Source organism: Ambystoma mexicanum, chromosome 1q (assembly GCF_040938575.1).
Source record: "Ambystoma mexicanum isolate Mex_15411 chromosome 1q, UKY_AmexF1_1, whole genome shotgun sequence".
Classification (NCBI taxonomy): Eukaryota; Metazoa; Chordata; class Amphibia; order Caudata; family Ambystomatidae; genus Ambystoma; species Ambystoma mexicanum.
In genome coordinates this window covers 773,766,851-773,838,939 of record NC_090922.1, presented here as the reverse complement: position 1 = coordinate 773,838,939, position 72,089 = coordinate 773,766,851, and the positions used below count along the sequence as shown (strand labels likewise).

Below are 72,089 nucleotides of genomic sequence, written 5' to 3'. Positions count from 1 at the left end.
TGTACCAGAAGTAGGACCCTGCTGTGCAGCCCACCTCAGAGTGCCCGCACTAAATCCAGACCTCTGTCTCAGTATATTGTGTCCTAAAACTAACATTTGTCATTATACACTCCACTCGCCTTGATGTGCTAAGAACCACCCAGTCACCCAAGTTATGACTAAGGATAAGACCCCTAAACCCTGTACCGCATAAAAGCCTCAATGAAAGAAGATGTAATCATGAGAATGCAATTTATAGGTTTGCAAATATTTACTCAAAGGTATATTAATGACTAACATTTATTATATGTCTAGTGGTAGTTTCTCATGCCAGCTTAGTTAGTGTTAACCCTATCTCTCTGTGACCTACCCTTCACCCCTCTCAGACACAGGCAGCTGGACCTTGTGATGCTCACCCTCCCGCCAACTGGGCAGCCTATCCGGAAGAAGCAGCGCCTACACAACTATATGTTACACCGCTCCCCAACCAATCCTGTACTAATGTAATACCCTATGTTAATGACATAATCGATGATACTGTTTTACTTTATATTTCCATGTAAGTGTATTGTTTGCCAGAGCGCTCTCGAGGCAGCAGAGTTCTCTGGATACCAACTTTATATAAAGACTTATTAATCTTGCAACCTGTTCTCCTAGTCTCATTCGCTATTGGGATGTGTTATACTTTATGAGTTTGTATTGGTAAGTTGGGGAGTGAGCCTTTACACTTCTGTTTGGGTAATATGTGTCTAGTTGTTTTTCAATTAGCTGTTGGGATCATTTTTGGCTATTGTTTCTATGTCTTCATATGATTTGCGAACTCTTTTTCTAGATTTAGCTGGACCAAGACTTAGCCATACTATATTTTCAGATTTTCCATACAAAGCAGTACCGGTTAAACGTTCTGCAGCTTCATAGCAGCCACATTCTCCATGGCAGAGCATATTTATGCCTAAGCTGTACAATTTCTGTGATAGTGTTTTTTCAGATGATAAGTCATCCCAGAGGTCTTGAAGCTCTGTTTTTCTGCTTTGGTTAAGTAGGCTATGACATATCGTGCAACTGCAGTGGAATTGTCTGCAATGTACTGCACATCTACATTTGCATTCCATAGGAGGGCAAAGATTGCATTGTAATCATTGATGTATTTTGATTCTTCTGTTTTTTTTATGAAATATGTGTTCTTAGGTGATTTACCTTTGACACTATGTCTAACTGAAGACATGAAGTTGTTTACTTGACCTGTTGTTGAAACTGGTCCAGGGAAACCAAAGTGGCATTTGGTGTAGTATTTCCCGTTTTTTAAAAATATTTGTGCCGACAATACTTCCCACATTTGTGTCTTTGAAATTGTAAAATTTGTGCATGAAGGTCACTATGGGCCTCATTATAACTTGTGCAGAATGGGTTTAACGGCGCCAGTAATGGTGCCGGCGCCATTAAACCCATTCTGCACAATTACGAGGTCCCCTCGCGGGACCCGCTCTGGATGTCTGGTTTTTCCAGACGTCCATAGCAGGTCCCGCGAGGGGACCAGAGAGCTAGCAACGGGCCTGTTCGTAATGGGCCCGTTGTAAGCTCCCTCCCCATTCCCATTCAAGCCCTATGAGGGCTTGAATGGGAATGGGGAAGGTACCGGTCCTGGGTTCCCTGAAGGAGGAAATACCGGGCCCTCCATACTCGGAATGGCCTGGTATTTTCCCATTCAGGGAACACGGACACGATTTTGGAGGCACATATGCCCTTATTAAGGGCTTGGCTCCCTCCAAAAGCGTAATGAGGACCTATGTCTTGTTTGTGAAGGGATTTCACAAGTGACATATTGTTGGATGAACTGTAAAACAGTGGCATCACTATCATGACCAAATTTAGGAGCATCTTTAATCCACAAAAGCATGTGGATGTGTGGTGCTCCTCTGGCTTGGTATTCTTTTCTCCCAAGTGTTGCACTTCTCCGAGGGAGAAACAGTTTTATTACAAATTAAGTGTAGCATAGCAATGAAGTAATGATGGAAATATCTTGATACATTTACAGGATCTGGAGAGCAGAGTACTCCTGGTGTTTTTATATCTATGTTTGTTTTGTTTCTGTTTGCTATGCGTAAGAATTTGTGTAAATCTTCCCAGGCATATTCTACACAACTTAATGTCACAAACCAAGTGGCTGGGCCAAGGTTTCTTATCATACAGCATATATCTCTGTGACGTCGGAACCAGTATTCTTTTTTACCATGCATGTTTGCTAAAAGATTTGTAATGCTTGACTGTAAAACCTCATCTTTTTCTTGCACTTTTTGTAGTAATTGTATAGCTGACATATTTTGAAAATGGGTACTTGAGTTTCTAGTTCACTTTCAAAGAGAAGGTGGAATATGTATTCCACGTTTTGTCTGAATCTGGAGTCTTCAGAATATATTTGTAAAGAGTGGTATTCTGATGCTGTTATTTGTGTGGGTCTATCATCATATCTTCCGGCTTTTCCAGTAGGAAAGAGTAGAGGAAAGGCTTGTGCTTCTATACTTTTTTCCCATATGCTGATTGGAGATCCTTTGGCTTGTTGCATTTGGTACGTTTCCAGTGCATCATCTATGGAGTCTTTAGAGTGTAATGGGTGAATTGTATAATGGTCAAAAATATTGGATTCTGTAGCAGGATCTAGGAATTGAAATTGACCAGTTTCTAACTAGTCTTGAATTATTTCAGTGGTTTCCCTCAGGTTTCGTCAATGTCAATTTCTTTGTAGTATTCATTGCTGTCTTTTATATATTGCAGGGCTTGTATAACTTCATGTAAGTCCATGAGTTGTTGCCAAATTCATTTGTCTTTTGTAGGTACGCCATTTACTAAGATAATAAATAAATTAAAGATTGATCTATTGGATGTTGCACTCCCAGAGTGTGTACATTTTCTTTGAGATCTAATGGCTATTGAACTACTTTGCCACAAATGCCTTTCACTAATTCATAGGGAGGTAATTTTGCTGTTTTTGGCTGAAGGCGTATTATTGCTTGAAAAGGGTGCACTGTTTCAATTATGATGCTTTCATATAAGTTGTTGTCAAGTTTTGCAGTGCAGTGCAAAGTATTAAGGGGTCAGTAATTTCGTATTTGTTTTCTGCTATAAGGTAGACAGCAAATTAGAACCACTTGGAATCTTCATTGTCTTCTATTTTGGACATTATGTCTACAGTTTTTTTGTTATTTTTATAAAAAGTCCTGCAGCAACACACACACACATGGTTTGGTACCTCAGCAGATGCACTTTTAAACTTGTGTATTTCTTTTTTTTATGTGTGTATTAGACGTTTTCCATCTGTAAAGTTGTTACTAGTCTGTTGTAAAGCTATTGCATTTTGTAAGTGGCTTTCACTTCCAAAATATTTTCTCTGAATATGCTCTATGTCTTTGAGTAGGTCTTTGGCTGTACCATGTAGAAGATTGTTATTTAAATTGGCTTGTGCTAAAGCAGGTCTTTTGGCATAGTACAGTTTATGAACCAGATTTCTTTTAGTTAAATGGTGTGTTGTTATCATTTTGATATGGTGGAAGGTGCTTTTGCAAATAGGTCCAGAAATGCAGGCTTATGCATGTCCTTGTAGTCCTGTGTATATGCGCACTGGACCGGAGTCCATGTTTTGTAGTAGTTTCATTTTGAATTTGACTTTGCCTTTCACATACTGATTGAGGAAATGGCGTAAAGACCTGAAAGATTTTTTGGCTATGTTACACATTGATGTGCACAGCCATTTGTAGACTGGACGTATTGGTTCAATGGAACGGAGAGTTGATACTAAGTTTTCTGGGGATATTTTTGTGAGCAGCATTTGTTGTTCCATAATGGTATTATTAGCTTTTTCATACCCTCGTCCACTGCTATGTATGGCAATTGGGTTTATTTGCTTTTGTTTGTATGCTTCTTCATTGAAATTTGGTTCTGTGCTTGTGGTGTGACTCCATTCACCTCCACATATGTTTGTGAAGCTATCTTTGTTGATATTCCTTTTATTGAGAAGTCTTTTTTGTAGTTTAGTACTTAGTTTTGTTAGCGGTTTCATTCTTTTTGAAATTAAAATACATAATTTCCTTTTGAGAAGGATTGCACTGTCTATGAGAGCTTCTAGGATTCATTTTCTGTAGTAGGTTTTAAGGGATGTGTGTGATTTCTCTCCTGTTTTTGAGAAATGTTTTTGTAAAATTATTTTTATGGTATGCTTACTCATGGATACATCAAGATTTATAGGTGCAGTGTTAGCACTAGTGGTAGCTGCAGTCTTGTTAATCACTTTGTGTTTCATTTAACATTTTGAAAGAGGAGGCAAAGTTTCTGTACTGGAATCTTGTTTTTTTTCGCTTAATGACTGTATTAGCTGTTTTGTTTGAACTTTTTGTACAAATTCTACTAGAGGTGGATACTTGTTTTGGAGACTTTCATTTTGATTTAGTTTACGTTTGTGTTGCTTTCTACAGAGTTGTTTTTTGGTAGGCATTCTTTGGGGTCTTTTGGAGAAAAAAGAAAGTGTGGGTTGGGATCTTGTGCAGTGTGTGTGCTTTGTGCATGAGTGTCTGAGTATAATGGTAAGGGTGTATGTAGAGGTGTGTGATTGTGCAACGGGCTGCTACTTCAGGTTGGGAAGGCTATTCTTAAATTTGTGTGTTACTATACCAGTGTTCAGGTGACAATACAAAGTATGCAGCTGGTTAGGGCAAGCTCTAATACTGAATCTAATGTTGCAGGGTTAATACAATTGTTTGTTCTACAATACTAGACTTCTACAGTGTTTGTGTAACAGTTAGAACATTATGGCAGTAGTGTTTGGATGGAAAGAGTAGGTTTCTTCTGAGTTCTGTTTCGTACTTCAGACGCTGCTGCTTTTCAGGAGAGTGGTCTTCACTACAATTGTGAAAGAAAGAAGTTAGTAAATATGTATGTTAATAGCACTGTTGTTAATGTAGACATTCTGTTTAGTTAGTCGTTACATATCTAGATCTTACAATCAGACAACCTTCTTACTCATCCAAGTTCTTTGTTAGACCTCCATCTGTGCATTATGAAAAAATACATTCATATAAACACAATACAAATATGGGCAATGTATGTGTTAGCGGTGTCTTTCTCAAACTGAAGTAGGCACATTTGAATTTTGTCTGGGAACAAACAGTCTGTTAGGGGGACCCCATTTACTCTAAATACTTCACTGTTGATGTATTTTATGTTGTTACTAAGTGTGCTCATCATACGTTAGTTGGCTAAGATCGCAGAAACAAGTTCATGTTTTTTTCTAGTTTTGTTCTATTTGTTTGTTTAGTGCCTTTGTCCTTTTCCATGCATGACTTTCAAAAAACAAATGATATGTTTGGAAACATGTCCCTGCGTTTTTGAAAGTCATGTTTCATGAGGATAGGAGAAATACCTCACCAATATCCTAGATCATTACCTCCACAGTGGAGTATGATGATGTCCTCATTGAATATTTGGTCTGACCTCATGCCTCTAATTCCTTGTCAAATTATTAAAAAACAAAGTAGTCCAAGATGTTGAGGAATATGGCTCTCTATGCAGTACATTATTAGCCAATGAACCCAAGAATCAACAAGAATGTAGACAGATGTATTTTTGTTGGTGCATCCTGGGTCAGGTTGTTTCTCAGAATTAGTTGCAACAGAATCAATCTGCTTCTTTTTGAGGGAAATGCAATGTTGGATTGAATGGTTAAATGTTTTTCTTTTGACAGAAAATGTATAACGTTCGTTTTCAAGATATGTATTGAATGAAGAGGTAATGAAATAATTCATGTTGATGCGTTGGGATATTGTCCTCTTTCTCTGTTTGATGCTCTGAATCTGAACTTGTGTCCCTAGGACTTATGGGGGATATTTTCAGTAGTGCGCAGTGATTATGGCAAATGTCAAGATCTACTGGGTTTGTATGATTTGAATTTGTTTAAATTGGCAGCAACATAATGTGAAGAAGAGCTTTTTATATTGAGGATTTGTTGATCGTGAGTAATAATTTTAAGGCAATGCTTTCTTTAGGTTCTTCAGTGTATGATTATCATGTGTATTATATGTAGTATTTGTTGTCATGATCCATAAATATTTGTGAACAATTATGATATAGCACATGTTTCTGGTAGTAGAGGAGAGCTGTACAGTTGGGGTTTTGCATGAATTAAATGAATTCCCAGCATGTACATAGATGTGAGCTTTTTATCACATTAGACATTATTTTCCTTACATGCTTTCAATATTAAGATCAAGATCGAACAAAGTACTGATATGAGCAAGAGGGATGTATGGGTATGGGAACTTGAGGAACCCAGACGTGGACTCCCTGATCACTGTGCTCAGAGAAGCACAGCTCCACCTCACTGATGAGGCCCAACAAGGCTGAAACACGTGTATGGGGTTGCTGTTGGTACTCTTGTTCAGAAGGGAATTGCCATAGCATTTCTGTGCTGGACTGCCCATATGGGCGGGATCAAGACTGATATGCAAATGGATATTTCCCATCTGTGAAAGGTACAGTGAGCAAAAAGCGTGTGCTGCAAACTCTCATTTCAAAGAGGGAAATAACCACAGAACAGGTTATCATGCCATGTTCTTTCTGGAGAGGAGCGCCTGCTACCTTTTTCTGAAAGTGTATGGGACCTTGATTCGGAAGATGTGGCTAAAAAAAGAGTACATACTGTAAAGATGATACATTATTCAGATGTAGTATGGAAACTATTCAAAATGTGTACGAGTGTTAGTTTCTGTTTGTTATTTGTTTAACCATTGGTCACAAATCTGTCTGTCATACCTGTACATCTATCTTAGTTGTCATATCAATGTTGTTAAATATCGACGTCAGTATGTAAACAGAAAGCAAAAATTTGAGACATTGTGGGTAGTGTGCTTCCTACATCTGAATAATGTACAATTTGTACTGTATGTGCTATTTTCTTTAGTCACTCGTACCAAATCCAGGTCTCATACCATGTATTTGTCTTACACTTCCTAGTACTTTCTTAGATCTTGATATCAATATAGAAACAAAAAAGAGTAATTAGCATAAATAATATGGATTATTCATATGTGGTAAGCACAGTATGCACACAGTGTAAGATTGTTGAATTTTGTTTTTATATTTATAATGAGATCTAAGAATGTACTGTGATGAGTTGGAGGGATGATATGAGATCTAGATTTTGTCACGTTGTCACGAGTGGTTAAAGAAAAGAGAAGATGTTGTATAAATCATACATTATTACGATGTGTTTAGCAGAGTACCAACAATGTTGATATCAATACCTAGGAAAGTACTGGGGCAAGTAAGAAACCTGCACACGTTTTATATCTTGAGTTGTGATGAATGGTTAAAGAAAATAGTAAATACTGTAAGAATTATACATTGTTAAGATGTTGGAAGCACACTAAACACAGTGTCTAACAGTTTCTAAGACTTTCTATTGACCTTGAGATCTAGAAAAAGTATTTGACCGAGTAATAGGGATGTATGGGTAGGAAACCTATATTTGTGTCAAGTTTCTTAAAAATAAAAAGAGTAAATACTATTCTGTTTACCACATCTGAACAATGCACAATTTGAATTGTTTATTTTTTGTTTAGTTACTCATCATAAATATAATTCTTATTTTCTTAAATCCCTTTTACTTACTGGGGTGCACGGGAAGTTTCACACGCAAATTCAGCAGGGTACTTGTATTTCTGGGGTGCGTGGGAAGTTTCACACGCGATTCCATCAGGGTACGTGTATTTCAAGGGGTGCGCGGGAAGTTCGACACGTGATTCCATCAGGGTATGTGTATTTCAGGGGTGCGCGGGAAGTTCCACACGCGAATGTCCTGTGTACATGTATTTCGGGGTGTGCGGGAAGTTTCACACGCAAATTCAGCAGGGTACGTGTATTTCAGGGGTGCGCGGGAAGTTCCACACGCGAATGTCCTGTGTACGTGTATTTTGGGGTGCGTGGGAAGTTACACATGCAAATTCAGCAGGGTACGTGTATTTCAGGGGTGCGTGGGAAGTTCGACACGTGATTCCATCAGGGTATGTGTATTTCAGGGGTGCGCGGGAAGTTCCACACGCGAATGTCCTGTGTACATGTATTTCGGGGTGTGCGGGAAGTTTCACACGCAAATTCAGCAGGGTACGTGTATTTCAGGGGTGCGCGGGAAGTTCCACACGCGAATGTCCTGGGTACGTGTATTCCTGGGGTGTGTGGGAAGTTTCACAAGCGAATTCAGCAGGGTACGTGTCTTTCAGGGGTGCGCCGGAAGTTCCACACGCAAATGTCCTGGGTACGTGTATTCCTGGGGTGTGCGTGAAGTTTCACAAGCGAATTCAGCAGGGTACGTGTATTTCAGGGGTGCGTGGGAAGTCTCACACGCGAATGTCCTGGGTACGTGTATTTCGGGGTGCGCAGGAAGTCTCACACGCGATTTGAGCAGGGTACGTGTATTTCAGGTGTTCCGGGGAGTACTACACGTGAATTGGCCGTGTGGGTCCTCCCAGGTGTTCGCTCTACAACCTCCACGGCCCCTGCAGGCAGCCCACACCACGGGGGACTACTCTGCACCCCTGCTCATGTCCCGCAGGCAGCCCATCCACCATGGGCATGCCCCCCAACCAAGCCACATGTCACCTTGCACTACTGATCAACAATGCATGTCTCCCAGCACCCCCACCCCCCAGCAGTGCAGGGCACCCTCCACCAGGCCCCCACTCCTATCTCCCTGCACCCCCACCCCCCACCAGTCAGGTGCACCCTCCACCAGGCCCCCACACATGTCTCCCAGCACCCCCACCCCCACCAGTCAGGGGCACCCTCCACCAGGCCCCCACACATGTCTCCCAGCACCCCCACCCCCCAGCAGTGCAGGGCACCCTCTACCAGGCCCCCACTCCTGTCTCCCTGCACCCCCACCCCCCACCAGTCAGGGGCACCGTCCACCAGGCCCCCACACATGTCTCCCAGCACCCCCACCCCAACCAGTCAGGGGCACCCTCCACCAGGCCCCCACACATGTCTCCTAGCACCCCCACCCCCACCAGTCAGGGCCACCCTCCACTAGGCTCCCACACATGTCCCCCTGCACCCCCACCCCCCAGCACTGTGGGGCACCTGCCAGCAGGCCCCCCTCATGTCCCACACATGTCTCCCAGCACCCCCACCCCCCAGCAGTGCAGGGCACCCTCCACCAGGCCCCCACTCCTGTCTCCCTGCACCCCCACCCCCCACCAGTCAGGGGCACCGTCCATCAGGCCCCCACACATGTCTCCCAGCACCCCCACCCCCCACCAGTCAGGGGTACCCTCTACCAGGCCCCCACACATGTCTACCAGCACCCCCACCCCCCAGCAGTGCAGGGCACCCTCCACCAGGCCCCCACTCCTGTCTCCCAGCACCCCCACCAGTCAGGGGCACCCTCCACCAGGCCCCCACACATGTCCCCCTGCACTCCCACCCCCAGCACTGTGGGGCACCTGCCAGCAGGCCCCCCTCATGTCCCACACATGTCACCCAGCACCCCCACCCCCCACCAGTCAGGGGCACCCTCCACCAGGCCCCCACACATGTCTCCCAGCACCCCCACCCCCCAGCAGTGCAGGGCACCCTCCACCAGGCCCCCACTCCTGTCTCCCTGCACCCCCACCCGCCACCAGTCAGGAGCACCCTCCACCAGGCCCCCACACATGTCCTCCTGCACCCCCACCCCCAGCACTGTGGGGCAGCTGCCAGCAGGCCCCCACTCATGTCCCAATCATGTCCCCCTGCACCCCCACCCCCCAGCATTGCGAGTCACCTGCCAGCAGGCCCCCACTCATGTCCCCCTGCACCCCCACCCCCCAGCATTGCGAGGCACCTGCCAGCAGGCCACCACTCATGTCCCACTCATGTCCCCCTGCACCCCCACCCCCCAGCTTTGCGAGGCACCTGCCAGCAGACCCCCCTCATGTCCCACACATGTCTCCCAGCACCCCTACCCCCCAGCAGTGCAGGGCACCCTCCACCAGGCCCCCACTCCTGTCTCCCTGCACCCCCACCCCCCACCAGTCAGAGGCACCCTCCACTAGGCCCCCACACATGTCTTCCAGCACCCCACCCCCCACCAGTCAGGGGCACCCTCCACCAGGCCCCCACACATGTCTCCCAGCACCCCCACCCCCCAGCAGTGCAGGGCACCCTCCACCAGGCCCCCACACATGTCCCCCTGCACCCCCACCCCCCAGCACTGTGGGGCACCTGCCAGCAGGCCCCCCCTCATGTCCCACACCTGTATCCCAGCACCTCCACCCCCCACCAGTCAGGGGCACCCTCCACCAGGCCCCCACACATGTCTCCCAGAACCCCCACCCCCCAGCAGTGCAGGGCACCCTCCACCAGGCCCCCACTCCTGTCTCCCTGCACCCCCACCCCCACCAGTCAGGGGCACCCTCCACCAGGCCCCCACACATGTCCCCCTGCACCACCACCCCCCAGCACTGTGGGACACCTGCCAGCAGGCCCCCACTCATGTCCCAATCATGTCCCCCTGCACCCCCACCCCCCAGCATTGCGAGGCACCTGCCAGCAGGCCCCCACTCATGCCCCAATCATGTCCCCCTGTGCCCCCACCCCCCAGCATTGTGAGGCACCTGCCAGCAGGCCCTGACACATGTCCCCCAGCCAACACGTCATCACAATCTAGATCCCTGGCCCTTATGGGCAGCCTCCACATGCCAAACACCCACCCAAGTATTGCATCCACCCACTCAGAATTGCCAATTACATGATACAACCTCAATGACAAGTATGTAAATGAACACATGTCCCTCACATACACACAATGGGTGTAAGTGAATGTCAAAACCCATATCATGACATGCATTAAACCAATGATATGATACTACACATTGAAGTTTGATGAAAAAAATGTATTAAAAGCAACATAAATGGGATTAAAAATAAACAAACGACAATGGGAATTAAAATTAAAAAAGCAGCATGTCCGTAAAATAATGAAAGACCACAAATCATAATCCAAAGGAAAGGTGTCCAAAGTCACAGTTCAAAAAAGTACATCCAAGGGAAAAACAAAACCAAAAACCATTGCTCCATGGGTAAATAAAAAAAAAAAAAAAACATAATCCAACAGTCAACTATATACAGATAAACAATCCAGGGTCCATGATCCCAACTGAAGAAATGAAACCTATCTAAAAATACTACGTAATAAAAAAACTATATACAAAAATGTTGGCCATTGTCCAAAAGGTCCAAAATCAAGAAAAAAGCAAAGGAAACCTAACACTAACTACATAACTATTTACAAGGGCAGCGGGCTAGTCCAACGGCTCACTGGATGTTGTCATGGGCCAGGGCATCATCGAACTCCTGTTCAATGGCTTGGAGGTGGCCATGTTCCCTGGCCCGAGGTCTCGCAGGGATAAAGCAGTGTCCAGCTCCAACTCCCTGCGAAGACACTCGAGGCACTCAGCCCGCCTCAGCGCCCTCCGCATGGAGTTCTCCGCCCTGACCATTGTGAGCCGTTCCTCCTCTGCCCGCTGCCGCTCCGCACCTATTTGCTGGCCCAACCGCTCCCACACGGAAGCCACTCCCATTCCAGGGTTCTCCTGCCCTCCGGCCGATGCCTGCACCCCTGATGTTGATGAGCCATGATGCCTCCCACGTCGAGCCTGCCGCTGCCTCCGACGCAACTGCCTGTGCCAGCACGACGGCATCCAGGCTGATGGAATCCACCAACGCCGTCGTGCATGTGCCCTGCCCGATGATGCCATCACATCCTCCATCTGCTGGGGTCCAGTTGCTGGTGTGTCCACCCCTGCTGGACCTCCGACTCCCGACTGTGGCAGGGATGGGATCCCCACCGAGTTGGATGCATTGGTTGGGGCAGGTCCACAGGGGGTCCTGGTGGCATCTGGGCCGGAAGACGGCATGGAGAACGACTGGCGCATAGCCTCCACAGAGGAGGAGAGGGTTGCTAAAGTGCCCGACATACGTACGAGACCCCCGACCACGACCGCTCCCAACTGGGCCACGTTGGCACGGTGCTCTTCATGATGACGTGTGCGCTCCCCCGGGAAGCACGCACCTCATCATGAATGACACCCGTGCGCAACGCGACACCAATCAGGACCTTCTCCATACGGCCAGGGCTCCCTTCGTCCGCAGGTGGAGGGGAGTCAGATGACATGGACATCCCCCCTACCTGCGGACGGGCCTGGGATGGGGCATCCCTGCTGGTGCATGGTGGTGCAGTCACAGTGTCAGGGACAGTGACATGCACAGGCACCTCCACGGTGACCTGTGCTGCCTCCTGCCCCTACCCCTGGACTGCACCAGCAGGGATGCCCCCACCAGGCCCCATGTGCGGCTCAGTAGCGGCCTCCTCCTCCTCTGTGGAAACCACCAACCTGGATGGCTCCACACCGTCTTCCGCCGTTGCAAGCCCCTGTGGGGGCTCACCCACCCCTTCCGCTGCTGCCGTGGGGGCATCCCCGCCGCTTTGCTCCACAGCGCCGTCTCCGCCCTCTTCTTCACTTTGCGCTGCGTAGAGGCAGACATAGAACACAAGCATCAGGGTACTGTACAATGGTCCCCTAGACAGGTAGCAATAGCAGATAAGTGGCACTGTCAAAGATCACTTCCATCATGTCCCTCCACAACACATGGGTCGGTGCAGGCAAAACACATGCAGTAACAGGCATGGCGCATGCTATGGACATAAGAAAACATGTCCAAGGGACTCTTGAAACATACAATGTTGTTTTTGAACTCGCATGCATCATGGGTCATGCCTATCACATTCACACACTTCACCGTACTTTCATCCATCTGGACTTGTACACCCCAGACACAGTGGATGCAAGGATCGCTAGGCTGCATCAGTGGATCTGAACATTGACACAGACATGTGTCATGCATCCATGGCATTCACAAGTCACAGACACGCAGGTCAGACACACAGACATGGAAACCATACATGTACATGGCATCATCACCCATCCCTCACCCCCACCCATGTCCAGGAACAGAGAGTGGCATGCTCTCATGTGTCCATTCCGCATAGGGCTCCCCATGTAGCATTTAAACACATACACCAACCGTGTGCTTCACACATTACTGGTCTCACATGCATGACCATGATGTCCCTGCACACACACACGCGTACATGGCCTATGTCACACATACAGGCAAGTATCAGACAACCAGCACACTACAACATGCCCTGTCTCACACAGCAATGCCTGGCCACTTACCGCTCGACTCCAGATGGGTCTGCCTCTCAAGGACCTGGACGTGGAGCGCTGGGGATATGCGTTCCAGGACCCTCATCTGATCTTCCGACAAGTGGCCCCGGTGCCCCTTAGCATCCGCTGCCTTCAAGAGGTGCCGGGCCTTGTTGAGGGTCCTGGACCTGAAGTCCTCCCAGCGCTTCTTGACATGTTGGAAGTCGCGGACTGCCACCCCCTCTGCATAGATGGCAGTCACGATGTCCGTCCAGATCCTGTCCCGTCCATCCTTGTCGGCGCGTGATGATCCAAAGAGGTCATCATAATGCCCCAGGACATGCTCCACCAGGACACCAACTTCCTTCTGACTGAAGCTGGTGGCCCTCTGCCCCTCTGGCTGGCGTGGGTGGGCAACTGTGTCCTGGGGCTGGGCTGTGGAGCGATGGTATCCTAGTCGGGAGTCTTCTGTTCCAGCAGGGGTGGACACAGCAACTGAACCCCTGCAGATGGCTGATCTGAAGGCACCAAATGGCAGGGCACGGTGGCAGCAGGCAGGCAGGCAGGCAGGCAGCAGCAGATGGCTCGTGGGAGGCTGCTTGGGGCTCTGGGGGGCAGTAATTCGGCCTTTTGGGCAGGAGTGTTGTCTTCTGTGTGCTTACGCGTGGCCAGCTTGATACAGAGTGATTTGGCACGTGAAAATTCTGCACGTCAGCGTGTAATTCGAGGAAAAACCCTTAGCGCGTAAGCGCGTCTGCACGCAAAAGCAATTTCATTGGACAGAAGGCCCTTCAAGCGCAAGCGCCTCTGTGACGTGACGCGCGCAGGCGTGCATGGGCGTTTCAGCGATCGTGAAAAACTGCACGTCCGCGTGGGAATGCGTGTAATCTGAGGAAAGGGCCCAAGCGCGTAAGTGACGTGACGCGCGCGGGCGTTTGCCTCAGCAAGGGTTAAAGGTGAGCGGGGGCAGCAGTTCGCTGTACGTGCCTTTTGTGGAGACCGACGTGTGTTGCTGCTTCCTGTTGTTTCGCGCGCCATCACAACTTCACAGCCATCAAGGACGTATCTCTTCTTTTGGCGGGGGTATTGGCTACGTGTGTTTTTCTGCATCACGCTAGTCAGACGGTGAGTCGCACACGCTATTTTTCCCACTGCGGGTGCCCCTGTGTATCGCACCCATTTTCGATGTCATAGTAGCCTGCGTGTCCCACGCGTACGCGTTATTCGTGTTACTGGGTGCCACCGCGTACTGCGGGAGGTTGATTACATGCACGTAGGCTGCAGGGTTGCGTGCACGGTTTTACTGCAGTTTTGGGGTGCCTGAGCGTTGCGTGACCCGTCACTACATCACCGGGGTCACATACAGCCTTGCAGGTGCAGGGGGGCTGTTAACATCTTGCTTCCCACCCCCTTCACCCCAATTGCCCAGGTCAATTGTGGTGTACACCTCCCATTGGCACTACTCCATCTGTGCCGGCACTACTACATCTGTGCCATGGTCGGGAGGACACCAAAGGTGAGGGGCACCTCAGCTGGGCGTACTCCTTGTGGCAGGCGTGGTCGGGGACGTGGCCGTGGTGACCAGGGAGTAGGGGGACACCAGGGTGTCCAGGGCGGCCACAGAGGGGGAAGAGGCAGGGGTGCGCCACTTGAGCACAATGTTGTGCCATGTGTCGGTGCAGTCATGCCACCACCCCCTGTGGTTCCGGGGGATGCAGCTTCTGCATCTGGCACTGGCGCTGTGTGACCCGGCAGTCCGTTCCATCGACTGCCACGGGCCCAAGGGTAGTGGTAGCTGCAGGTGCAGCTGTGGACACCGCCACCCAGGCTCAGGGTCTGCCAGCGCAGGCTGCGTTGGCACTTGAGGAGCCCTTGGTAGATTTCCAACAGGCCAGGAGGGAAACCATAGGGGCAGGCAGGGCTGCTCAGATCAAGACACGTGTCCCTGGGGGAGTTATGTCATCTGCTGCCCCGAACAGCCGCGTGTTGGCAAGTGCAGGGGCAGATGCACCCAACGACACCCCGGTTGTGAGTCTGCCAATCAGGACCGTTGCGGTCAATGAACCTGCCACAGCTGATGTTGCTGCGCAGGGTCCATTAGAGGGCACCCAGATGCCACTGACACAAGTCAGGCCTTTGGTCGTCCCTCCACCTGCCACTCCCTTGGCTCAATCCACCGAACCCACTGGCCATACTGGTCAGGGCGGCATTAGCCAGCCAGGGTCCAAGAGGAGGAAGGTTGCACCTGCAGCACAGGCTGGGACCCCACACACAGCCATGACCTCCTGCACGTCGAGGAAGAAGCCTTTCTGCAAGCAGGAACTGGACTTCCTCGTGGGCTACGTGTGGGGCCACAGCCGTGACATGCTAGTGGGTGCCAATAGTCAGACTACGGCTGCCCAACGTGACACCCACTGGAACATGTTGCGGAACATGTCAGTTCATTCGGCCATGAGGTGCGCACGGCGCAAGAGTGCAAAAAGCGTTGGAATGACATCAAATGCAGCACTAAGGCTAAGCGTGCCTCTAATTACAACTTGACTCTGGTGACTGGCGGTGGGCCTGCACCAGAGGAGGAAGAGCTCACTCCGCATGAGGCACTCGTTGCAGAGTTCATACCACCTGAATTGGTCGAAGGAGTGGGAGAGATGCTGGACTTTGATGCCCAGTCCAGTGAGTGTTGATGCGTGTTTGTTGAGGACGTGTGTGTTTCACTTGTGGGATGTGTTGTGCATGATTGCCACTACATGTGACGTGTACATGGTTCTGATGTGTAAGTAATGCAATGCTTCTGTGATGCATGTCTGCTCTGCTGGATGGTGGACATGTGGAGCATACGGGGACTGTCCGCATCACCACTATTGCACCCTACTGACATGCTGGTTACAAGTATGCCCCTCCGGTCCATGTTCCAGCTCACTGGCCCTTCTGCATGTGGCGTGGGGTGACCTTCCTCTCAGCCCAGGCACAATGTCATTGCATGACTGACGTGCATGTCTCCTCTGCCTGCATGCGGGGACTCCATGTAGGCATGCTCCCTTGCCCCTCCTCCGCCACTCTGCACCCCAGTTCCACCTTTGCACGGGTCTGCTTCAATCTTGCCAATGTGTACTTTCCTGTTCATGCATCCTGTATATATGCTAACTTCCAGCGTACAATCTGCCAGACATATGCCGTGTGGTACAGCCTTAGTACTTGATGCAGGGTATCTCACTTGTACTGTGCATAGGTCAGATGTCCCGCAGGGACATGAGTGCCCATTCATGCTCCATGTGCATTGCACGCATGCCCCTATGTGTCCTTGACTGGATGATCACTGTAATACAAGTCCTGGGTGACATACATTGCATGGCATCTCATCAGCCTTCCCATGTCAACTGTGGGTCAGTACTGCGTTGCACACATGTTTAGGGTCTGACAATCTGTGTGGCTCACAGGCCTCAGCCTGTTTAATGGCCAATGACTCTGTCCAACTGTTGTAGTGTCTTCTTCACACATGGGCGGCATCCAGAGTTTTCATCATGTGTCCTGCTTACTGTCCGATCATCATTTGCAGTGTTGTCACTTGAATCACATGAAGCTGTTGATGCCAGTCAACACTGCCTGTCAATACACAGGTCTATGGTCAGCCTTTTGATACCATGCTAGGCATCCCTGCTTTTGTACTTGGGTGGAGGGGTGCTTGGCTTCTAGATATGGTACACATTGAATGCACAATGCACGTGATGCCTGAATTTGACCTTGCACTGCCTTCACATTTCCTGACACACACCATGGAGTCCTTGTACATGTAGGTAGTGAGTGGCGTACACATTTTCTGCACTGGATAGACCCACTTCCATGGAAACTGCCACCTTTCAACAGGTCTGATCACAGAAGCAATTCAAAGTTGACCCAGCATGCATGCCAGGTTATATGTTGTGTGTCACATGTCTGCCTGATGCGTTTGTTGTCGATGTGTGTGTGTGTTGTGTGCTTCTGACATGTGTAGTGACCTTTTTTCTCTCTATTTTTCAGGTGATGACGCAATGGAGGCGGAGGATGGTGTTGTCAAGCCAGACACAGGGTTGTTACCACTACATCAACCCGGCACAAGTGGGGGTCGTGGGGTGGTAGGCCATGAAAACCCCCAAGTGCTACAGTCCATCTTGTCTCTGGCTGCCTATGAGTCCAGCCTTGATGACATCTCTGACGTCCATGTTGAGTTGGATGAGCATCAAGTCCATGTGTCAGGGGTGAGTGATTCTGATGTGGACACTCCTCTGTCCGTGACACCTGCACTGAGGGATCAGACAGTCTTGGTTCCTCTGCCCGTGGTGGATCGGGACGCAGGGTCACCCTCCACACCAGTCACTGATGTGCCTGGGACATCACGTCGACGGGGGCATGTAGTCGTGCAGCTGCGGGCAGTGCCAACACAGCGAGGACACCCGGTCCTTGGGTCCCGCAGGGGTCAAGCCCAGCAACGCGGTCGCCGCGCACAACTGCAGTATACTGAGTGGGAGCAAGACATGACTGCCAATTCAGAAATGCAGGGGGCAGCAATGGAGAACATCGCTGAGAGCATGGAGCGTGTGGCCCGATATGTGCTCCCCCTGCTAGGCAGGTGCTTCTCCAGCAGCAGGCGGTACGGTCCACGGCCCGCTCACTCAGGCTGGGCATGGTGGCCTCAGACAGGGCATGCCAGGCTGAAATGTCGTCTCTGCGTCAAGCAATTGCTGCTCATGCAGAGGCGCACATGGATGCCCTGAGGGAGGAGTATGCTTCCCTCAAATCCACTCTGGGTGTCCTTATGACGTCCCAGAGGCAGCGGGCAGAGGAGAGGTTTGCACAGCTTGAGCGTACCATCTCGGCTGAGCTACAGGCTTGCCGGGAGGTGCAGCGGTTGTCCAGCCAGGCCTTGCAGGAGGAACTCCGTGTTACACGTGCTACCTTGCAAGAGGAAGCCTGTGTATCACGTGAGGTTCTGCATGCAGACCTACATAACATCGCCACACAGAACCAGGCTCACCCGTCTGGCAGACTTGCTGCTGACGAGGGGCTACTGTGCCACGTCCTCCTTTCCAGGATGAGCCAGACTCGAACGACCATCTATCTCCCACATAGGTCGGGCTGTGCAGGCGTTGAGCCCATGGAGGTTTTTATTTTGGCTCAGCACCATTGCATGTGGGTGTTGAGCAGCACCCTGTACCTCCCCCCACCTAGATGCCTCCCCTCCCCCCCAGGTCGTATGTGGCCATTTTTGATTTTTCTTTTAGTGTAGTTAGTTAAGTTTCTGTTTGATAGTTAGTTTAATTAGGTAATGTAGGTTTTTCATAGTTAGTGTAATTAGTTAATATAGTTTAAAATTGCTTGTCTATTGTGCTTTCATGTGATGGTGCGGTGCTTTGTGGCTTTTGAAGGCATCCACTGTCTGTTCCAGCTGGGCCCTTCAGGCTTGTCTTGTGTATGTGTTTGCTGCTTGGGGTCCTTGACTCACATATGCCACTTCTGCCTCCCTTATCCATGGGCTCGCAAGGATGGTTCGGTGTGACAGCCTATTACACAAGGGCTTTGGACTGTCATATCTGTGGCATGTCTGGTGCTGTGTAACTTGTGTTGACACCCCTAGTGGGGATGATTGCGGTGTTATTGTCCACTGTTCAGCTTTTGCTAGATGGGGTGTTTCATGATGAATGTGTACATTCATTGCTATGCATTGTGTAGTATGTTTCTTATCTTTACTGTACACGTGCTTGTTGCAATTCATGCCGTAGATAGTGTGTTCCACACTTTGGATGTGAAAGACGGACTGATGGTGTGATTTCTGATGTAAGTCTCTGACATGGTCCAGTAATGAGATACCTGAAGAGACACACACAGACAACTTTAAAGCATTAATCATGTGTTTCATGCCCTTTCTGCAGGGGGATGAGCCTCCAGACCACCTTTGCCAGCAGACATGGCCCATTGGACATCTGAATTCTGGACACGTTTGTTGGTGCCCACATGCACGTGTGCACAAGCAGAGGCACAGGGATTGCAGACCTACATCCTAGAACTGCTGACGTGTTCCAAGGAACTCCAGGCAAGGTGAGCAGCACAGGGGGGCCACAACACAGCAAAGCTTGCACCAGGCGAGTTGCACATGCAGGCTTAGTAACAACACTGAGGGTGAGCTTGGACGAATATTGGTGTTGAAGCACACAATGCAGCACAGATGTGTTGGTGGACTGATGGCTGTTGATTGTAAGGTTGTCTGGGGCACCTGCAGGGGCAGTGGCACATACCCTACGGTACACCAAAGTCCATCGAGGCACTTGTATAAACCATGTAGCCTTCCGAGACATGGAAAGGGGCAGCTCACAGGGACATACAGCAAGGGACATACTCGGGTGCAGTGAATTTAATTTCCATGTACATTTTGAAACATGCACTGCCTACTTTGTTTTGGTCATGGTGGAACACGAGTTGTTATGAAGTCATGCCTTGCTATATGGGTCTGTCTGCTTACCCAGGGAACATTGCATGTTGTGTGAATTGTGACACATTGGTGTTCCATTTGCCATGCACCCACCAGTGGCTGACTTACTGCATTGACTGTGTATGACCCATCACAGGGGTAATGTTACATATGGGTACGAAGCATCTACACCAGATTGTCTGTTTGTAGAGAAGTTTGATGCTATGGGGCATGTTTGGTGGTGTGTTTTTGTGTTATGGGCATGGACAGATTATTAACTGTGGCTCTCTTTGCAGCATTGAAGTGCTCCTGTAACCAGACCTGGGAGTGCGCAGGCAGGAGGCCAGCACTCAAAACCAGAGCTAAGTGTCTTGTTGTTTTTTTTTCAAACTGCTCTGCATAGGCTTGCTGGGGGGTGCACTAATGCATGGATGAATGTGTAATTCAATTTGGTATGTTTGTTTTCCCCTAATCACCCAGAGTCCTATCCAATTTTAAAACCTGTACCCTCTACCCGGTGTTCCTGCTTCCCGTACCTATCCAAGCAACGTTCCCTAACCCTCTTTCCCTGCTGGGGTTGCGGATGCCTGTGTAAGCCCCAAACTTGCAGGTGCTAAAACCCTAGAGGCGGTGGTTGGTTCGTGCCACTCCTAAGTCTGGACTACAGAAGGCCATGACAATGATGTCCAAGTTTGTTCGGATTGTGTATGTGTTCTTGCAGGTAGTACATTTTCTTGCATTCCCTACTTTCATGTGTCATTCCTCCTCCCCTCTCCTGCCACTCATTCCAGTTATCCAGTGTGCCAACAGCTGTCCCGACTGCATATCCCTGACCCTCCTTCCCCACCAGGGTCTCAGAGTCCTGTGTGAGTTTGACCTTGCAGGCACCCGGGCCACGGTGGGGGTGGTTGTTTCGTGCCACTCCTGCGCCTGTACACGGGACCTGTGACAGTACACATCCGTTCATGGTGCATCATTCTATGTTATGTACCACACATGGTTCACATCCTGTTGTGACATTGTTTTACTGAGCTACCTTGGTTGTTACATCATTGTGGTAGTACTTGGCCTTTGTGAGGTACTGCTACGTCAAGTCATCTACTGGAGGGTGTTCTGGTTCGTTTTTCTGGCTTGGATTTTGTGATTTTGCAAATGAGGGTGGACTCTGAGGGTGCAGGCACCTTTTTACACACAAGGTGGGAGATGGTGACGAAGGGGAACAGTGATCCTGTGGCCAGTTGAAATTGAGGGTTGAAGGCTCCATGACCCAGGTGCAGTTGTTCAGTGGGTCATGGTCATTTGTGAGGGAGGGGGGGGTGTTTTGTTGTTGATAGTTGCCTTGCCCTGCAGTGTGATGGGAACCCTGACATTGTAATTGTGGTATCCTATGTACATGTTGTGTTCTGCTGATCAATGCCTTTTCATGTGTTGTGTTTACCTTTCAGGTGTGAGGGGATAGTTGTGGTTTGACATGCTGGGGTGTACACATGGTGAATATTCACATGTGATGTGTAGAGGACACTAATGGTCACTTCATTGCACATGCATATGTTGAGTGCATGTCCTTACTGACCCACACACTTGCACTATGATGCACTACATGTACAACCACCTTGGATATCCACGTGTACACTCTGTTTGCCTTCTGGTGCCCACTGTGTCCCTGCAGCACATGTTCTGTGACCAATTATGGATCCTGTACATGCCTAATGTTCTTTTTGATGTGGTTTGTCGCTTAGATGTGATGCTCAGGGTGTGCATCACACACAATAGCTGTTCACTGTGCTGTGCGCTGAGCAGTGTGTTGCAGGAGTTGGACACAGCACACAGAAGCTGCAGTGTTGATTTTGCAATGCAAAATGTGCATGTACACAGGCATTCATTGTTATGTTACGTCTACAACTTTTGTAATGCATTTGGGAATTACTTATTTTGGGTGGGAGGTTGTTGGTCAGTCATTTCATCTGATTCCATGTCAGGCATCATTGTCTGATGCCACTGTACATTTTTGACATGGCAATGTGTACCTTATTGGTACTGTGTTGGTGTATGGCTATTGCTTGCCCTGTCATGTTGTGGTTTGGGAGGGTTTGAGTGACATAACAGTGATGGTCATTGCCTGTTTTGCAGGTGTGTGTGAATCACACCTTGCATGTCAGGGTCATCCGCTTCTCAAAGCAACTAGCTGGGGGTAGATCTCTCTCCGCGGCAGGGGCCTCCCTCTGGAACAGCCTTCCTGTCTCACTGGAACTTGAGGAGAACCATCTCCGGTTCCAGAAGCACCTCAGGACCTTCCTCTTTGCTTCTGCTTTCTCTCTCCCTCTCCATTGCTAAATTCTTCACTGGAACTGCACTGGATCTGCAACTGGGCCACTCTCACCGACCTCGGTCCCTGGCCCAGCCACTCTCCACTTGCACTGCCTCCCTGGCAACCCCTGCACTGCGGGACTGTCTCTCTATCCCTACAGCCCCCCCTTCCCAGCACTTGTCTGCACTTACCTTTGCAGTTGCCACCAGCTGGCCTATTTATTTGTTTTTTTTCTACTTACCCTGTACTGCACTCCCCCCTCCCCTTCCCTTGCACTTTTCCCTTCCCCCTACCCCTGCGCAATCTAAATGACACCTGGCCTAGTAGTATTGTTGTCTGTCTTCCCTTGTTCCCCCCTCCCTGCCTCGTCGCACCTTGAAACACTTGTGAATAGGCACGTTACAAATGCCATATCATGTCATATGTCATATGTGTGCCTTTTGGTCACAAAGGATAGCTTGTGTTTAAGTAGCTAGGGATGCAGACAATGTGGCACTTCCATGGCACCTATCTCAGGGTGGTAGGGTTGTGACAGTTGACTGTCTCTTTGTCATCATCGATTGTCACCTGGTATGTGCCAGGCCTGTGTGCACTCCGCAGGGGTGGGAGTTTAGGCGAAAAATGTGGCCACAAGCTGGATCCGGGCTTCCTCGCCACGTGCCCTGTCCCCTCCCATGGGCAGCACCTGTGCCTGTGGTTGGGGATGTGGGGGCACCACCATGTCCACCGGTACGCCCTGCCGTGTTGCAACATTGTGCAGAACACATGCTGCCACAATGATCCTGCACACTACTGGGGGTGCATAGAGTAGCTGCCCGCCAGGGCGGTCAAGGGAGCGGAAACGTGACTTGAGCACTCCGAATGTGCGCTCCACTATGGCCCTGGTTGCAATATGGGCGGCGTTGTATCTTACCTGGGGTGGTGTGGTGGGGTTCCGGATTGGCGTCATCATGTGGTTGCTAAGAAGGTAGGCACTGTCCCCTGGGGAGGTGTAAATGGTTGTGATTATTGGGGTTTGTGTATTTGTGTGTGTGTGTGTGTGTGACATGCATGCATGTGCAAGGGCATTTGTACTCACCTAGGAGCCATGTGTCGGCATGCTGCCCAGCTTCGAGGGCCTGACTCAGGGCGGACATTCTGTATATGAAACTGTCATGGGTGGAGCCAGGGTAGTTTGCATAGACAGAGGTGATGATTCCCTTTGCATCGCATACCACCTGTACATTGATAGAATGCCAGTGCTTGCGGTTTTGGTAGATGTGCTCAGTGGCCCTAGGTGGACGTAGGGCCACATGGGTGCAATCTATGGCACCGAGCACTTTGGGGAAGTTTGCCACCCTGTAAAAATCCAGGACAACGGCCTGCCTTTCTGCGGGTGTTCTGGGCATGTATATGTGCCTGCGGACTGAGGGGCGCGCTGTCATGATTGCCAGTACCTGCTGTAGGCAGCGTGATTTCGTGGCCTGTGAGACCCCCCCCCCACTATGGCAGTAGTCCGCTGAAATGACCCAGTGGCCAAGAAATGCAGGACATTGAGCACCTTCTCCAAGGGGCTCAATGCTTGGGAGCAAAGGGTGGGGGATGTAAGGTCATCTTCCCACTCCCTGACCAGGTCTAGGATGATATGGGGTGGAAACCTATACCTGCCATAGACCTGATCGTCAGGCATCCCAAAAAGGCTTGTCCGTGGTGCGAAAATGCGTGCCCTGGCTATTCTCCTCCTCCTGCGGTGTCCCACGATCAGTGCTGCGACAAATGGGGTATTCATCGTAGCTGTATATACGTGTTTATTGTTTGCGCGCACTTTTATACTGTGCGCGGGGACACTTCCGCCTGCCTTCGTGTGGCAGACGCGTTGACGCCTGTGCGCGTCTTTTGCCGTGCGCGGGTTTCCCTTATTCAAATCCATGAATACGGGTTGTTCGTGTGCGTGTGGGCGTTCCGTGTAGTTCCCTGCAGTACTTGCCCAGTTACGCCTTCTTTTTCACGCGTTATTCCCCATTCCGCGTGTTACGCCCACTGTTCCGCCCACTTTGGTTGTGTGCGCCGCGCTATTTGCGCTTTTGCTGTGCGCCTAGCGCACGCCGTGTGTGCCCGCGTGCGCCATGGCAGGATTTGGCGCACGGACAGCCGGAAACACGCGCAGCGTCTTCCTTGAATCGCACGCGTGCGTGTGTGCTGGGTTTCTCACGCTTGCGCCACCTTGCGTCTGCTTGCGCTGGGATTTTCGGCGCACGTTTGCTCCATGAATCGACCCCTGTATGTATGTAAAATGTATCTTTGGGCAGACATTGCCCAAACCGGTGGAGGAAAACAACAGAGCTATTGTTCAAGACTTTATGCACTCCCACTGTTTGTTTGTTTGTTTATTCACTTTTTGTCAGTTGGGCATTGGATCGCAGATGATAACCCGCGGTCAAGTGGCATTCAATGGCTATGGACTTACAAAGTACTGATAAAAAAGATGTGACAAATTGTGGACCACTATTGGAGATGTGAGTAGTAGGGAATCCATGAAGTTGACCAACAGCCAGTAAAAACATTTGGTCTATCTCATGCTCGTTCACAGCTCTTCACAGTACTTTTTTTCAGATTTCATAGTCAATATGGGAACAAAAAGGAACACTGTTACACATTGTTGTTAGTGCTCTTACCACTTCTGAATAATGTTTACTTTGAAGAGTTTCTACAGGAGCCATCCACAATTTCACACATTAATTTCAAAACTTGAAGCAATTTGATGTTAAAACTTCAAACGTTTATTTTACCTGTTTAATAGTCACCAAATACAACTTTTGATACCTTTTATTGGAAAAATTGAAATATTATGCTTATATGATACCACTGGATGGAATTCCCGCTAACAGCACTTGGACTGCCGGAATTACTGGCAGATTACAAGTGCCGACAAGAGTGGTTAATCCCCATTCCATAGGACTCCCTGGGGATAGGGGGATTGCTTGTTTTACTGGCAGCATTTATGCCAGCTGTTTTTTGTCAGTGGGGTGCCTGCCTTAATTCAGCTCTTGGCTGTAGGTAAATCAGGCCCCCCTCGGCCAAACTTGGAGTTTGCTGGCACAGTTTTTCCACACCAGCAAACTTGTAATGAGGCCAAAGAGTTGTAGACATTTTCAGCCAATGGTAGCCACAACATCTAATTCTGTGGGCATGCAAAAGCCTTTGTAACTTTATATGATATTATTTTCAGTTAATCCAAAAAATGGTAAGGAGTTCAATTATTTTCAAGGAGCAGTTTGAGTCACTTTATTGACCTCCCACAATGAGTAGAAAGGTAGGCAACAAGTTGTGATGTAAGCTGTTTGATTATATCTATGCTAAGAGTATGAGATTTGTCTGGGTAAATACAATGGACACATGCGCGCATTAGACTGGTAGATTGTTAGAGATGAACTGAGGGTGTTCCCCCGGATCATCGTATTGGTGAGCCCACAACAATGTATACAAAATTATAGCAGTACCTATATGGGGCCAGCATTTGCGTGGCCCATATTGCTACAGATTTGGTATTGCAATTACAATATGATACTGCATTGATATTATTTTCAAATAATCCAGTCTATTTATCTATATTCTCATTCTAAGTAAGCCCAATTCGCACAACCATATCCTCTTAGGGGTGTAATTAATTAAAGTTCTGAGCAAGCTTAATTTGTACGGTCACTTCCCCTCAGGGGGCACAAACACGTTGACCCAATCCTATGGCTTCCATCACGTCTCGATCATTGCCTCCGGATGGATCGGGATGTAAGGTGTCTGCAGTGAGCTCCGCGCTGCGGGCTCACCGCAGGGCACCGATTGGTTGCCATAGTAGCCGTTTTAAGCAACTGTTGGAACGCATGCGCCGCTCATTCCTGGAGCGTGCAGCCGTGAAGGTGACACGTAAGAACGAAACTGCAGCACACGTTACTGCACTTCCTGGCGTGGATCTTTTATTATTATTTTTGACTTTAATAGTCTTGGAAACACACGACCACTGTATTTTATAAGAGAGTGTATATTCGATCATTTCCTAGATCGTGCCACGAAGACGCATTCACCCTGATCAACAATCTAGTTTGCTTGCACCTCAGCGCCATTCAGGAAGTAATTTAACCATAAAAATGTTTACTATGACTCCATAGACAGCGAATCTTAAATGTGCGATGTTAACAGAGTTTTAGCAACTCAGTATATTTACTACCCTTACAGGACTATCCACTGTGACCTGTCACATAGTTCACTTGAAAATTGCCCGCCTGTGGGACTTTAACTCCAGGTACATTGAACAGCATTAAGCTTCATTTATCCACATATAATGCAGACCAGATATGATCTGTTATTAAATCATCCTTTTTCCCTTCTTTCTCTTTTTTACCTACTTTACCACACCCACTACGTTGTTGCCCACACCACTATGGTAGGTACATGTTTGACATGTTTATCTTTTTTGTGATATGTTTGTTTGTTTGTTTCTTTATTTGTAGCGCGCCAGACCCAAAGGTATCAGGGCGCGAGGACAAGAATGCTTTAGACTTACATGTTACAAAGTTACAAGGACATCAAAGTACAGATAAATGTGAATACATCAGGTAGTACATATGCATTACAAATACGGAGTCAGTATAGCATTCAGGCAATACAGGTGAGGAGTCGTAATGGAAGGTCGGGGTCCAGTTGGGTTGCTAGGTCAAATAACTAGTGGAGCTACACTATAGGTCATTTTCTTTAAGCCATTTGATCATGTTTAATCTACAGAGTGGGTATGATTGGTCAGTCCGTATAGTAGGTGGGATGGAGTTCCACAGCTGGGCAGCTTTGATTGGGAAACTCTTCCCACTGGTTGTCATCATTTTGAAAGGGGGGATATGTAAATGCTGACAATTTGGATGCTTATGACAATTGTTATTCTTGTTACCATTGATGTGTTCTCTAATGTCATTTTCACTACTACTATTAATGGCATTGAATGTAAATCAGATCGATGCATATGAGAGTGTCTCCGAAATGCATAGCAATAAAGATGAGATTAAGAGTGAGCGGCAGTTTCGTTGGGTGTGACTCACCCATCTTGTTTGTAGGATTACAATCCAAAAAATGCTATCATAACTTATTCATTTGACATTTTAATACAGAGTTAGCTTGTCAATTATGGTAGTATTATTTTAACCTTGACCACGTTTTAGAGAGTGCAGAACTTTAGTTTACCACACACCTTGTTAATTACTTGCATGTAAAGGTTTTCTTCGTCTCTTGAAACTATTTTCTTCATGCATCATGCTGAAGCCCTGTTTCTGCTTGTGTGTGCTCAAGAGTGGACATGTTGCAATGTATAAATGTTTTTCTTTCATCCGTTAGTTCCATGTTGATGTTTACTTCGCTCTGCTTCATAAGCGTTCCATCACAAAGTGCAACTAAGGTATTTCCCAATCTAATTTTGTTCTTGCTGTATAATGCATTAAATTGCTATACTGTATTTGTAACATGGTAGGCTCTAGATTGTTTTGATTTGTCAGGATATTTGTTTTTTCTTTACTTGGAGTCATAGAGTTTTTGATTTAAATATGTATAGAGTTTGCTTAAGTGCTTCAGGGTTCAATATTGACGTAAGCACTTGGCTAAGAGTTCCCGTTTCATTTTAGTATTTTGTTTCAGGCTGAACAAAACAAAGGCACACATGATGTTGAGATTCTCACTCATGTGTGAATGGATATGCAAAATGCAGGGAGCTGTCATTTTTCTGCATGGAGCAGCAATGGCACGAACCACAGCTGTTCCTTATTTCTTCATCTCCCTTAAACAAGGATGTAAATGCTTTTTTTCAACTTTAGAAAAGGCAGACATGATCTACTTATGAAGTGCTGCATGCAGTCCTGCATGCATGGAATGACTTGACTTTCATATTGGAGGTAAAGCATCTGCCTGGCCCCCTTGGATGATGAATGTTGTAACGTTAATGACAGTATGTGGTCAACTTGAAGTTAAAATCATACAATTCTCCTTGACTCCCTAAAAAAGTGAGCATTGTTTTCATCTGAATTGGCTTCACAAAAAGGTTTAAAAAAGAACTGTCTCTTCAAGGGGTGATTTATATACCAAGAGGACTGCTGGGATCACAGCTGATCTACACAATACAACTTCAGTAACACACCAATATCCTTTATAATCACTTCCTTTTATTACTTCTCTAATTTATGGGAGAGGGTGAGTGCATAGTTACCTGTATCCAGCAGTTCACATCTTAAGTGTACACACAGTTATGGGTGTTTACCCTACAAAATCCCCCAAACACAGAGTCAGAAGTTCCTACTTGTAATTCTCTTTACCGGAATGGCCATCCATCAAGTTGGTTGTATTAAATCCTGCCACTGTATTATTCAAGCACCACTATTCACCTCAAGCAGCACACAGAGGTTGTCTGAGGTGCACACCAATATGTGCACCACATTATCTATAAAATATTTTAGAGACACAAGAATGTCAATGCTCTGACAAAAAGCATAATGAAATTTGTATGGATCTCATTCAATAGCATCCATATAATTTCCACTGCCAAATTCAAAATTCCGGGATTTAAAACTGTTAATTCTGGTAAAGTACATTTTCTGGATTTGTTAGTGGTTAGATTTCTCATCTCCCCCAAACTTCAGTTGAAATAGCATATAGGCCATAAGATTGGTGTTAAACGTTTAATAGCTTCCTCTGGGAGGTTACCGCAGGTTTGTGGGGGCTGACTGGATCTGCTGAGGAAAACAAAAATGCAAGTTCGTGCACTACATGGCTCTTTGACTTATCATGAGAGGGGACTCAATGGCAATTTGATGTGTGTTCATATTGTATTGCTGAGGACATTCGGTGAAGGAGTTTCCTGTGCCTCATGAACTTCTCTTGAAAGGTTCAGCCGGCATTGATTGCTTCTTATGTTCAAGGTTATGCTGACTTTTATGTGTAGATGCATGAAATTACAGCCTCTTTGATTTATGGTTACCTCACGTACTGGGAGTATATTATTCACAAAGTGGAGGGAACACATTTTCTTCTAGTCCTGTTACTACCCAATCTTTTTTATCAGAGTCTGCATGGGAATTATGATGGTTCCCCCTGAATTTGGGTAGGGAACATTCAGAGCAAGACACAAATAACAGCCTCTTTGGATCCAAGACTCTACCAAGCTGAGGAAACAAATAGGAAAAAAACATCACAGTAATGATTTAGCCTGGCCAAAACACTTGATGATAAGACCAACTCCTTTCCCTTTATGGGATTGAAGTTGCAACATTGTGAATCCTCAGACAATGCTTTAGATGTACGTATACCTCCAGCTGGTGGAAACTTTGTTACAATTTCATGAAACTCTCAAGGCTTGGCTGATCCCCTTTAATACATTTCTGCTGTTTATGAAGACATTGTAGAGGAAGAAACAAATGTGTCTCCCGGGTGGTGATTAAAATAAGAATGCATTACTCTCCTTCTCCAGTAAGCATTGCAGGAGTTACAATGTTGCAATTCTACCATGGCGAACACTCACTAATTAACATGCACCATTCCACAGGCTTACCACAGGACATTTAGTCCTCTAATGTACATGCTGACAATAAAAAAGGGCTTCATTCAAAACAGGTAATCTCAGAAAAGATTCCAAGGGGTTTGCAGGAGAACACCTATATATGTATAGGGAAATTAAGGATTACAAACTGGTGCCTATGCTTTATATAACCCCTGGCCAGTCCTTTTGCATACCACATGACCTTAGGCACAAGGCCCAATTATAGGTCAGATCAGTTCACATATACCAGGTGCAAAGCACATCATTAAGGGCCCTCTAAAGGGTAGCCAACCCAGCAGGATAGTGTGAAGCCTTTGGAGAGCTTGCAGAAGAAGACCAGAATACCCTGGGAGACTATTTTCCTGCAGATCCAGTGCCAGGAGAGCATTAGAGTGGAGATAAGGAAGTAGTAGATATTGTAAGGAGGCAGACGTTTGGTTTAGAGAGGACATTGTCATTGGGTTGGAGGAAGAGCTTTTAATGTTAGAGTAGGGGAGTAAAAGCTATGTTGAGCAAGAGAGGAGTCCTGACTTTTTAGAGAAAGAGCGAGAGAGAGGTCAATTTCTTGGGAGCAGAGACAGAGGGGTATCACATTTGAGAGGATGGTGAGACAAGACAATCAACTTATTTTAAGGTGACAGTGAGGTGAGTGGAGTGGTAAATGAGACTGAATTATAGATTTGTCTTGGGGAGCAAGAGGGGAGTGAAGAGCTACAAGTAAAGGTTTGGTGTGGAGAGAAGAAAGGAGAAAAGTTGGAGGCCAGAGAAGATTACAATGAAAAGGAGAGGTACTGACACAGGAGGGAGTTGTGTTGGCAGAAGGACGAAAATGTATAGAAGATTAAAGAGGAGATTGAACAGCTAGAGAGTGGGGTTAGAGTGGGACCATTTGGATTCCAAAATTGCCACCGAGCACTGAGGACGTGTGCAGACAGAGCTTGTCCTGAATAGATATAACATTGGCACAACATGTTGCTTCTTTATAGAAAATTCCCTTGTTTTTGCACACAGACAAAGCTTCTGAGAATTTGGCATCCCTCAGGATATAAATACGCAGTCAAGACCATTAAATCACCATAGGAGCAGGTGTTACACAGATGGGCAATGCCTGAGTCGTAATAAGAGGAGGGAACTCAGAGCACTTTTGCCGGGGTGGACAAAGGATCGCCACAGAACAGCAGGAGCCGAACATCAGGACTATGTGGGAGGGACCGGCTAAACACTCCACCCTCCATGGATTTCCAGGGAAGTCGGGTGGCATCCGAAGCCCATGCGGTGCACTTTCTTGGACTGAAGAGTGACTGAAGATGTCTTCCTAGCCCGGCGGGCCACACGACACAAGAGGCAAGGAGTTACTCTAACTCAAAGCCCAAATTAAGGTAACAGAAGCGGACAAATGCAAAGTGTGCTTACAGAGGCAAACAGGTTATGGCATTAAGAGAGTGAGGCCCCCCGATCTAAGTGCGGTGGTTTATTTGTTGGAGAACGGTGGAACAGTTGGAATAATCAAAGTCGTCCAATGCCCGGAGACATTGGAATAAGCGGTGAAGTGGTGATAAGGGTAACAAAATGACAAAAGTGAGGGCTGAGGGACATACATATGCACCAACGGATATAAGCCCCCAATCACAGAAACATAGCATCAGAAGATACTGATACAGAACTGCAAAGGAAAGACATGACTATTGCTCAGCCTGATCTCTGCTGCCAGTAACATATGAGAAACAGATACCAGTATAGATATTAAAGGAAGTCTAGTTAAGGGAAACACAGCAACACGGAGTGGGAGAGAAAAGAATAACACACAAATCGCTTCTGAAACCCAGGAAATAGCAAAGACATTTGTACACGTGTTGGCGAATGCATCGTTGCAGAAGGGTCCTCACCTTGTACAGTAACCTTGTACATCAGTAATTCTCGGGGGCCTTTTATAACATCCGCTTAAAGTGCGCTGGCTACTCAATCTATAAAGGGTCACATACTCAAAGCCCAATTTGTAAGCTAAGTCAGCTGGACACACAGAGATCACTGAGGAACGCTCTGAAGAATAACAAAGGTATTCCATAAATAGCGAGATACATATTCACAATCATACCAATATTGCCTAATCTAATCTTATAAAATTGCCAGTAGTTATATCCTGGTGGACAGTAAACTATCAGTGGATCTAAGAATAGGATTAACAGTGAAGAAAGTCCTGGGATACTTAATCATGCAGAGGGCCTGGAACATCTATCAGCACCGGGTTTTGCTGCCTACCGGCACAGACATTGCCGCAAGCTATATAGACCGACCGGGAGAGGCCCGCAGGTAAGCATCTTATGCTGGGAACAAAGAAAAAAGTGATTTTGGCAGGCTGTCCAACATCTCAAGCAACCAAGGAAAGCCCATTACAAGATATCTGGGCCAAAACCTCCAGGCCCCAGCATCCAGATACTTCTCCTCGCACAAGTGCCACTTCAGCGGTAATGGCGGGAGCCAAGGAGGATTTCATGAAGAGTTTTCAGGATTTTCAAAGTTCTTTTACAGCAAAATTCCAAACACAGTTCACAGCTTTTACCTCAGAGATGAAACAAGTGCTTACAGATTTTAGGAAAGACTTGACTTTTCTCTGAGAGAATACACAGATTCAAACAAACGTGCTATGCAAGAATTGACCCAGGACAGCAGGCAGTCAGAAGAATAGTTGCAACACCTTGCGAGATCAACCCATAACTTAGAGTTACAATGCGAAGATTTAGAGAATAGGTCTCCTAGGTCAAATATTCGAGTCAGAAACCTCCCAGAATCAGTTGGCGACCCTGACTTAAAGGAAGAAATAACATTGATCTTCAAGGAACTACTAAGTGGGGAAGAAGAAAAAAAGATACAATTTGATTGAGTTCACAGAGTGGGCCCAACGAGATCGGATCCAGGTATGCGCCCAAGGGATGTGTTGGCAGCATGCAAGGATTACCCATAAAAGGAACAAATACTGATGGCCGCAAGACAGATGGAACCTATTACATACAATGGCTCAAGTATTCAGCTATTTCAAGATCTTTCCCCTCACACACTACAGAAGCACAGAGAAATGCAAATAGCGGTGAAAACGTTGCAAGCTAGAAATATTAAATACAGATGGACATTTCCGTTTGGGGTAGCATTCACACTGGATGGGAAAAAACAAAGAATAACTTCTCGAGAAGAAGGCATGGAACTGTTAAAAATTGAAGAAGACGCAAATGAAAATGCTCAGAGCCACCTTTTTCAACTTGTTTGTCCTACTTCAGTGCAGTCAGTATTAGAATTGGGTGATGACGCAGGCAATGTATACAGTAAAGTTGCAAAATGGCATCGCTGGGGTCCTCGCTTTAGAGGTCTGCAAGATACATCCAAAAAGTAATATCAATCACTCGAAAGAAACGGACACCTGGAAGGGAAATTCGAGGATGTTGTGCCAAGATTTTTGGATGCGCAGGACTTGAGATGAGTTACCCCATTTTGGAATCTGCGGTGTGGAGGTGAAGAGGGTTTTAGAATACCCTATGGGGATCCCTGGAAGAAGTGGCGATCCAAGGTGGAGATGCGCTGGTCAAAGGTACTCTAGATACAGAGGATCGCACCAGGGTAGGGGGATGGGAAGGGATAGGAGGGCAGGGTTGAAAGCTGTTAGAATTAAGGGGGGTTCAGAGTTTTGGGGATAGGTGTGGGAAAAAGCTGCAAATGTTTGAAGATATAAAGTATGGATTGAAAGATTATATATTGGACTGTGCACATCTAATGGCACTTAAGTGCATATGTCTTAATATTCATGAGTTAAATACCCCAGCAAAACATAAACATCTAGTGGGATTTCTAACTATTAGCCTTGCATGAAACTCATATAAGACAGCGTGACAAAGCCAGATTCCATATACGACACTATCCCACAATAATTCAAGCTAATGCATTGAAGAAAACGGCCAGTGCATTAATTGCAATTAGGAAGGGGGTACACATTCAAATAAATAAAATCAAGGCAGATAGGGAAGGTCACTACCTTTTCATAGTGGCTGAACTAGGGTCTATAACGATAACCCTGGTATTGATTTATGCCCCGAATACGGGTCAGGATAGATTTCTGATGAAGATTTTGGTGGGGGCTGGGGAACAGCTAACATTCAGTGATTTCAGTTTGGTTTGGGACCTACGCAGAGACAGAAGTGGAAGAACTCAATATGGTCACCCCCCTCACATGGGCTATTTGGTAAGGTGGAACAATTAGCAATTTCAGATATATGGGTCACAATGCATTGAACAGAAAAAGGTTATACACATTATTCTTATGTTCACAAATTATTTTCGTGAGTTTACTATATTTGGGAATCTGCTAGACTGATGGGCAATATTACTAAATTAGAAATTCTTCAAATTGCATTGTCCGACCACATGCCCTTAGAACTGGAGTTTTTTCTCCCAAGACCAGCCCAGGGGTTATGGTCTTGGATTTGCCCATCATTTCTCTTTTAGGACACAATAATAAAGGAAGGCAAGATCATAGAATTTTTTGAGCTAAACAATTCAGGCGGGATATATTATGGGACGCATTTAAGGCTACATTCTGTGGGATTCTTATTTCAGAAGAAGCCCAAAGACAAAAAGGACATTATGAAAAAAATGGATATGGATGGTAGGCTGGCAATTAAAAAGGCATATAGGAATGCTAGGGGGAGACTTCAACTCTTGCAAACATCAAAAGCAGAAAAAGGTCTTCTATATGCTTAACAAAAGTAGTATTCGCAAGCGAAAAAAGCCGACCGATTATTTACAAGACAGCTGAGACAAAATCAAGCATTGCGTACAATTATGGGAGTGAAAGACACCCACAGGGATCTGGTTACGACTACCCCACAAATACTCTAACAAATTGTGGAGTTCTACCATACACTATATCAATCAGACAATCCTGATACTATAGCTCAATATACTTACCTACACTGCGTCAAGCTTCCAATGATTACACCCACAGAACATGAACGTTTACATCAAGAAACAACTGTTGAAGCAATATACCAGGTAATCAGAGATCTCCCTCTAAACAAGGCCCCTGGCCTGGACGGATATGCTGCCTTGTTTACAAAACTTGTCAATCAACACTGGCCCCAAAGTTAGTGAAATTATTTAAGTAATTTAGAGAAACTGGAAATATAATGTCCTCCATGGAAGAAGCTAACATTATTCTTTTTCCAATACCGAATAAGGATCCCACACAATGTGGGTCATATTGACCCATTGCCTTGATCAACCTCGATGCAAAAATCTATACGAAAACACTAGCCAATACACTAAGAGATATATTACCATCATTGATCCATCCGGATCAATCAGTATTTATTAAACACTGTCAAACCATGATCATATCAGAATTGCTTGTCACTTGATTGAAAAAACAAGCAAGAAGAGAAAGCCAGCAGGTTTTCTATTATTAGACGCAGAGAAAGCGTTTGATAGGGTGGAATGGTCTTTCTTGTTTAAAACATTAGAGACCATGGGATTTGGCTCTAACTATATAAAAATGATTCAAGTTAACGATAATGAACCAAAGGTAACATGAACTATTAATGGTCAGACATCTACCTTGATTACATTACACCACAGCACGAAGCAGGGTTGTCCGCTCACCTCTCTTTTGTACACAATACATTTGGAACCCTTGTTAGCTAGAATCAGATAATCAGACCAAATTAAAGGGATACCATTTGGATCAGATCATCATAAAATAATGGCATACAAGGATGACATGCTGGTTACAGTTATAGAACCAGTTGAATCATTGAAAGGGGTTACATGGGAACTAGCCGAATTTGGAAAGGTGGCAGGTCCAAAAATAAATATTCCAAAATCCGAAATAATGACTTTACCTGTTACACTTTCCCTAGTAGCGCAGATATCTTTGAACACTAAATTTGCATGGGGAAAAAAGACAAAATTAGTTTATTAGGAGTGCACCTAACTAATTTGCTACAATCAATATATAAGGTAAACTTCCCCCCATTCTGGAAGAAATCAGATGATTACTGACACAATGGGGCCTGTTAATGATTTCCTGGTTGGGGCGAATAAATGATGTGAAAATGTCAATATTGCCCAAGGTGTTATACTTGTTTCAGGTTCTCCCAATATATGTACTGCAATTGTCTTTCAGTGAGCTACAAAGCGTGATATCGATATTTATATGGAACAACAAAACCCCACGGGTAGCAATGAAATCTCTAATGAAGCGGTCAGATGTGGGGGGTCTGGGACTTCCCAATTTAAAAAAATATTACCAGGTAGCATACTCACGGGTGCTAAGGGAATGGTCTCTTTATCAACGGACATAATTTTGGCCAGAATGGAGAAAGCAATATATGGCCCGCATATTGGGACCGGCTCTGGCTCTGTAAAAAAATCACCCACAAAATAGGCATACCAGTCAAATTATGAAGTTGGTAGAAAATATTTCGGACACAGCAGTGCGTCACTGCAAAATAACAACATACCCCTCCCCCTTCTGTCATATATTCAATAATCCGCAATTTAAACCAGGCTTGGAAAAGGTAGCCTTTCCTAAATGGAAAGAAAAGAATTGCAATAAAACTAGGGATATGTTTCGGGGCATGGAATTTGTTCTGTTTGAACAATGTAAGAAGGAGCTGGGGTTAAAGGAATCAGACAGATATCAATATTTGCAGATACAACACTGTTTGATGGCCCCACCGAATAAAGCAGCGGCCCTTAGATCGCTAACAGCATTTGAGAAATATTTAAATTCAAATCCAGGGGATAAAACCATTATATCTAATCTGTATCACGTGTTACAAGAGGAGTTTCGAGAAGGGAGCTTGAAAAAATTTCAGAACTGGCAACAGACATTGGGAATAATGGTATCTATAGAAGAACGGCAAGCGTTGGGGAGGGATATTCCAAAATTAGCACGTTCCCTACAGATTAGAGAATCATGATATCCTGGTACAAGGCTATGGTACAATGGCACTACACCCCACGGAGGCTATGCAAAATGAAACTAATCAGCACTGATAACTGTTAGAGGGATTGCAACGGGAAAGGGGACTGGCGACATATATGGCTAGAATGCCCTAAACTGTCTAGCTATAGGGAGCCATAAATAGGCATATGCAAAGTATATTTGGTAAACAGATACAGGTTCAGATAAAGGACACTGTTTTGGGAATTGTCACTTCTGAGGAAAGAAAATGGACAAAACATACATAAATGCACACAGTATTCTAAGTGTGGCAGCCTTAGCGGTGATTGCACAGCATTGGAAAGACAAAGATCCTCCACATTTTCATGATTGGTTTGTGATGGTTTGCAGCTACGTTGCTTTGGAGTGGTTGACTTACAGTATACAGGGAGCACATCAAGCTTTTACGAAAGAATGGGCTCTGGTACTGCAATTACTGCAAGATGACTATAACGCTGCACATTGCCCTCACAAACTGTGGATTTTGGACAGAGCATAGACTTTGATCCTTGTTGGACACCACAGCATGTGGTTGGGAGGGTGGATTGGGGGGATGTGGGTAAGGGGCGGGCAAAGGGGGATTGGTTTACTGTTTATGTTTATAACATTTTGAAATGTCAATAAAAATAAAAGAGTAGAACCATTTTAGGCAGGGGAGAGAACGACAAACCACTCCCTAAGTAGCAGACTACAACAATTCCAGAGGACCATGTGGGTCCAGTACAGAGTACAGAGGTGGGTCTAGGAATGAGATGGCTTGACTATACCAGCAGAAACGAAAGACAGACCAAGAATAGTCAGGGTCAAAGGAGAATGGCAATTAGAGTAGTGGGTGGAAGATGAGAGTAGGGCCACGCTTTCCATCAACCCTAACATGGTGCACTTGATCCAGCCAGAATCACCAACCTTGGGCCCAGTGTTTCAAGAAGGTTTTGTTGGCATACTAGGAAAGTGCCCAAAGCAACACCCTAAAAGTCAGTGAGCAGAAGGGCCCTGAAAACATTTCGCTCTTTGGTAGCTATCAGTCGGTGACTGAGAAAAATCTAAGCCATGGGTCAGGAAACTAGTTTACACCTATCAGTCCTACACTAGAAGGAGAGATGACATCCCCCTCTGAGATGAAACAATTTGATGTTCCCCTATGTCTTGTGCTGGATTTGAAGGAACGTTTGGAATATTTTACTTTGCATCTGCCATCTGGCTTCGATTGTTTTGGTTTTGTTTCTGGAAGTTGGTGAGACTGAACATATCCCTGATGGACTCCCTTTGGAACTATAGGGGGAAATCCTGTTTTGTTGACCTGTTGTTGAGGCAGACTAGTCCTTCCCTAACATTTCAGACTGAAACTTGGAGACACATTCATTCTGGTATTTTGTTTATTGTGTTATGCCACAATCCTGACACATTCTATTTATTCTGTATAAAAAACATAATAAAAACCCTTAAAACATACTTTGTGTATGAACCTCAATTCAGAAAACACAATGAAAGGCTGTTGTTCTACTGGCCTATCGCATGTGGTGTCTGAAGAGGGGTGCAGACGGACTAGCCCAGGTAGTCTGCCCGCAACAGATGGACCAAAGAAATGCAGCTTCACTCCCTCACACTACCTTGGGTAGGTATCCTGGGAAAACATCAAGTCTGGGAGGGGAAACCACACAGATTCACCCAGTAGTGGGACCAAACATGTTGTGTTCCTTTTCCCATTTTAAATAAGATAATTGGACTATCCAGATTGAAACCAACTGTCACTCAGACGAAGACTGAACAATGGGTGTGAATAGTACAAATGGACTGGTCGGTGGAAGAACAATGAGAAGAACCTTATCATGCCACCAGTAATGGGGCCTCTTCCTAGCATGACCCTGAGACAGCCACCCCACACTAACTTCCAACGCTCATCATCAAACAGATACTGCACCTCAGTGCATCAGTGACTCAGAGTGCCAGTTTTTCAAATATGAACTGGACTGGGGATACGGGGTCCACTCAAATCTGATAGAAAAGACACCTCTGCAAACTCTGAGTGCCAACAACTCACCAAGGCAGCAAGAAAGAGAAAATCCTCTGCAAATGTGAAATCTCCTGATACTTCAAAGCCTTTTAAGATGTTAGTGCAGAGCCAGCCTATATAAGGCCCCGTCCTCCAATAACTTGTGCCAGTCGTTCCTGATTCACCTACCTATCTGCAGCTCCATGAGATCTTCTGAGCTCTATGAACTCCAGTGACTGCATCTGTATTGATGAAGAAAGGTTAGGAGTACTGAACATCACAAATCCTGCATAGGAAAAGAACATTATTATAATGTTCAACTGACCTGCATGAGGAAAGAAAGAGACAGGTTAGTCTAGTACGTGCACTAGGACTTTCAGAAACCGGAGAGATTTAGATACTCAAGTCATCATGAACTGTAGTTTACTTGCAGCAGAAAACTGCTGATTATGTTCACAAACCTTTGAGCAATTCTGCTATTGAAATATTGAGGATGATTTGCCACCTAGGCTGAATGGTCTCAACAACTACAGATTTGTGGAGTGACACCAGCTACCCTTTGTCAGGTTTTGGGACAGGGGCCAGGGCCTCAAACCAAGTCTAGAGCTCTTGAACGTCAAGGTGATCTCATCTGGGGCAGGCCATAGCAAGACGGTGTAGGAAGGATCGAAAACTGTGGGAGCTAAACCACCAGGTAGAATTCAGATATGCCAGTGGTAAAAGGGTAGGGAAAACACTTTAGAAGAAGAGCTCCCACTTTACCTTTTGTCTTTTCTGCAACACTGAAACCTGTTGATTGTCTACTGATCCATTCTTCTACCACTCATGCATATCCCTCCTCATTGTCGGCCTTTCCACACGCCTCCGTCTCTGCAAAGGGTTGCATAGGCGATGGGGTCTTTGCACTGGAACTCTGAAATGTCCCCAGAAGTCCCAGTTAGGTCATTGCACTTCTCTGATCACCACCACCAGTGAGAGGAACACCAGAAAGGCTTTATCTAAAGGGCTTGTGACTAGATATGAAGTGGAATCACCTGATTGTAATAATAGTAACCACTTTTTAGGAGAACACATGAGTTGGTGAAAGTAGAATTAGACATCCAAGGTCGAAATGATGGACAGCAAGTTTAGAGATCCAGCTTCTGTAAACGAATGTTCACTAACATGGGTATTTGGATGACACTCATTTAATTCTATGGAAATCATCTGATGAAGAAGTCTATGGAACTCTGAAAGATAATACATTGCCCCATTTTAGCATAGTATGTTCAGGTAGTCCTAAAAAAGGTATCAAAACTTGTATTTTGTTTGATTTTAAAACTGAACGAGCATTGTTCCACACCTTTCAAATTGTATAGTTTCATGATGTGACTTTAATTAGGATAAACACAACACATATCACTGGATGCCTATATTCATTCAGCCATAGTGTATAGTAGCGGAATGCATCTCTTCATGGAAGGGGTCTACTTTTAAGGATTAACAAAGCCCTTTCATTGCATACCATTAATTGTACCCAAAGTGCATGAGGGACAATTGGGAGTGACCTTTATGAATACAATAATTTGAGATGCTTATTCGCAATCAGACACAGATAATAACATCAACATTGGCATTTAGTCATGCAACTATTTCCACTTAGTGACGAAAACTAATTACAAACTAAGCTCCTTTGCTCAACATTGAATATCTAGAATGTGTCCGGCACAAGCTTGGGTTTGATTACAATGGACCTCTAGACAACATGAGTGATGATCATAAATATGGCTTTATAGAGTAAAAGTCTGTAGGATTGAGTTGTACTTTGTAAGAAAGATATTCTCTAAAACCATGTTATGAACTTTCCAGGTGATTTTCAGGTGGGAGGGACATCCCTGAGAGCTCATCGCAGGCGACTGAATGCAACTACATGTGCTATGTTGAATTTATTCAAAAAGTGCATCATAAAACATAGCCAACCATTTACATATCACCCAATTGCCCCTGAGCAGGAGGAGATAGCTAACGAAACTGTGATTGGTTTACTCTAAAGTGTAATTAATTAAGCAAAAACAGATATTAAATCACTGTTGTTGGCCACACACCAACTAACACCAAATGCAGCAACAGGCCTAAGCCAATTTCAACTGATAAGGGGGTGAGGGCCCCACTTTAATTTAATACATTAATGTTTATCTGATATAAGAGATAATGCTGAAACCAATGCACAGGATGTATGTTTCTACCTAAAAAGAAAGAACATGAGTAAATTAAATAAACCATGTGCAGTAAGAAATAACATAGTCTATTAAGATGATGTGGTGAAGATAGGACTTCCTGTGAAAGACAAAATATACTCTGTTTAAATGTATATAACCCAAAATGGCTGCCATAATAGACTAAGAATTTCATCATAACAGATGACCTGCAATATGGATCACTTTGCATTTCGCAAAAGCAGGAAGATCAATATCAGCAGACAGCTTGGATGAATCATAGTACTGCAGAAATGGGAGAGAAGAGTGGGAAAGAAAATAACATGCACATGTGTAGAGACATGCAGATAAAAGAAGACATAGGGCTATGATGCGGACAGTCACTTAGAAGTTGTGATTCATATTGCTGGCTGACTGCCTGAATCCTTCTGAGTCTTACAGGGGACCAGGCCCTCCTCGACCAGTCTTCCCCGTGCACTTGGTCTCCCATGCCCCCTCCCCCAACCTTCACTTGACATTTTGGCTTCTTCCCCCTGCACTAGCCTGGCTGGGCCTGCACCCCCTGACCCCTTCCAGCCCTGTTCCTGGCACTTAGCACGTGGACTTCTTCCCCTGAAGTCTCTTCTTTCCCCGGATCTGTCCACTTAGCCCCCCTTGGCATTTGCTTAAAGGATAGTTCCAGGACTTTTTTTTTATTGTTCCTACGGTTCGGCCATGTGTTTTTAAGCATAAATCGGTAGATCGTAGAAAACTTTCCTATGGACCTTACCCGACTTTTCGTCCATTAACGCACTCGAAATCAGCCGCCATTTTGTGATAATCCTATCATTTCCCCCCATCGACCTGGCTCACCTGCGTTTGCGGCACTAAATCAAATCCCCCGCCCCTGAGCCTGACATCAGCAGACGCGTACCGCCCATTTCCCAACGCCAAAGCACGTTTCGTGTCAACAATCGCTGCGCCTCAGCTAATGAAGTGTCGCAATGGAAATGGCAGGACGCCTCTTATCTCAATAAGTATAAACACACTGTTTCACAACACACAGCAGCAGATTTTCGATTCCATTACTCTCTCTGTGTTACTTTGAGTATTCTGTGACTCGTTTCTGTGCTCTGGTCAGCTACCTTCGCCGCTTCTAGGCCTTGTGAACACCTGTACCATCTCTGTAAATTATTTTACTTTCTTTACCACACAATGGCTACAATAATGCCGTATATGTACGAGCCCGAGTACACCGAGGAGGAACTACTGGAAAGGCAAGCACGCGAAAACGATGGGGATTCGGACGGCAGTTGGGAGGACAGTCAACAGATGAAGAGCCTGGACCATGTCGCATGGACGGCGTCTCCACCTGGTGCACGTGCAATCGGTGCGAGCTAATGCCAACTGAGGAGGGGAACTGCTGCTGCCGTGAAAATTCCGGGTGCTTGGCCTACATTTCGGAAGGCGAGCCAAGTCCGCAATGCATCACCGAGCTGCCAGAGTTCAGGGAAGCCTGCCTCTCACGGACCGTGTTGAGGATGATGATGGTGCTTATGCACGAACTTCGCGGCACTGTTCGTCCGCGTAATCCGAGTAACGAGTAAGTATACTCTGGTTGTGATGTCAGTGATGCCACTACTATTTCATGGTCGTCTCCCACATATAAAATTACATCTACATATCATTCGAACGCATGTAAATTGGTTCCATATTGTGCATTTTCTAGATAGAATTTTTTTCAAAGCAGAATGACATTTTTTACCTGAATCGACATTGATAAGAAAGTTTTGTCATTTTAATACAGTTTGCATCTTTCTTTTTCACAGGTGGTACAGGCTGGTGGCCTATCGTTGCTTCACTTGGTGGCTTCACGGGAGGCTCGGACACCGCGTTCGGAGAGTAATACCTGCCTGTGCGGTACTTGCCATTAGATAACATTTCCCCAGCGACAGTGGACAATACCGCGGATTTTCCATGGATGTGCTGCAACCGGAACTTTACAATGTGTAATGTTTATTATTTATGTTCAATTGAAATTAAGATCTAAAATAAAACCCAACATATATTTTAACAATGGTTGTTTTGATTTTTTAAATGAATCTAGTGTGTCTCCATTGAATAGTCTTCCTGTGCCTTGTCTTGTCACACCACATGTCTCCGGCCAGCATCCTCCCTCACGCTGGCCGCCCACCTTCAATCCACATAACCGTTGAACCCATATGCAGCAGACATACATATGTTATTTTGGGGGTTGGCATCAAGCCTCCCGGCCTTGCCTCCTCCCCCAAAAATACTTACCACACCACTTTGTTCAAGCGTTGGCAATAAAAGGCCGTTGGATTTTATTGATACAAAACATGGTTATAGGTAAATAATCAATATGGTTGATCATAATAAATCATCCTTTTGGGCACCGGGTACAGAGATGACCCCCTCTGGCCCGTGCCGCCTTGCCACCACAGGCCAGCCTGCTGCTGACTAACTGCCTAGGCATCCAGGGTCTCCAGGGTGAACTGCACTCATATATTCTCCTGGGAGGGTGAGGTATTTATAAACTCACCCCCCTGCCTTCCATGTACTAGATCCTGCAGCCTGCCTCTTACATGCAGTTAGATGGCCTCTCCTTGGTGAGGCCCTGCGGCAAACGAGTCTTGTCTGCACGACCACCGCCCCAATACACCCCCCCCGCCCTATCAAAGGCAGTTCGCACCGGGGTACTTGCGCTGGCCAGTGGAGCTGTCAGGGAGCGATAAAGGCCAAGAGGTGCCAAAGACCATGTACACTTCAAAGTGGTCTATAGAGCAAGGGTTGTTGTTCCCATGTCTACCTCCAGACCCCGTGTCTCCTGCCAAGCATCCCCCCTCACGCTGGATGCCCCCTGCAATCCACATAAGTGTGTCTCCATTCACGAGTCTTCCTGTGTCTTGTCTGCACGACCACCGCCCCAATCCACCCCCCCGCCCTATCAAAGGCAGTTTGCACCGGGGTACTTGCGCTGGCAAGTGGAGCTGTCAGGGAGCGATAAAGGCCAAGAGGTGCCAAAGACCATGTACACTTCAAAGTGGTCTATAGAGCATGGGTTGTTGTTCCCATGTCTACCTCCAGACCCCGGGTCTCCTGCCAAGCATCCCCCTTCACGCTGGACGCCCCCCTGCAAACCGCATAATGCCACGACATATTCACGTCATTCATTCACAAACACACCCCTGTTTCGAATTCTTTATAACCCACTTCATATTTCTAATGAGAACTTCTTTGCTAGTCAACCCGTGAAGGTGCTGGTTATCTGCTCTTCATCTCTGTGAACTTCAGTGACCACTTCGTGCAAACTCGTCAGTTTGCAACCTGTGAACTGCTCCCTGTTCCACGACAAGAAACTACTCTGATCCCTGCATCTAACTGTTTGTTCATCAAGGTAAGGCCATGTACCATAATCATTTTGCATCCACTTTTTTAATTTATATCTATTTGCTAGTAGTCATCAAATTGCATCCATGTTTTCTTTTCGTTCAAGACAGTACATGCAAGGAACTAGTCACATGTTCTGAGTTTAGTCAAATTATTTTTCTATTTTTTTAAAGTTATTCAAATACTTATCCGCATGTGAATAACGTGTATAGTTCCAAGAACCAAAACGAGCCTTGCATTGAACCTTTTATGTGTCATTTAATTTTTTAACACATTGGTATTCATAGAGAATTGTTGATCTTTACTTTTCAGAACTTTCCACAATGCCTGCCTGTTCCATTGGCGGTTGCCCTTCGAAGACCCATAAAAAATCTGAAGGTACTATAATGCATGTTTTCCCTAAGACAATAGATCAGATAAGAGAATGGGTCCGATATTGTGGATATCCACCGTCTGAGCTTGAAAGTAGAGTCCTAGAAGTCTTTGCGGACAAGAGGGGTGATCGATACCGCATCTGCAGCAGGCACTTTAGCTCAGACATGTACTCCACATCATTGCTAATAAAGAAGAACACACCGCGAGCGAAGCGAAAATTGCTCTCAACCGCTATTCCCACTCTATTCGTCCACATCCCTCCACTGGTGAGTCAAGTTTACGGATTTAGCTCTCGGCCTTGCGGTAGTGTGTAGCATTAGCTAACAATAATTTCCCCATTTATGTATCCACTCAATATGAAGGCGGAAGATTCTCCATCCGTGTCGTTATTGCAGTCATCAGCCACTTCAAGCGCCTATCGGGTAATCTTACTTAGCTATTCTGCCACTGACTTGTTTTAGGCATATAAATCAATAGTTTTAATTTATTGTGTAATTATTTTACCTAATGGTACACCCTAGTACTCGTCCTCTAGTCTTTGTTTTCAGTTATAATTATTGTTATCCAAAATAATGCAAGTACTGTCTTTCAGGGAGATGCTGAGGAGTCCAACGCATTGACGACAACCGTTGATGTCACTCAGATGCTCGAGGTACGTTTCCGGACAGTACCATCGATGGAGATCATCAGATCTTGCATTCTTGTAGCGTGATTGTTACACACAATGTTTGTTTCGTTTTTAGCCATTGATATGTCCTTCTGTCGTCGCCCTCCTATGTGTCTTCTTTTTTCAATATTGTGTTCATTACTAATGAAAGTCCTATGTTTCAGGGAGTCGATGGAGCATTAGTCCAAGAAGAAGGGGGAGCATGCATTTACGGGTCGGCGCAATGTTCTACAAGAACATCACCCCTAGTAGTTGATGCAGATCTCTGGGTGGTGACACTTCCAACGATCGAGCAAATCGAATCATATTTAGATATCCATTACTTATTTTAGACAACTGATCATTTGTGCAGGTCTATTTAGATGAGCCGTTGACGCCTGCACAAAGTTTATGTTCTTTTTAACAAAATAGAAAACCATACTAATGCAATTACTGTGTTTCAGGGAGTTGCTGAAGCGTCATCTTCAATAATATCATCAGTGGAAGTCTATGCGGAGCCCGAGGTATGGATCTTGACAGTTCCATCTAACTAGATCAACAATGCGTGAATAATTGTCGTTTGAATGTTCTACACAATGCGTTCATTCGTGTTTTGCTATTGAGATGTACGTGGGTATTGGTCCCCAAGTACATTTTGTGTTTTCAATATTATTATACATACTAATGAAAGTTCTATGTTTCAGGGAGTCGATGGAGCGTCAGTGCGTGATGGATGTGCTTATCATGAAAATATAGTCGTTGCAGCGCAAGAGGAAGTGGAGACATGCACACACGAGTCGGAGCAACAGCGTCCTGATGTTGAAGTTCGAGGCAAGAAAGTTTCAAAGAAAAGAAAGCAAAAGAAAGTTAGTGTCCTGGTCACTATATTATGTTGTTTTTCACTGTTAATAATTCAATACTGTAAGTTGTGTTTAAACTGAACATCCCTTTTCCAATCTGTCCTCTAGTTGCGAGTGGGTGTACGAACTAGATCTACACAGACAGTGAAGCGAACGAGAGATGTTGCTTGTTAAACCTTTTGGCAGGGACTTGAGACTGGAGATGCATCGTGCCAATGGGAAGAATATGAAGTGATTGACAACGGAGCTATACCACCACCAGCCATTGATAGTGAATGTCCTCCTGGTAGTTCGGATGCAGTCGGAGATCAATTCACAGAATCCACACCCGCAAAAACTAAGACCGCGAGAAAGTTGAAGAAATTGTTTTATTCACCCATCGCCGGAGAAGGAACAGATGTTGCAATGGAAGAGAATGAAGTGGACGACAATGAAACACCATCAATATCACTGAACATAGCGGAAGACGATATCAGAGATTCTACCTTTCATGTGAGTGACATGTCCTCAACGTTACAGGCCGAACCATCTGGGATGCAGAGTGACAGTATAAGGAAAGAGGCCAAATTCATTTTATTCGATAGTTGTTTGATTGATATTATTATTAGGATGAAATGTGGGCATTCGGTTGGTGGGGAAGTATGTGGGGAGCCATTGATTAATGTGACTTGTGCAATTCGAGGCACTAACCTTAAAATACATGCCACCTGTACAAAATATCATCCTTTCTCATGGTCTGCACAACCCATGCTGGGCCAACTGCCAGCAGGCAATCTACTTTGTGCAGCGGCCGCACTTTTTAGTGGTTCAAGTTTTAAAAAGTTAGAGTATTTCTTTCAGTTTGTGGGAATCCATTTCATTGCGAAAACTCAGTTCTACAAATACCAAATCGATTATCTATTTCCAGCCATTAGCGAAGCTTGGAGAATGGAAAAAATGTCTATTGATAGTACATTCGCGGGCAAACGGTTCAGGCTAGCCGGTGATGGACAGTGCGACAGCCCAGGATTTTCAGCCAAGTACTGCACCTACCACTTTCAGGACATGGAAAGTAAGAAAATTGTGAGTTCGGTGGTCGTGCAGGTGTCACAAAGTACATCCTCAGTGGCCATGGAGAAAGTTGGCTTTGTAGCATCATTGCAAGAACTACAATCGCGGGGAATGGTGATCGACCTGATAGCCACGGACAGACACGTTTCAATTGCCAAGACAATGAGAGAAGAGTACAAAAATATAAATCACCAATTTGACGTATGGCATCTTGCAAAAACAATCAATAAAAAAATGTCGGCTGCAGGTAAAAAAAAAGATATGCTAGGTATTTCACAGTGGTCCAAGTCAATCAGCAACCATCTTTGGTGGAGCTCAAAAACATGTGGAGGGTCGTTGGAAATTCTACTGGAAAAATGGCGGTCAGTAATGCTACACTGTAGCAACGTTCACCGCTGGACCACAAACCAACATTTCCACAATTGTGAACATGGCCATTTTTCCACAGAGGAGGCACGGAAGAAGAAGTGGTTGATTCCTTCATCACCCACTCACAAAGCCATTGAAAAGATTGTATTTGATAAAACTATAACAAGAGATTTGAGGGGACTCACGGAATTCTGCCACACAGGAGATTTGGAGGTGTTCCACAATATGTGCCTAAAGTGCAGGCCAAAACGATTGCATTTTGGCATGGAGGGCATGATAAATCGGACTCTTCTAGCGGTCTTGGCACATAACCATAATGTTGGCCGTCAACAAAGTAGGACGACCGGAACTTTAGGGACGCTTCGCTACAATACGGCCTTCACTAAAAGAAGTAAACAATGGGTGATCAAACCAGTGTTTCAGGATATGCAATGTGAGTTTATTGAGAGACTTATTGTTGATGTCCTAGATAGGCACATACATGGAGTTGTGAACGAACCTGTGCAGGGGAAAACTGCATTGCCACCCAACATTGCCTCTGTTCCATGTCCACCTAAAGCAGAGCTCATTGAGAAATACACATCACGGTTTAAATGATTGTAATTTGATTGTCTGTTCTCTCAAGTCTCCTCATGTTGCAGGCCCATTGAATATGTGTATCTATGTAATGTGTAAATAAAAGTGATTGCTCAGTGTACATGCAATGTGTCTCTCCACCGTTGCCCCTCCCTTCACCGTGCAGTTGTGCGAACCACCCGGGTGTCACCTGTGACTTTGCTCTGGAGTCTCCTCATGTTGCAGGCCCATTGAATATGTGTAGCTATGTATTGTGTAAATAAAAGTGATTGCTCAGTGTACATGCAATGTGTCTATCCAACCTTGTTCATTTGCGCATTAAATTAAACCAAACAGTAATATAAATCATTTTTCAAAAAATATAGAATGTCTCCGTATTTTTGGTTCTCTGGGGCTGCAAATGCACGCAGACAAAATGCAAAGATGGAGTGTAAATTTCAAGTCCTGTGAGATGGCCTTACACTGAATGTAGCTAACTAGGAATGTGTGCTCGTTCAAAGTGAAGGTCAGCTGCTTTGATTTTTTGCTCGGGTGCCGGAATGGCCCACGACTCAGTATAAGGTTCTATTGTTATTTGACCTTGACAGGCCGGGACCATCCCGAAAGACTTCTTTATGGGGGTGTGGTGCAATAACGTAAACGATAATGAATATAATGTCAGAAACGAAAGCCATTTAATGTTCGTTCATTAGAAGAAATAACATCGGCATAGAAGGAGTGGTATTTCGGGGCTGCCCTACGCACAGACACAATGGAAAATGCAAATATAATGTAAGTAACTCTTTAGATGAGTTTATACCGCAATTTAATTACTATACAGTAGCTTTAAAGACGGGTTAAGTTGTACTTATTCGTTCTATGTGGCATATTGTTTTGTACCGCGCACTATCTTGAGGAGAACCATCTCCTTTTACGGAAGCACCTCAAAACCTTCCTCTTTGCTTCTGCTTTCTCTCTCCCTCTCCCCTGCTACAACTGGTCCACTGTCTGCGACCTCAGTCCTGGGCCCTTCCACTCTCCATCTGCACTGCCTCCCTGTCAACCCCTGCACTGGGGGACTGTCTCAGTATCCTACAGCCCCCCCCTTCCCAGCACTTGTTCTGCACTTACCTTGCACTCGCCACCAGCTGGCCCTATGTATTTATTATTTTATGCTACTTACCTTGTACTCCACTTCCCCCCTCCCCTTCCCCTTGCACTTTTACCTTCCCCCTACCCCTGCACTTGCACGATCTGAATGACACCTGGCCTAGTAGGATCGTTGTCTGTCTTCTTCTTGTCCCCCCCCTCCCTGCCTAGCCACGCCTTGAAACACTTGTGTATAGGCGCGTTGCAAATGCCATATTATATCATATCAGTGATGAAGTGGTCCACTGGCGCTCAGGCGGCTCTGAAAAAGGCGGAGGAGAGGGGGTGTGTTACTGGAAATGACGTATAATACCCAGTTGCACTGTCCTAGCTATGAAATAATTTCCCGACCTAATATATAAAATGAATAATTTTAATAAAGATCTGATGGTGAGACTAATTTCATTTTTTATGTTTTTAAAACAGATACATCCTTCATTATTGTATGTGTCACGAGTACCAGACACCGGCGGATGGCTTTTACAACCGCCAGTTGCTTCTCCGCGTGAACAACGTTACCACCCTGACCATTTTATGGGACGATCGCCAAGTACAAGTATGCGCTTACGCGGTACTAATGGCTAGATGCAACATACATACCGTTGTGGTGGTCTAGTGCCTCGTTGTTGGAACAGCCATGCGATTATCAGTGCGACCGAAGAGCTTATTTTATCGTAAACCAACACCCTGTGTACTGCACACGAACATCGCTTGCCTCAAGACGAACTATTTTGGATCGAGAGCAAAGAAAAATGCAAATCGCTGAATATTCTCTAAACATTTGATGTCAAATAAATGTACTTTACCAAATTTACAATCTTGCGGTTTGATTTAAAAGTACAGTTTCATATTCCGAATTGTGGCGCACTGTGTTGTGAGCTGATCTGTGTTGGTTTCCGGGTTCTGTGTGGAGTCGCATAGAAGACGCCTGGGCGCGTTTGCCTACGCAGCACAGTCACGTCATGGATAGAGGCGGGGAATATGAATGTTTTGATAAAGTCTGTTTCAGGGGCGGGGGATATGATTTAGTGCCGCAAACGCAGGTGAGCCAGGTCGATGGGGGGAAATGATAGGATTATCACAAAATGGCGGCTGATTTCGAGTGCCTTAATGGACAAAAAGTCGGGTAAGGTCCATAGGAAAGTTTTCTACGATCTACCGATTTATGCTTAAAAACACATGGCCGAACCATAGGAACAATAAAAAAAAAGTCCCGGAACTATCCTTTAACGAAACCGTTAGGCAAGTGTGGTACACTGCTCCTTTTTGTACATTTAAGTTACTTACCCTTCCTTTAGTTAGAACAGGGACTAATGCCCTGATTGTGTGGTTTTACTCTCCCCTTTCTTGAACTGGTACATAGAGGACAATTCAGAATTGTTTTGGAGTGAGCCATTAGATCACTACATTTGCTGGATTTGGTTTGTGCTGTTTTGCAAGGAAACTTGTGTGATTTATAGTAGTTACCTGTTATTAGAATCTATTGTAGTTGATTTGATTTGATTAATTTGTAAACGCTCTCCTGATGAAATTGATCATATCTGGACGCAGATGTATCACACAGTAACAAATCCGGTCCTTGTCTGCTATGAACGGCAGGATCTGTCTTAGCATCCATAGAGTGTAGAACATAGATTGAACTTTTGCACTATCCTGTGCCCTACTCCCCATGCTATCTTCCCAGATGCAACCCACATTTTTTATTTTAGAGGAGAAATCCAGTTGTGAGCCCAAAAACCATGGTGAAATAACTGCTTGCTATTTTGCAAATGATGCTTGGAACCAAACAATGCTACCTCGGTCTATATGGCATTTAGCAACAGCTGGTTAGCTGTAGCCAGGTGATAGTACAGTGGGTAATGGCTGTTTCTTTTATTTGTCATTTCACCAGGGGATTTGGTCCTGAAGAAGGTGGTACAACTTTTCCTGCTGAGACGCAGTGTATTTCATCGACCTTACAGTATTTAGTTTAGTAATTTGTAATTTGGAGTTTAGTCCTATTTTATGTCACCTTAGTTGTGTGTCTTGTCACACATTGGTGCATGGTGGTTGTTTTTTTACCTTGATACATATGACGACATTTCAAGTAATGTGATTGTGTTCTACAATGTAAATGTGAAGCATACACAAATGTGTAAAATAACATAATAATAAATGTTTGATTAACACAAAATATGAATAGTGCAGCGAATGAATTTGTGCTATTCCACCTGAAATGTAAAAGACACAAATCTTTTGAATAGGTCCCAGTTAATAAGTTAAATGTTATAGGATTCAATCTTTTTGGTAGGACCTTTCATGTGTTTTCCATTCAGGACCCAGGCAAGAAAAGGGATATATTCCCTCAACATTTGCACGAGGCAGCAGAGGAAACCAAAGGGAAGAGAAGCAATGCCCCCTGTTGGTGTTTTGGGACTTGTGGACACTTTTGGAAATCTGAAAGAAGGAAGACCCTCATTGGACATTCAGTGGGTGAGACAAACTGGGGAATAAGGTTGTCTTTTCTTTTGAACTTTATTTGTTGCGCAATTTTCAGAACTTTGTTTTGTAAGCTTTGGGAGTAAACAAGATCCCCTATCCCATTAGTTTGAGTTCTTGTGAGTGCTGGAGATAGTATTCATGACACAGCAGTGACTTATTCCGTTGGGCTATCTTGACAGAGTCCTTAGAATATTCATTTGAGGCAGGGAACCCACTCTTAGTATTAGGGACAGAAAGTTATTCCCTCAACTCTCATTTATTTAATAAAGGTATTTGATAACAATTATGCCACCTGTGTGTCATTCTCCTCCTTCCATCCTTCCACACCCTTACAATATGTAGACCAAGTTAAATCTTCCTTTCAAGTCCTCTCTCCCTTGCACTAACACTCCATCAAATTCACTTTCACTGAGTTCTAAACCACACTCACTGCCTTTGCTTCCCATCTCTCTTCCATTTTATGATATGATATGATATGATATGGCATTTGTAACGCGCCTATACACAAGTGCTTCAGTCTCTACTTCTCCTCAGGAATCCTCCCCACTTGCTACATAATAACCACTGTCATCCCTATATGCAGAAACCACTGCTGACACTGTCAAACTCTCCTTTTACAAACCTGTCTCTCTCCTACCCCATCACTCCAAAATCCTTGGAAGATTAATGTCCTATTGCATTTTTGGCTACCTTGATTACAATGCACCCTGTGATCCCTTCCAATCTGGCTTTCAGAGAAACAGCTCCATCCAAATCAATCTCTCCCAAGTCTCCAACTCCTAATCACTGCTCACCAGTCCCATATTTCCTCCATAGTCATGCTGCTTGAAATTTCTGCAGCCTTTAAAACAGTCGGCCATCCCACTCTCATTCTGAACTTCTCCTCACTTGGATTTAAGGACACTGCACTCCACTGGGTGACTTCTTGGCTTTCTGAATAATCTTTCGCCATCTCTTGGAACTCCAAAACCTCATCTCCCACACCCTGTCCTTTGGAAATACCACAATGATTCGTTGTTGGCCCAGCCCGTTCACTCTCTGAACCACCTCCCTGGGCAAACTCATTGCCTCCTTCTGCTTTCACTATTACCTCTTTGCTGATGATACCCACATGTTTACTCCTTTCCACTCTATGCAGCTGCTATCTCTGATCACTTCACCAGTATGCTGCCTGATTCTAAACTCCTTCATGACAGAGATCACTGTTCTCCCTGCTTCCGATACCAAACCCATTCAGCCTAAGCTTTGTAGTCTTGGACTTCTCATTGACTCCAAGGCTGCAAGTCCTTGCTAACTCAATCAGTTCATCATGACTACTGCTACGGCAGCCAAAATTAACTTTACCAACATTAGAAACATTGCTCCCTACCTCAAACACCATTGGACCAAACCCTAATCGCTGTCCTTTGGATCAACAGACGGGACTAATGTTCTAGCCTACTCCTTGGATTTCAACTCGAGACTTTCTTTCCAGTAAAGAAACTTTGCTGCACATGCCCTCTACAAACTACTACAATCATTCAAAATCTCTGTTCACTGACAGCATGGAAGAGGCTTTTCTATGCAAAATCGCAGTCTTCCAATGGCTATTGATTGTCTTCAGATCTATCCATGCTCAGGTGCCTCACATTCTTCTGATTCAACCTATCTTTATGCTCCTCATGCTATGTAATCCTCTCACTACTTGCCATCCAAGTTATCAGAAATTGAGGTATTCAAACCCACACTAAAGCTCCAATTACTAGCCAAGGCTGAGTTTGGCCCTGCTGGGATTCGAACCTGCATTGGCAAGCTCTGCACGGATGTCAAAGGGAGCGCTTTACTCACTGTGCCACTGGACCAGCCTCTATTTATCTATTTCCAGGTATTTGTGAATTGCTGCATGGCACAATTAGCCACTTCAGAAAGATTTGGGCAGGGAGCAAGGATGAAGTCTCTGGAGACTGCAGGTTACTGGGATTGTTGTGTTTTTGTCATTGTATCAACTGTGATTAAATGAAACACTTTCTTTGTTGTAAAATGAGGTGACGTTGAGAATAAACTGGTGTTCATACAACATTATAGTTGAAAATAATAAGCTTAGTTCACCAAAATTAGGTGTCTGACCAACAGGTTTGGGGGAGAAGGATTGGATGTCTCCCGTTAGACAGAATTACCTCTATGTCCCTCTGTCTAATCACATTACTTAATTTTGAAGTGGCCCCCCCACCTGACAGGAAACCTTTACATATATAAATATATCATAATATCTAGTTGAAAGAAAATATGTGTTTTAATGTGTTTTCATTATTATTATTTGTCCTATTGTTCCTCACAGGGACCTACATGATGTGTGGCTGGGCTTGCGGGAGAGAGGGTTTCCTATCATTTTCATTTGTTATGGGTAACACATCGTTAAGCTGTCCCAAAGATTATTTTTGTGATAAGGAAAACCCTTATCATCTCGGGACTGAGGTAGATAGTCCCACCCAACTCTTCCCCAACTACAAGGGGGTGGCATCCCCATACCTGCTTGACCACAGCCAGGAACACCGAAGGACGGGAAATTTGGGTGCTAGAGTCAGGTTGAAGCCCCTTCATAAGATTAATGTTAACCTGCTCGCCGTGCTCCCAAGTATCACTAAACGTATCCCTCACCCCATGAATTGTGAAGTGCAGGAGAATATAATCCATATGCCTCTCTCGTCCACTCTTAATTCCTCCAGGACAGGAACAGAGGAGTGGGATGTCGTACGAGGTGTTAGGGAGAATTCTCATGTCTGTGCTAATTCCCTTCAACCTCAGAGACCCCCAGCTATTTTTCTGGACTTTAGGAATTTTGAATTTTCACCCTTAAGAGAGTGAGCCCTTTCTCTCACTCTTTCATGTATTTTGAACTGATTTGGATTATTTTTCCTTTGTTTTTGGAGTCTGACAAACTCCATAAGCATCTACTTTTTGCATGGTGACACACGACACACAGCACCTTCAGTGCAGTGTCACAGAGAAATCCTTTAGATCTCTCAGAAGGTTTAAGAAGCTTTTCTTGTGAGAATTACTGTTCCCAAGAATAGTAAAGTGAAATTGACGTTAATTAGCTTATCTCTTTGTAGATCCAGGACACCCCATCTTATGTGAAGGGCTGAGGGGGTTACTTAGTAGCCCCTTTTTTCTAATTACGTGTGTACACTTTTTTTATGTTGCCCTCAGTACTTTAAATAGCTGGCGGCAAAGGTTTAATTTTCCTACAACTGTGCTTCTCTACAGCTGGCTGAATCCTCAGCTGCAGTATGGTACCAATGGGTGACCATTGTGTCAAAATGGCCCCAGTCTGCTTTATTCACCATTTCTTGTTTGTGCAGTCTTTCTTGGTTTTCAAGCTGCGCATCAAACCAGGTTTAAACCAATTTTTTGTTTTGCCTTTGGTGGGCTTGAGTACTGAAGCCTGCCTCTGGCTCCAGTGTGTCTGGCAGGGCAGGAAGTGAGCGAGGTTCCCGAAACTCCCCTGTCCTTGGTCTCCTTGGTTACCTGAATGAACCCCGTCCTGATTGGCTAGCTGGCTTTCGTTGCAGGACAGCCACCCTACTGTGTGAATGACAGCTAGGCTGTGCATGAATGGGAGAAACCTGCATAAAAGGTGAGGCTTCTTGGACTAAAGGCAGAGTTGACCACTGGATGAAACATCCAATGAAGAAGTCATGAAGAGAAGCTTGCTGCATCCTCCTGGACCATTGAACTGCCCGGTGAAGCACTGCTGCTGCGCTGAAACTCCTTTTCCGAAATGACTAGAGAAGCTCCGGAAAGGACGGCTTCTTCCCTTGGGTTAGTGCGACCAACTAACCCAGGGAGGAACTTTGCTGAAAGAACTTCCCCAACTGGTGATACTTCTTTGCTGCTGCTGGAACCAAGTGCCAGAGGTTGAGAAATCTGTAGTCGAGTAAGCCGGTCAAAAGCTCAAAGAGTCTCACGAAGACCCTCCCAAAGCAGGACAACCCAAGCTCGAGTCACCTCACCAGTGGTGGAATCAAGGAGTTAAGGAAGCCCAACCGGTGTCCAAGATCCACAATGATGATATTTACCACGCGCTGAAACCGCAAAGGGCCGCTGAAATGAAAAGGGCCCATAGCTGCCGCCGACCTCCAAACTGCTCTCCTCCCTTCTGCCCCCATGACTGAGGCCCAGGTATACAGGATCTGTAACACTGCAACTAAGACAGGAGCCAGCTGGATCCTCTTATGTAACCTTAGGTACTGTGCTGACTAGGGGGTACTTACCTCTTTGTAGCTTGATTTTCTCTGTTGAGATTTGCAGTGGCTGCTTTTCTAGAATTGATCTCAGTCCTAACTTCCACAAGCCTAGCAGCTTGTGGCCCAACAGTGATTTTTTACAACAAACTCTACTTTTTTTTGCTATCTAAGAAGAGGCTCAGCTCGATAGACTTTGCTTCAATTGATTTTGGCTGTCCTGGCTCCCTGCAAACTCTTCTAGTCCATTGACTTTGATTCTAACCGTCCCTCATAGGTGATACATTGGTTTCTAATTAATATTGCTGGGAAGGTTTTATCTAGACTTCATTGAGAGATTTAAAAAAGTGCCCACATGCTCTGAGAACCTGTTAACCTTTTTCCTTCATTTAACCTTTCCTCTTTCCTTTTTGACCAACCTCAGAATTTACAAATTGCTAAAGTGATATGTAAATGCCATTACTGTCCTAGTTAGTGAAGTCACCTCAGGGTGTAGGAAGTGTGTATAAAGCATCTCTAAAGAGTATCTACTTGCTTTGCCATGATTCTGAGAAAGTATTTTGAAGTGTATTTTTATTGTTGCACATTGCCCTTTTTAAAGAATGCTTATTTAAAATTGACCGTTAAATAAATAAATAATTATTTTACTAGAAAACTTTGAGTGTAAGGGTTATTTGGATACTTGTATTTGTGGGTTTCGGTGCTACAGCTCTACAGCTCACATTTAACCCTTTTGAGATAAGTCTGGCTGCTCAGACACACTACCAACTTGTGTAGCACAGACCTATACCAATAGGTGGGTTACCTAATACCAAGAAGACAAGGCGGGTGTAGTCTCCCACAGGGTTACTACTCCAATTCTTGCCTAACACGAGGCATTGTGCTCCCCACTAATTTTTAGCAGAGCCGGGGAGCCCATTCATGATTAAATGGAAGTGAACTGCTCCTGCTCATGCTGGGCAAAGCACGGGAGTGCCGACAAAAACTTAAGCAAAATCTGCTCCCCGCTAAAGCTGGGTAGAGCAGATGTGCATTAACACAATAAGGATGAGTGGTGTCAAGAGCCTCTCCCTTTGTGGTTATTAATGAACTCATAGAGGAATGTTGTCTTTCATCCCCTAGCCATAACCGGTTGTCAGATTGTACAGAATATATATCAGGGCTTATGTTGTGTGCATAGAGTACGTTCATGGTCAGGTGCTTGCCCTATGACTCACATCAAGTTTAACATGATGAGGTTTCACTGGTGGAGATGTCAGTATTCACCTGACCAACTGCCAGTCCACACTTTTATCATGGGTCCTTATCAGTGCTCAGCAAAAATGAAGCATGAGAAAGAAAGCTCATTCTAGAAACAGTAGAAAAAGATCTCATGAATACAAGTCTATGTCTGCTTTTTCCAGGAAAACACAAATGTGAGGTCTGGTATTTGAAGGGGTATTTGAAGCCGGTGGTTTAATTAAAAAGAAAAGCTTTACCAAGGACCAGGCATCCTCCACTTCTTAAACCCCTTCCTCAGTTGAGTCTCTTTCTTCTGGTCAGGAAGTAGGAGAGGGAAATGACCCAAAGAGTACAAATCTAACAAAGAAGTAACTGGAAACAATATTTATTCACATGGTTGAACATTCATTTTTTTTTTCAAAATGTTCATTTTAACATGGATGCAAGACATACAAAGACTTCATGATACAGCTGCTCAGAAAAGCAAAAATGTTTCAGAGGCCCACATAGGACCCCTCCCAAATCCCCTGAATCCCCACCCGACAGTACATGATTCTGCAATAATAACACTGTCCCACCATTAACATCACAACAGGGAGTAGTTCAACAAAATGGGCGGTTTAAAGGTTGAGACGGAAAATGTTGGCAATTATCAATAAATGGGAACCAAATATCCAAATACTTAGTTAAACGATTGTGTATGCAAGTCGTGACTCTCTGAGCTACCAGAATATCCCACACTTTGATCCACCACTGCACCATTAGAAACCCGGAAGGATCGTTCCAGCAACATGCAATACATGCAATAGTAATCCTGACTGCTAATACTAGTTGTGTCACCAGTTACACCCTACACCCCGATTTAGGATATACATCTTCCACTGAACATTCCAATAAAACAACTAGCGGATCCAACAGTAGGTCCACTCCAGAAATCTCCCTGACAAGTGACAGTACAGCTACCCAGAAAATGTGTCTCACGCGGCTGGACTACCACATGTGAATGTAGCTCCCCGTAAGCCTGCGCCCCCTCCAACATGCCTGATCCAGGTCTGGGTTCATCCTGTGCAGTTACTATCAGTAGGTACACTTAGAAGAAGATTTCTAGCAGATATTTCCTCCCATGTATCATCCTCTACAGGGTGCCCTATGGCAATTTCCAAATAAGGTGATATATGAGGGTTTAGCTGTCAATAAATCTGCTCCAAGCAATTTATAAAAGCATGAGATCCTACCACCATTAACCCTCTCTATTAAGGTTTGTTTCAATCCACTGCATCTCGTGCCAAGCAGTTTCTTACCAATGGGTGGGAGATCCAATGTCAGATCTGGGCATATTGAAAACGTTCATTCTCATCCAGTGAGAATCGGGCTTTGCACTCAGTAAATGAAAAGGGAGCCCCTTCTTGATTCAACTTGAATAAACTATTAAGACTTCCAATACACCAATGTGAGAAACTATTCCCTGTAAATCACAGGGAAACTCTGGATTACCAAGAACCGGGGAACACAGGCCCAGACGAGGGCTCAGCACCTGCTTCCTGAGAGCTTTATGCCAATGAAATACACCCTTGTCAACCTCAGAAATGTGGTGAATCAGGAAAGTCTTCAATGGTCTGAAAAGGGCAACAATGACAACTTTAGTGATTTGGCTTGTTCATGAGCCACCCACCTGTAAAGGTGGGAGGATATTCTCCAGGACAAAATATGTGATATTTGGGCAGCCAGATTATATTTTAAAAGATCTGGTGCTTTATCCCTCCTAGCATCGCTTAACAGAACAGCTTTTGGAATCCTGGGCTTTTTGCCTGCCCAGATAAAGTGTTGCACCCTACGCTTTGCAGTTTCATCTTCAACATGCTTTTTAAGAAGCACACAACTATACAGGCTCCGAAGTAGAAACACAAGCTTCAAGTGAATTAATGGCTTGAAGGGCATTGTCCATATCATCAGTAAAGAATACATTTATGAAGCAATGTATTAAGTCAGACTGAATTGCCGTCCATATTTTATGGCAAAATTGTACCCACTGTCCAGTAACAGCCCAGATTGACACCCTGCCAGTATCATTGAAACTCTGCCATGCTATCAAGTTGAACTGGTCATTCATCCATGTCTAAAGTGTAGGCCACAATCAGAGAGCCAGTAACGACGGAAGTGGAATCATCTTTACAGAACACTCACATAGAAATCATCTATCCCTGCAGTCCAATATCATGGCACCTAATGTATGAGTCACTGCTCACAGATTTTTTGTCTTTGTATAAAGCTTTACAGAAGGGGTAGAGTGTGCAGACGTAGGTCAGAACTCCTTTCAGACCATGCCTATGGTGGGGTCCACTTGACAGCCTTGGCCATGGGGAAAGCAGTAGCAGCCAGGAAGCAGATCATATACTTCAGTGGAAAACAGAGCTGTGTCAGAATTCAACAGCAATACAATTGTCTGTTCTGGAAACAAAGCTGCTTGGGGAGCAATTGGAGCAGAAATTCAAGAAGAGTTCAAAATCACAAAGAGGATGTAGGAAAGACTCTTTTCATACTCCCTTCTAGGTGCACCTCTTTTCTTCTAGAGTTAGATTATGTTTCAGTGATAGGCCTACCAACACCCTCTTGATCGAGTGCAAAGACTTCCAGGAAACCAAACAGTGCTCCTGAATATGGCAGTGGGACAGGGATCTGCCACCTCCTGCCAGTGTGGAAGAAATCTATCCATTACCCAGAAGAAGAATGTGAAGTCAGGGTATGGCCTGTAGTTTGTCAACTGACCTCCTCTGATAAACCTGTGAGTATAACCTTTTCACTGGGATCCTGCCAAGAAAGCTTCCTTAGGACAGGGGTTTTGGGACCTGGCAAAACAATTAAAGAGTCTACTGTATCATCTTTTTATACCAAAGACCAATGCAGTTCTTCAAGTTGATCCTCAATCTCAAGGGCCTGAATACATTCATAATATATTTTTCAAGATGAAAATGCTCCAAACCATTGTTCTTTTTGACACCTGTGAATTATTTATTTACTGTCTCTAGATTTGATGGACGTCTATCTCCCAAAAAAATTTGCAATATCTTTATTTTGTCATGAAATGGCATTTCCAGCTTCAGGTGCTCACCTTTGGTATTAAAGCCTATTTATTTTTTACAAAGATGCTTGTCCCAGTTGTAGCAGTACTATGTCTTGAGGGGAGTTAGGTCTATCCTTATGTACATGACTGACAGATGCACTTTACAATGGTGCACAGATATCACCATCAGACTAAGACAGGAACACAGGTCCCTCCCGAACTGGTGAAACCCACCAATCTCCTTCCCTCGACCTGGGGCTCATTTGGGCAATAATTTAGAACATGCAGGGAATGGTGATCTTCCTGGAGGAGTAAGCAGTTAAGCCACATCAAGAACTTACCAGACAGTTGGTTTTTCAAACAGTCCATGTCAGATAACTTCTTTGCAATCAATAGCACATGGCATTGTGTGTCTTCAAAATACCATGGGTCAGATGTAACTGTCCCCTGCTAGTCACCTTCATCAATGATAATTGATTTTAGGAACAGCAGGTCCACCATCTCCAGGTCCCTCTGACATTGGTTCAGAACATGTGGTAGTGACAGTTTCTGCATAATCCGTCCAAGGGGACCCCCTGGAACTGCCCTCACCCTGACAATTGACACCAGCAGAGTGGGATGGGGTACATTCCTGGCGATAAGCTATCTCAGGATCATTGGCTCCCCTGTCAAGCAGGGAGTTCTACAAGTGGAGAAATATGCTGTCAATCTGGAGAATGTTGGCATTCTTTGCATCCGCTTTAGATAAAATGATGTTCTGGAGTGCACTGAAAATGTGACAGCTCTTTCTTACATATATAATAAGTTGAGTGGCAGGGGGAAGCGTGGCACGTTCCCTCCAGGTCAAAGCAGCAGCAAATTATTCCCAGACAAATATCTTCTACTCTCCCTCAGAGCAACTCATATTCAGTGAATCCCAAATACTCAGACAAACAGTCTAAGCAGAATTGTTCCTACTTTTCAGACCTTTCAACAAAACTGTCAGAGATTCAGTCAGTCGTGGCTGGATGTCTTTGTCACCCTGGGGTACAAGGTCTTGCCACTGTTATTTACACACAACCTCCATGTCTAGAAGCATGGGCAGTGAATTCTCTGAATCTGACATGTCCAGCAGGCCCACTTTATATGTTTCCTCAATTTTATTCTGACATTTAAATGTAAGAAAGCTACTGTGATTCTGACAACACCAATACGGACAAAAGGATCATGGTCCCAGATCCTTCTCCAAACGCCAAAGAAATCTCATTTCATATTTCCATGATCTCTAAGCCCAGTGCAGGACCTTTCAGTCACAATATCATTGAGGAGATAGGACTGAGTAGCAGGAAGTTGAAAGGCTAGGTCCTGATGTCAAAGATGCTGGGCATCTCAAGATACTTGACCATTTCATCTCGCAGTCTTTGTATTCCTCTACTTATAAGAGTGATGCCAAGTCTTAAGGCTCCTTTGTGTTCCCCTACAAAGTAGAACTATTAATCCAGCCATTCCTTGCATCCTAAGGGGTGTATTCTCCTGGGTCTAACTGCTTCTTCCCTTAGAGCTCAGTGGGCTGCCCTCAAGGCATTTTACCCCCATTAGTTAGAAGCCTTGGAGGGGGACCTTGTAGTGTGTATACTAATTAAAAGCTTCCCCAGCTGTCATCCTCAGGAAACATATCCCAGCCTAGGATCTCCATCTAGCTTTGTCAGCTCTTCAATCCCATACCTTCAAACACTTTTCTTATCGCAACATCTTATGTTTGACTTTTATCCTTTTTCTAGTAGCAGTTACGTTTGAACGACCTTTGGCTTGAAAGAGGGTATTGTGATGAGGAAGATTACTGGTAGGTAGTCAGGACAATCGGAGAGCAACAGAGAAGTTTCTTTGTGGCTTTCTGAAATGTTTAAAAATTGTGTTAACCTCTTAGGAGGGGATAGAGAGAGCTCCACAGAGTAGATCCCGGCATGTCAAAAGAGGGGCTTCAAAACTTTGCATCTGGAAGAGGTGTGGATGGCAGGTTCAGGGGCACCTGTCACAGATTCTGTGTGCATTACTAGGGCTGGAAGTGTTTTGAGTGGTATTCTGGTAAAAAGCTGTAAAAGGAGTGTGAACTATGTGCATCGTTTAACATAGGGGACTTGAGTGCTGAAGTGGGTTGACACGGGTTAAAGATAACCCTGACAGGAGGGTTCTGGGTCTCTTGCAGTTCAGTTATTGGTATTGATGGGAATCCTATGTAGAGTGCATTGTTGTAGTGTAATAGCACAGTAACGTTCAATATTTTGATTATGTATGCAGTCAGAAGTGCAAGATGCCCTTTATTCATCATTGACTAAAGAACATGTTTTTAATGGCTGCATTATTGTGCAGGTTTAAATGGGGTAGATGTGAGAAAGTCGACCATCTGCTTGGTGGGTGTGCACTCGTCTGGGCTTTTTTGACATTTTAGATTAAATTGAATGATGGTAGATCAAACGCCAGAAAATGTGTGGGGTTAATCCACACACATTTGCCTATACTCACCACACAGCATGTGCATAGACCTGTGTACTCTGGCTGGGCACAGCCTACTGACGCAGTCCCCCCTGACATATTCAGTTGGGATATGACAGGAGAGTACACAATGCATCTCCAGAAGGAGGAGGGCCAAACCTTCCCCCTGCCATGGCCAGCCTAATTAACTAACAAATGCTCCATGGATCTGCCCTATCCTTTTGATGGACCCTGTAGCAGATGGCAGCAATTTGCATACTAATCAGAAAGTAATTCAAATGGGCCGACATGCGGCCTGGCTACAGAGGCTAACAAAGGAGACAGGAAATCTCAACAACCTTTTATATGCAACTGTGTCAACCTGATGCCAGCTCCCGCCCTCAATAATGATTGACACTGAAATGTTATGCCTGGGACTGTGTTATTACAGTAGTCATCCCCTCAGGGGGACACCGTTCAGAAGGTAAGAGTATGTGGTTTGACAGAGGCAGAATACCTGGCTTCGCCGCAGCTTCAAGCTGGACCTGCTACTTCAATCAGGAATCACAGAGAGCTCCATTAACCAGAGGGACCCTTTGCTCCAAAACAGACAGGAAGATGTGTGGGACTTCGTATTAGATGTTTTCATCCTTTTATCTTTTCTGTTGCCACGCACTCTGGTTATGACCTCACGCATGCAGGATATTGTTAGTGTGTACCCATGATTGGTTCATTAAGATAGGCACAGCCTACACAAATCCCTGTGGTCCATTTGGCTTTAAAAGAGGGCTGTGCCCCTCTTTTGGCAGATCATCTGAAGACTTCACAAGGATTAACAAGAATAACTCAGCATTGGACCCTGGCTGAAGGTACAGTCTGCCTTACATCTTCCACCAGTGAAGGAAGGCCAGGATTTCCAAAGAGGGAAGCTAAATCCCTCCCCAAAACATCTCCCAGGGAACAGAGGGGGATACTTAATCCAGAGTACCCACCAGCCGCTCCAGAACTGGTACCCAGCCAGCACACAGCGGACCCTGCTAGGCTCTGGGGCAAGCTTCCTAGGTAGGATGTACTTGGAGGCCTCTGAACCTACAACAAAGGACAAAGCAGCTGCCTGCAACACACGCCTGAGCTTTGGCCCGTCCACCTTAAAGGATGACACAAACCCATTGAAGAAGCTGGGAGAAGTGCCTCGACAAGCATCTACCGCTGTCCGCCTTAAAGGACATTTTCAAGCCAGTCGAGTTCCTTGAGCTACAACCGACTGCAACTGTTGTCTATTGACTGTTGCCAAGCCACAGTCGCTTAAAGACATCTGAGACATCTCGATCAGTGTTTCAGAACCGCCGACCAGCACTGAGACAACGATTCCTGACCTCCAACCACCGTGTCAGCCAGCCTGGCTGCAGCCGTTCTTCCAGCTTCGCTTGCTGAACTCTCTTGGCGCCTGATACCCGCAGCTGATTCCCATCTTGAACTCTGTCACAGAAACCTGCAAAGCGCACTGAAGCTGACCCAACCCTGTCAAGCACCAAAAACACCTACAGCACAATGTACATTGTGGTTCTGCCCCCCTGGTCCTTCCTGCTGGAAGGGCCCTAGAGACATTTTAAGACCCATTGCTCCCTTTGTGCTGAAGCCAAGTAACCTTGAACTGTTGCGATTATTTACCATACCGACTACCCTCCTGTCAGTATCCAGAGTGCATCCCTTTTCCTTCTTTGAAACTGTCTGTCCTCTGCATTCCTATACAGGGTGGGTTGAAATTAGTAGTGTTGCTAGACCTGTCTGTTGAGATAATAATAAAGTAGATATTTTTTATACAACCTTGACTGGACAGTCCCTTTTATCATTGAGTAAAAATTGAATTTTCGCTGTGTTTCAACTAACCCACGATCCACCACCTTTTCGGAGACAAGCGTGCCACTCCGTCCACGTTACCAAAATTGCACAAGGAGGTTTATCATTTGCGTATGTTTCCAATCTGTTTAGATCCATTGTGGTGTACTGGAGGTGTGGGGTGGATTGATGGTTAAGAAACCAATATTCATCCCATGACAACTGGTGCCCCGGATTCATCATAGTAGGAAGTCATGGTTTCCAATCATGAGGTAAATGACGGATACAAGTGAAAGGATCACTGATTAAAAAATGATAACCTCAATATTTTTTCAGCAATGTTTATATAAAATGGGATGTTGTCCGCACGTTTTCCTGCAAATCACTGTCTAACAACCCATAGAAATATTTAAATAAATATAGGAAGTGCTAGAGCAGATGCATTTTCCAATACAACAAGACTTCTTTTTCAATTGTATTTTATTATTTTAAGCACAGATCTAGCTCTAGAGCAGCGGAGAGCTGTACAAAGTGTGTGTAGCAAGAATTTGGGCTGGCATCTTTTAACAGTAGTCCAGTACTGTACAACCACAGTACTGTCATTATAGTGTATCTCCTAATTGCCTCCTTAAAACTCCTGCAAATATGAAAATGCAATGCATAAACGCTTTTGCTAACCCAACCATGATTGTTTACACATAAAGGAATAATATTAATTATTTTTTAAATATAGTCTAATATTTGTTTGGAATTTTACTTGGAATTCCATGATTTATCTACATTCAATACTAGACTGTGGCCTTCGTTCGAACATGAGATTTGTCTATAAAAAATATGTTCATTAAGAACTGCCGGTTTCATTGCAGTTAGCTTTTCAGTCATGTTCCCCTATGTTTGTAACTCCTGTGATTGTAAATTGATGAAGACACTAAATCATGTCAATTCATATCCCTCACCATCATAGGCAAGTTCTATTTTGGTGCAATGCTTTGCCATGTGTCGCCAAACAAATGCATTGAATGCTTCCCGGCAGATATTGAGGTGACTGTGATTTCCTTTTAACTCATTTTATCGCAAGACCTTCCAATAAAAATGGCCACTAATGGCGACATGCTTAAGAACACAAACATCAGTAGATTACCGCTAAATCTGACATTACCGTCCGTGGGAACTGACTGGCGATATAGTTTGAAGTGATGAGGCAATAATGATTCTTAGGGGCAGTGGCCAGGTTATAGACCCTTTCTTTTAAATATTTGCCACAGATTAGTTAAGGTTATTAAGGTGATCTACAAGCGGGTTGATAGACCTTATACGTTGACCCGGACGCTTATTGGAAATCTTCATTACTCCTAGTCATATTCTTCCTCATCACAGTACTTTTTTGTGAGGTCGCTGTCCTCCATCTCAGGAACCCATTCCATCTGTTTAATAACACCCATGCCTGCCCCTCCACTCCCCAGAGAGTAGAACACTCCCCCAGCCCCAAAACATGTTTGTTTCAATACCTTCTAACACATCATGGAAGGTTTTTCACGCCTCACCAGGGCGGGCGAGGAGGGTCGTAAGTACTGTGACAAGGAAGAGTAGCACTAAGAGTAATGCAGATTACTGCCAAGTATGTGAGTCATTACCTCCACATCCCTCTTCCTCGTACCAGTACTTACTTTTGATGTATACCAAAGACAGCAGTGAAAAATTGATCAATGAACACAAAAACACAGACCAACCAGTGTGCAGTTTCAACACCCCATCACCAACTTTATTCCAAAACACCACAACAAATCACCCCTGAGTAGTAGTCCCAGCACCCAACACCTCCTCCCCAAAGGAGGAGTACTCGTACATGTGAATATTGAGGCGAAAGCAGTGCTTTAAGTGGGGTTGAAAATCGAGGGGGGGCTCTAGTTGGGGTGTGTGGCCTAAGGACACGCCCCCTAACAAGAGCCCCCCCTCCATTAAGAGCGTGGCAGCTAGTAAAAGCGGTGGAGCTGGGGCACACTAGCATTATTACCTTCATGCGCCCAGCTCCTCCTTTTAAAACAAAAGAAGGGGCTGGGTGCACCAAAAGGTGTCATACCAGTGTGCCTCAGCTCGCACACAACAGGCAGCCCTTTCATTCAAGGAGCTCGCTTTAACTACGGGCTCCTTGAATGAAAGGACTGTCTGCTGCTAGTGTCTCTGTACTAAAAACAGGAGGAGGGCTGCAGGGCCCAGTCTCTCCTTTTGTTTCAGAGTAACTAGACATCACTTCTGCTGGGTGATGACTAGTTACTCAAAACAAAAGGAGAGCTGAGCAGTCCAGCCCTCCTCCTGTTTCAAGTACATAGACGCCAGGCAGCCCGCACTGCACGTTTACACCTGCTGCTTGCAGGTGTCAGTACTTCGGTTTAGAAAAAAAGAAAAGGCAATGCCTTTTCTTTTTTTCTAAACCCAAGTGCTGACACCAGCAGGCAGCTGGTGTAACTGTTTCAACAAAGGTAGCAGGCGCCCCTCTCTCGGAAGAACAAGGCATGATAACCTGTTCAGTGGTTGTTAACCACATTGAGAGTTTGCAGCCATCTGCTTTTTGCTCACTGTACCTTTCACAGATGGGAAATATCCATTTGCATATCAGTCTTTGTCCTGCCCACATGAGCAGTCCAGCACCGAAATGCTATGGCAATTCCTCTCTGAACAAGAGTACCACCAGGAACCCCATACACGTGTTTCAGCCTTGTTGGGCATCATCAGTGAGGTGAAGCTGAGCTTCTGAGCCTCTATCATGCCTTGTTTGGAAGAACAAGGCATGATAACCTGTTCAGTGGTTGTTAACCACATTGAGAGTTTGCAGCCACCAGCCAGGCTGGTGTAACTGTGCAGCCTCTACATGGGTTGTTTGAGGTGTCGGCTGGCTGGGGCTAGTCGGGATTGGGCCCTGGCAGGGCCCCGTTGTTATGTTACAGCATTTCTATAGTGCTAAAGACCTCAGGCATCTAAGCGCTCCTTCACAAGCAGAAAAAGGTCAGTGAGGATGAGCCTAAAATTAGATAGTTAGATAAAGAGTTCCGTTTTCAAAAGCTTTCGAAACGCCAGATGGTTACTTTCTTCTCTGAACACCAGAGGTAGATTATTCCATGCCTTGGACACAAACACTGGGAAGGAACGTCCATTTCCACGGGCTCTATTCGTCCTTGCCACCTGCAGGAGTAGGGTGTATGTGGAGCAAAGGTTTTTTGTAGGCTGGTATATAGAGATTTTGTCCTTTAGGTAGTTTGGAGCTGTCCCGTAGACGCATTTATGACACAGGGTCAGCCTTTCAAAGGAGATCCTGGCTGATATAGGTAGCCAGTGTAACTCCTTTCTGGCAGAAGAAGTGGGTTCATGCCTTTTCATGCCATGATTTATACGCACAGATGCTTTCTGGATTTTCTGCAGTCTGAGAACATCTTCTCTACCAGCCCTCCCCCTCCCCCAATAGAGCATTGCAGTAATCCAGGCATGGTTAAATAATGGCTCTAACTAGTTTGGCTCGATTATTTTTTGAGATTAGAGGGGCAACCTGTCTCAGTACTCGCAAATGATATTGGGTATTTTTTTCAATAGCATCTACTTGAGCACCTGCGTCCAAGGAGGCCTCCAGGTATGCACCCAGGGTCTTCACCTTGTGGACCACTTTAATGAGGCTGTCCTCGACCAAAAAGCCAGAAAAGGCAGGGACTAAGGCCTCTCTAGATCTTTTGGACCCAAAGATCATAAATTCAGTTTTCCCTGCATTGAGGCATAGCCAATTTGTGGTCATCCAATTTTTTATAACTCTGTAGACTTCATTTAATTTGTTTTGATCTTCCTGATGGTCTCCTGATAGCTCGATTGACAGCTGGAAATCTTCGGCATAATTTGTAAAGAAAAAGCCCAACTTTTCCAGTTCTCTACAAAGAGGGACTATATAAATGTCAAAGAGCAGGGGCGACAGGCATGCTCCCTGAGGGACACCACACATAATGGTTTCTACTTCAGAGAACGCGTCTCCCCAGTGTACCCTGGATCTTCTACCCTCCAGAAAAGATTTGACCCAGTTTATAGTCTCGGTAGCCAGTCGAGCCGTCTCGGGAGCCCTTTCTGGAGACTGCCGGGGCCCAGCCCCAGCTGGCCCCAGCCCACTTAGAGCCATGGGCGAAAGTGTTGAGTGAACGTATTAGGGTCGGCACAGGTACCCACCCTGCAGATCTCCTGAATCGGCACTACCCTTGTCTGCGCCTAGGATGCGACCATGCCTCTGGTAGAGCGACCCTGAACAGAAGCCAGCAAAGAGACCAGCATCTCTGAATCGGCTAAGGCAATAGCCTGCAGAATCAAACAGCTAATCGCAGGCACCAAAGCCTTCAGGCAAGGCTTCGAACCCCCAAATGTCACAAACCGACTGTTCGACAATCAAAAGGATGCTATTCTGTCTAGATAGGCCAAGACAGACCTTTTTATGTCGAATTTATGCTGCTGCTCCTCCTCAGCAGAGGTGGGAGTGGGAAAGAAGGACGGAAGTACAATATCCCTTGCCGGATGGAACTTCAGCGCGACTTTAGGGAGGAAACTCAGAACACATCTAAGAACCAGGGAATCCGAAATAATACACAAAACTGAGTGTGTACAACAATGCTCCATTTTCACCCAGCCTCCTCACCAAGGTTATGGCCACTGTCTTCCATGTGAGAAACTTGATATCAATGGACTCTACCGGTTGAAATGCAGAGTCCTGCAAGGCATGTAAAACCAAGGGAATGTTCCAAAGAGGAACACCAGCACGCAACATGGGTTAGACTACAGGAAACTTTTCAACCACCTAGAGACCAACGGCTCACACAGAGAACTGAGAAGCCAGGGTTTCCTCAAAGCCTGGATTGCCACCCACTGGACCGTAAGAGATGACACTGCCAGACCCATGCCCAAGTCGTCCCGCTGAAACTGCAGAATCAAGGGCACCGAACAGTTCAGAGCCTTCCAGATTTGTTAGCCACCACAGTGCTAAGTTCTTCCAGCATCGAGGGGCACCTAGACTTCTGAATTGCGATCGCCAACTGAGGAGTTAAGCTATGTCCACGCAGTCCCTGCCTCTCAACTTCCAAACCCCCCTTTTCAGAGCTGTTGCCCCCTTGCAGTTATGTTTGGTCTTTCAGTGGGTCCAAGACCATGTCAAATCTTCCACCAACCACTAACATTGCCTCAACACCCAACTGGCATCTGATTCTGCCCTTTCTGTTCTGGCACGCTAGTGCACGTTAAATCAAAAATGAACACTACAAAATGCCCTAGTTAACATTTCCCTATAATTCTCTGTCAGGACAGCAATGCTGAGTGTAACACTCTTTTAATCCCCTCCGTTCCCCACAATTAAAAATAAAGTGTAAACGAGAACCAACATTTTTTCCATTCTGCTTAAAGTTCTATACACACCGAAAAACGATGCATTTTTGGGTTCCATATTGTAGTTGCAGCATACATTTCCAGATGCGCCTCTTCTTCTCCAAAGGCCCATTGAGCCAGAAATAATCAGCAGCTGTTTTTCTATTTTTGAACAATAGTTATCAATTATCATTATAATAAGCCACCCGTACTAGCATTAATGGCTTAGTTCCTATAATTGGCAAAATTAGATTCTTTGGGACGGGTCAATGCTGGTATTACGGGTTGTGCAAGATACTGGGGAATTAAAATGTATTTGAGCTAAAAGGGCTCTCTTTTACCTCACCAGGAAGCACCCACTGGTTTCAATCTGATTCTCGTAATGGAATTTTCTCGTAATGGAATTCGATTTAAATCTTTCTCTGGCAGATGCTGGAGTATTCGAGTTCTTTTACACGCCGTAGCAAACCATCAAAGTTCCAAGATAGAGTGCGAATGTTATCCTCGTCCATGTAAGCGGACCCCCAACAATTCAAAGGGGGAGTTGTGTATAACGAACCCTGGCGCTTATTAGCGACGTTTGCTGCCATGCATGTTAAACCACTGCCATTTCACCGCCGTCAGACACGTCTGCATTTCCGATCAGTGTCAAGGTGGCTCTGAAAATGAATGGAATGGCAGTCATTACAACAGTTCACTCAAAGTTAATCACTCAAACACTTCGCTCCGCAAACCTTCTGCTTTTAAATAGGAGGAGGTGCCGGCAGCGGTTAGACCTGCAGTTAATATGCCGCCTTTATTAGACATGGAAATTAAGCGTAGACTCCAATTACTCCATGCGATAATCCAACACGAAGCATAAAATTCAATGTAGGGCTTCATTTGTTTAGACATGAATGTTAGTTCATGCTACGAATGCAGCACTGCACAGCAAGAACATTTTCATTTCACAGGTTATTTAACGCAACCGGAAATGATTAACATAACAAGGTGCATTGCAGAGAGTCGCGCGCAGCTCATTGCCTTCATTAACGCTCTGTTCTAATGCTGCGGGAAGAGAAGCGCTGAGTCACTCGACTGCCAGGCAGCCATTTTGATAACATCCCGATTCATGGGCAATTATCCAATGTTTATCTCTTTCATTCATAATTTACACTCAATTTTATAAACTTTAATCGACATGTGAGTTTGCAAGATATGTTACACTGGAAGTCTAAAATACGTATATAAAAACCTGAACTGCCTTTTCTTATTTATGTTTGGTTGTGACTTCGCCACTGGTGATAATAAAGTGTCACCATTATCCTCCTGTTATAAACTGATATGGGTGGTTGTGTATGTGTATACATTGGCCTGCTCGAGTTTAGTGCAACGTAGCAATGTTTTAGCAGCATGCTGCAATCTCTTTGACCACACAAAGATGGTCTATTGAACTGCTCAAAATATTTGCGACCAATTAAAGGTGACATATTGATGTGCTACAGTAAAGATTTTGCTAATTCATAACCTGCAGACGTCTGGCATAAGAGAGTAAACATGACCAAATATTAAAAGGGTTGATTTTGTTACCCCAAATTGTAAAGATCATAAGTCTCCCAATCCCAACTCCTCTTTCTATGCTGCTGACACCACAGCTAAGACACTCCTTTCGTTGTGTCTTGCATGTTAGTCAGTAGTGCTAGGCCTTATCAGTACATTAAGGCCGTAAATTGTGTAAAGTTAATATATATAATGGTTCCTTTATTGTATAAGGAAAGTTGTTCTGCTTTAACACTGTATCTGGGAGGCCGCGTGTGGCCTTTAATTAATGTGTTTGTGACATTATGGTAGCAGCTGTTCCCTTGGAGCTTCTGGTGAGCGTGTACTGTTTGTTTTCTTTACCTACGGGTCTCTCTTTGATTTAGAGGTCGCCTAACAGGGCTTGCCTTCCCTGTAATGGTTATGCGCAGTGTCCTCTGTGTTTGTTTAATTTTAAACAAAAAATGTACAAGACCATCAGTACCACTTCAAGCCTCACTTTCATAAATCTTGACTAAAACAGTCTTGTTGCTTGGCTCCCAGTGAGAATTGTGTGCGCTGCTAGACTCCCCCATGGTCAGTGCCGTACTCCTTCCTCTTACTTCCCAGCCTTGTGAAGTGTTACCTGGCGCACACAAGCATTTGTGTTTGTTTATTTTTAAAATGCCTGGGATTCCAGGTGCTGTAGTGGGCTTGCTTGCCCTTTATGGTGCATGGGCCCTGTGTTTTCAAGTGAATAGTTTATGTAATAAAGGTTCTGCTTCACAACAGAGACAGGGTGGTTCAATAATAGAGCGTCATGGTTACCAGGCAGGAAGACCTGGGTTCGTTTCCCCTCATGT

The 72,089-nt window shown here is 45.2% G+C and overlaps 1 long non-coding RNA gene across 1 annotated transcript; it reads left to right on the top strand.

Annotated features, from left to right (window-relative positions):
• Positions 1–26,169: 26,169 nt before the first annotated feature.
• Positions 26,170–51,031, top strand: LOC138521845 (uncharacterized). The gene is made up of 3 exons (XR_011283143.1): positions 26,170–26,237; positions 27,353–27,377; positions 50,966–51,031. It is a non-coding gene; the product is annotated as an uncharacterized lncRNA (long non-coding RNA).
• Positions 51,032–72,089: the final 21,058 nt, after the last annotated feature.